This window comes from Triplophysa dalaica, unplaced genomic scaffold, assembly GCF_015846415.1.
Source record: "Triplophysa dalaica isolate WHDGS20190420 unplaced genomic scaffold, ASM1584641v1 Contig1, whole genome shotgun sequence".
Lineage (NCBI taxonomy): Eukaryota > Metazoa > Chordata > Actinopteri > Cypriniformes > Nemacheilidae > Triplophysa > Triplophysa dalaica.
The window spans coordinates 610764-682852 of NW_026622635.1; the positions used below are offsets into that span (position 1 = coordinate 610764).

The 72089-nt window shown below is 38.6% G+C and overlaps 3 protein-coding genes and 1 pseudogene across 3 annotated transcripts; 3 read left to right on the forward strand and 1 right to left on the reverse strand.

Annotated features, from left to right (window-relative positions):
- Positions 1-8707: 8707 nt before the first annotated feature.
- On the forward strand, positions 8708-9980 carry LOC130416194 (putative nuclease HARBI1; annotated as a pseudogene).
- A 17486-nt stretch (positions 9981-27466) lies between these two features.
- Positions 27467-28792, forward strand: LOC130416188 (transcription factor Adf-1-like). Its single transcript, XM_056742244.1, has 4 exons — positions 27467-27596; positions 27722-27973; positions 28121-28222; positions 28361-28792. Exons 1-4 carry the CDS (start codon positions 27467-27469, stop codon positions 28621-28623), a joined length of 747 nt encoding a protein of 248 aa, XP_056598222.1. The 3' UTR covers positions 28624-28792.
- A 20509-nt stretch (positions 28793-49301) lies between these two features.
- LOC130416195 (uncharacterized) lies at positions 49302-53207 on the forward strand. The gene is given in 7 exon segments (XM_056742250.1): positions 49302-49446; positions 50990-51190; positions 51343-51792; positions 51795-52336; positions 52588-52657; positions 52732-52906; positions 53045-53207. Coding segments are annotated over 7 exon segments (1746 nt in total).
- A 9949-nt stretch (positions 53208-63156) lies between these two features.
- LOC130416203 (uncharacterized) lies at positions 63157-68620 on the reverse strand. The gene is made up of 3 exons (XM_056742259.1): positions 68608-68620; positions 63589-65696; positions 63157-63301 (listed from the first exon to the last, which is right to left on the reverse strand). The coding sequence occupies exon 2, from the start codon at positions 65683-65685 to the stop codon at positions 63595-63597; it is 2091 nt and encodes a 696-aa protein (XP_056598237.1). The 5' UTR covers positions 65686-65696; positions 68608-68620; the 3' UTR covers positions 63157-63301; positions 63589-63594.
- Between the last annotated feature and the right edge of the window lie 3469 nt (positions 68621-72089).

Consider the following 72089-nt stretch of genomic DNA (forward strand, 5'->3'; position numbering starts at 1 on the left):
GGTAGAGATTTTGATTTGGGACAAAAATCTTTTCAGAGGTCGAGCTTGATTTAAAGACAGTGTTTCCAGTTTTGGGATCAACCAACTGCAATGCAACTGGTCCAAAATGGGATTCTGATGTCGACCGAATTGACAATGTTGAAGATTGACATCGGTTTGACGTTGGGTTCTGACGTCAACCTGATTTTCATTTTCAACTAAAATGCAACATTAGACCAACGTTGGAGATTGACGACAGTTTGATGTTGGGTTCTGACGTCAACCTGATTTTCATTTTCAACTAAAATGCAACATTAGACCAACGTTGGAGATTGACGACAGTTTTACGTTGGGTTCTGACGTCAACCCGATTTTCATTTTCAACTAATATGCAACGTCGATCCAACGTTGGAGATTGACGACAGTTTGACGTTGGGTTCTGATGTCAACCCGATTTTCATTTTCAACTAAAATGCAACGTCGATCCAACGTTGGAGATTGACGACAGTTTGACGTTGGGTTCTGATGTCAACCCGATTTTCATTTTCAACTAATATGCAACGTCGATCCAACGTTGGAGATTGACGTCAGTTTGATGTTGGGTTCTGACGTCAACCCGATTTTCTTTTTCAACTAAAATGCAACGTCGAGCCAACGTTGGAGATTGACGTCACTTTGACGTTGGGTTCCGACGTCAACCCGATTTTCATTTTCAACTAATATGCAACGTCGATCCAACGTCGGAGTCCAACGTCATTCTGACGTTACAATGACGTCCGGTGCCTGCTGGGTAGTGACTAACCATTGAGTTATCTCATGTATAAAAGTTGTTGTTTTATAAATGTTAATTTCATTGAATCATTATTACTTTTGCGATGACAGTTGATGTTAAAAAGAAGGACATTTTATGACAACATTTATGTAGTTCAGCTATTGCTTTTTTTATGGCTTTTCGAATCGCTGATTCTTTGTTTAGAGTGAGAAAGAGATGTTTTAACATTGTAAACAGAGTATATTGTCTGCTAAATTGATCGTAAAGTGCCATTGAAAAGTGATAAAATAGTAAGGAAACATGATAAGCCATAATGTTGATTTGATGAAATATTTTTTTAATTAAGTGCTGGTACAAAAGTTATTGATTTAATGCAATTCAATTTGATATGTCTGTACATAGGGCTGTAACTGTTCACCTTGAGCAGGTTGAAACTCGATTATAATGTGTGACAATTCAAATCAGTTAGGCTGTGAACTGAATCGCAATACATTTTTTGAACACCAGGGGCCGCCATGTTCACTGCAAACATAAACGTTGACATGCTATTTCTTAATGCATGATATTTCTTAATGCAAAAGAATCCAAGAAAAGCACAGAAAGTGTTAGTTTGTTTTTATTAAACATATTTTTTGTATTATTAATTTGTTTTGAAATTGCAGTTTAGTTTTGTTATTTGAAATAAAACATTATTTTATAATACAAAGAAACGTGAAGCAATAAAGAAATTATGCGAGAGAAGTTTCTAATTTCTAGTTTCATTTCTAATTTGTTACAACTTATTTTGTAATAATAAACCCTGAATAAATCGCATTGTGAGCTGATTGAATCGTTACATCCCTATGTTGTTATGTTACTGTTTCATATCAAAATGTAAACAAAGTTATACTTTCAAGCTTTTAAAAGGACACAAAGACTAAATAAAACTTTTCTATGCATTCTCCTATAATCATATGATCAATGTTTACTTGCTTATGAAAATGTAATAGCATCTTTGCACCAGGGTTTGCTGCATCTTTACATATAACTGCAGTTCCATTATTCACTCCATAATAAACATTTATTGTAAATCATGTACAATGTAGAGTCATTTTATTGTGTTATTACATATTTATTGTATTACTTCTGCGTTGTGGATGTTATGACTGGCTGTATGTTATATCTGAATAGTTGTCAGGTTATAATATGTTATTAGTTTAGTAATAGTCTTATGATCAAAACATTTCAAACTAAAAGTTGTTGCTTGTCAAAAAATATCTATTCTAAAGACTAAACGAAACGGAGTCAAATACAATTTAGTTATTAAAAATATAATGCCTTGTAATAATGTGAAATATCAATTATGTATTGTGTTTGTTAATTAGACTGAAAAAAAGTTTGTATGCAAAGGACAAAATATCAAGGCGTTGTGGGGCAACTGAGAAGAGGACCGCGGACAGGATTCCTGCTGATGCGGAAGAGGCTCTGACACCTCTTAAAAGAATTGGCAGAAATAAGTGAACGTTGTGAATCACACAATGGGCCTAAGCCTGATCCAAAGTGACAGCAGGATTGTAATATGAACATGAATGCCGTTTCTGATTTCTGTCCACAGAAACCCTACATCACAGGCTCTTTCCATCAAGGAGATGCTCATCAATGACATCAATGGATACATATATGTTGAGAAGCTGCCTAAGACACATACACTGAATGATTGTCCTTTTCAAAAAAATAATGTTGTAACAACAAGTGGCTACTTTGGTGTTTTAGTGTCTCTAGACAAGGCACTGGTTAGAGCATTTAAAAGTTTTGATGCATGTTGAAAATCCATCATAACATATTTGCAGCAGTCAGACAAGGCTCCTGGTATGGCTATACAAGCAGTAATGAGGACTTAAAACAGATGATTAAAGATTTAAGACTTACAAAGAGAAACTGCTTAAATCTAGAACTAAAAAATACAAGCAAAATCAAGAGCATCAAGAACATGTAGAAAAATACAGTATAGATAAATACAAATCAAATGAGGAGCATCATGACTCTTTGAAACAATATAGCTTACAGATGTATATAACCAATCCAGAACACAGAGAAATTGTCAAAAAGAAGAGTTCTGACAAATACAGTCAGAATGAAATACACAGAAATATGGTGATTGACTACAACACACAGAAATATAAAAATGCTAAGATTAAAAGAAAAGAGATTGACTGTGTGATTGAACAGTTTAAAGAAAAAATCTCTACAGGTCCTGAATATGTTTGTTCAGTATGCCACCAGTGTTGCTTTATTTTATTTTATTTATTTGACCTTTATTTTAAATACATATTTAGAAAAATCAGCCCATGCTGGAAATATTGCAGAAAAATGTGTAACACTGAATTATCTGCATAAGTGTAATACAGACTGTACTGAAGACTGTGTTTATAAAAACAGCCCTGCTGCATCTCTGTGGATTTGCACACATGTGATAGAAAGATTTCTGAAGGTAAAATTCCTGCTGAAAGTGTAGCAAATAATCTTGATCTGGATCCTGTTCCTGCTGAATTAAGCTGTTTAAATTCTCTTGAGCAACATCTAATAGCAAAGCACATTCCATTCATGAAGATGCTGGCTTTACCACGTGGAGGACAGAATGGTGTTCATGGACCAGTGACTTGTGTTCCATCTAATGTAACAGATGTTGTGAATGTCTTACCAAGATCAGAAAATGATGATTTGAGTCAAATTTAAGAGAATATTTGACATTCAAGCAGCACTGGCATACTTAAAAGAACATAACAAGTGGTATTTAGTTGTGGACTATAATGAAAGTTGGATTAAGCCTATGAATAAAATAGAAGAGGAAATGCAAAACAGGCTTTAAGAAAACTTGGAAGTGTGTTTTTACATGATCGAGAGGTGTCAGCTCAAGAGAGTGTTTATAGATTGACTAACATGAGACTTAAAGCGGGCTCAACAAAAGTTGTTTTTATTCTGACTGGTAGCATTCAAGCTGAACATGCAGACAATAATGAAAGCAGTCGCATCCTTTCAAAGCTGTCAGAGAATCCAGATGAGACACATGTGCTGTTAACAGCGCCCACTGGTGTTGCTGCTTATAATATAAAGGCTGCTACAATCCACAGCACTTTCTCTATCGGAACAAACGCTTCACTGCCATACGTACCACTTTGAAATGAAAAAAAAATATTCCTTGAGAGCAAAACGTGGAAAACTGCAACTATTTATAATTGATGAAATTTCAATGGTTGATCATAAACGTCTTGCATATGTTCATGGTAGATTGAGACAAATTAAACAAACAGGTTTGTCAGATTATTCAGCATTTGGAAAAGTCTGTATTATCGCAGTTGGAGATTGTTAATAGATGCTGTCACCTGTTAAAGGAAAACCACTTTACACTGAACCAATGAACAGTGTGAATGTTTGGGAAACTAACTTCAGTTCCCCTTCAGTCAGTCTCTCGACATTGTGTTGTGTTCTGAGAACCTATCATCTCCGAGATAAAACTAAAATGCCAATGGGGATTGGCCAATGGCCCGCCCTCGCCAGTCTCCGCCCCGTACATACGGGTATAAAAGGAAGATCGATTCGTTCGATGGCTAGCAGTGGCCGCTTCTGCCGCAGCTGCTGACGGGGTCGTGGTCTCCTCTTCGACGTCTTCTTCCGAGGGGCCGCCTGAGTGAATGTTTAACATAGAAAAATTCTAATCATCCTTGTTCTGATCAAACAGCTATGATTATTATTGGATGAAACATCTTTCAGAGATAGAGTGATAACAAGAGGATTGGAGTAGAAGGATGGACGTGCTACCTAGGTGACATGAGAGTCTGAGACTCAACCTTGCAGAGTTTGCCGATGTTTGCTGCTGATTTGTCTGCGTTCACATCTCCGTCACATGTGACATCCCCCCAGCCGTCTGCTCCTGCACACACAAATAAACACTAGCACACAACCACAGAAACTGACATGTAGCCGTGATAACGACCACTTAAGACACATCAGATACACGGTGACGATAACACATGTGAACTGATGTGTGACAGAGAGTCACAGTACAGTGGATTCAGTTCAGTGATCATCATCATTGTGTCATTTATATCTATATGTTGTGTTTCTGTACTATTAGTAAAGTGTAATAGTCACATTTATACATGTGTCATAATTAAAAATGTGTACTTACAACAGCTGTAGAGTGAAGCGCTATAGACGCATCTGAACTTCTGTTCATATCCACTGTTAACACACAAGACAGTATTTATTCTGACAGAAACATACAATACAATAATAAACTGCAGTGGATTTTTGTTGTGATGATTGACATAATGAGAAGTGCTGACCTGACCCTGAACGGCATCATCACTGACCTCCTGCTCTGAAGAACAGTGTTGGGGAAAGTTACTTTTAAAAGTAATGCATTACAATATTTAGTTACTCCCAAAAAAGTAACTAACTGCGTTACTTAGTTGCTTTTTTATGAAAAGTAATGGTACGTTACTTTTGCGTTACTTTTCAGTTACTTTTTCTTACCTGGCTGAGGCTTGATCTCTCTCAGGTCTTACAGGTGTTTTTTTTTGACTGAGATGTTATTGAACTAGTGTTTAAAGCCGTAATATATTCAACAACAGCCTATACAAGTCAAGCACCTTCATTTTCTTTTAAAAACACATAGGCTATACATTGAATAATAATATAGAATAATATTATATTCAGAGAACTTCCTAATCCCATAGCTATGCATGCTATATAAAAGAACAATAAACATTACAGATTATGGAAAGTAATGTGTTTATTAATTTTGTACTTATTGTGTGGGTCGAGTAATCTATATAAAGTGAGTTCACTATCCAGGGTCTTAACATCTAAAGCGTCAAAAATTGAACTATGTCGTTCGAGCATATAAGGTTAAGGGTGTGCGATGCACACCGGTGATGTGGAGGGAGAACATACCGTTCGCTGGACTCAATGTCATCTCGTAAAACTGCGTGCAAGTCCGTAAATATGACCTCGTCTTCATCATTCTCGGTTTCATTATCATCGTCAGCTTGAAACATTCTGAAAGCTTTGACAAAGTTCGAGCCATTGTCAGTGACCGTGGCAGTTATCTTACCACAAAGAGCATATGAGATGTGAATTTGCTCTAACTCCGCTGCGATGGTATCGTACGTGTGTCTCCCACGAAATCGTCTGCAGGCGATTGCAGCTTTTTTTCCGATGCAGAGTAGCAGGATCTATCCAGTGTACTGTAATTCCCAGAAAACTTTTATTCTGAGCAGTCCATAGATCTGCAGTGGTTGAAACATATTCCAAGTCAGCAAAAGTTTTCTTTAGTTCGGTCTCCATTTCCATATATGCATTATCCAAAAAGCTTGCAAAGGTTTTACGATCGGGCAGCACGACTCCCGGCCTTTTCCCTGTCACAGAGATTTTGCTGATGATATTTCTAAATGTGTAAAAAGTAACTCAAATATTAATGTGTAAATTTAAAAAGTAGTGCATTACTTTACTCGTTACTCCAGAAAAGTAATGTTATTACGTAACGCACGTTACTTGTAACGCGTTACCCCCAACACTGCTGAAGAATAACTGTCATCGTCTTCAGAATAGTTGTCCACGTCTGGAGAACGGTCTTAAACACAAAGAGACATGAAATGATGTCATCATTATAATAGATGGACATTTTTTGAAATACAATTCAGCTCTATGAAAATCCCATATCAACCATAGTAGAATTTAAAAGTGGAGTTTACTTCTTTCTCCAACACACAAATCAAAATAATTGATTATTAAAAAATTTGACTTTCGGGAACAAACAGGACTGTCGTCAGTACACACACATGTGAATGTGAGAGTGTGAGACGGCTAATAAATGCAGTGAATGTTCAAAGACTAATATTTGGACACATTTTTAAGTCCAATGTAGAGTTTGAAATACATTACATTTTTTTTATTAGTAAAATGGTTGATTTCAATTAATAACATGAGATTTTTTATTAAGTATTTGATCACCAAATATGTCTGATCCTTGCAAATGCGTTTCAATCTTGAACTGGTACTGAATACTGGTCATATAAGAATACTGGAAATACAAGTTTACAATACAAAACCATCAAAGTACAGATACTCAAAAAGTGTAATTTTCTACCTCTGCCAACATCCTCTCCTATAAAAAGTAAAAAATACACAACATACTGTCTATGATTTAATGGAGTAGAATCTTGCTGTAAATAAAGTAAGATTGATCTAATCTTTTTTCAATCATAGTTCACTGTTAAAAGAGTGATTGAAATTCAATTGAACTAGAATTGAATTCATGCCCACCTTGATCTTTTATTCATCATTAAAAATAACGTTATTCTAGGGTGCAAACATGATAAAAGGAAAACAATGACATAGTGTTGGTCTGCTATCTGGGTATTTTAACATTCATCTAAAACCACTACAGTTATTAATCCTGACCTTTCAAATAAAGCTCAAATCACAGAGAAGTCTAATGAAATGAACAGCAGCAGAATAATAACGTGTGTGTGTATATTCGTTTTTTTTGCATTTATGAATGAAAGTGACGTAACACATTTTCTCTCGGCTGACTGTGCAAACTCCCGATCTTTGTGAGCTGGAGTGAGACATTCCCTCAAAGAACAGTCATGAGAGGAGACACACATGCACACCTTCAACATATTAAACTGCATTTACAGCAGTGCTTCTCAACTCTGGCCCACAACATCTATTTTCCTGCAGAGTTTAGCACCAACTCTGACAAAACATCTGCAGAGGCTAAATTGTGACTTCAGGAACAGACGCGTTCAACTTAATGTTGGGCTGCGTAGATTGTTTGGCATAGAGCTCAGAAACAGAATTTTGCCAAGCCACAGATCTGGCCGAGGTTACAAAAAAAATTCTGCTGCACTTAAGGTTCCTAAGAGCACAGTGGCCTCCATAATCCTTAAATGGAAGACGTTTGGGACGACCAGAACCCTTCCTAGAGCTGGCCGTCCGGCCAAACTGAGCTATCGGGGAGAAGAGCCTTGGTGAGAGAGGTAAAGAAGAACCCAAAGATCACTGTGGCTGAGCTCTAGAGATGCATTTGGGAGAAAGTTGTAGAAAGTCAACCATCACTGCAGCCCTCCACCAGTCGGGGCTTTATGGCAGAGTGGCCCGACGGAAGCCTCTCCTCAGTGCAAGACACATGAAATCCCGCATGGAGTTTGCTAAAAAAACACCTGAAGGACTCCAAGATGGTGACAAATAAGATTCTCTGGTCTGATGAGACCAAGATAGAACTTTTTGGCCTTAATTCTAAGCGGTGTGTGAGGAGAAAACCAGGCACTGTTCATCACCTGTCCAATACAGTCCCAACAGTGACGCATGGTCGTGGCAGCATCATGCTGTGGGAATGTTTTCCAGCTGCAGGGACAGGACGACTGGTTGCAATCTAGGGAAAGTTGAATGTGGCCAAGTACAGGGATATCCTGGACGAAAACCTTCTCCAGCGTGCTCAGGACCTCAGACTGGGCCGAAGGTTTACCTTACAGCAAGACAATGACCCTAAGCACAAAGCTAAAATAACGAAGGAGTGGCTTCACAACAACTCCGTGACTTTTCTTGAATGGCCCAGCCAGAGCCCTGACTTAAACCCAATTGAGCATCTCTGGAGAGACCTAAACCAACGCTTACCATCCAACCTGACAGAACTGGAGAGGATCTGCAAGGAGTAATGGCAGAGGATCCAGATCCAGATGCAAATCCAGGGGCCCGTTCTTCGTACGTCGCTAACTCGGTTAGCTGGATTTGATTGTTGACGATTTGGCATGATCTTGGATTGTTTGGTTCTTCGAAGCTCATCCTGGACTTGCTGTCATAGCAACAGGTCCGTAAGCTTGAACCTGCTCGCGAGCAGGCTTACTTCATGTAAACAGGATTAGATCGCGGCTTTATAAGCGGAGGTGATATGGGAAGTCTTTCGCAGACATGTCTTGTCCATTTGTACGACAGCAACCTGTTGCGGAAGGTGCAAGAATAATTCGAAGAGCTTTTCGAATTAATCGCGTATTGCGGGATAGACAGGATCCTTTAGCGCAGCGCGATAGCGTCATTGTGGAGAGATACCGATTTTCTCGTGAGGGTGTTATTTACATCATTCATTTGTTGGAACCACACATTACGTGTTCAACACGGAGGAGCCGGGCTTTAACAACAGCACAGACTGTGTGCATTGGCCTGAGATTCTTTGCGAGTGGCACGTTCCTTTACACTATTGGAGATGCAGAGAACTTGGTGAAAAGTGCTGTCTGTCGTGCCATTCGCAAAGTTTAGCTGGCGCTCAAGCCGTTTTTAGGTTTTTTTTTGGTATTTCCAAGCCATTTAAGACCACAGGTTGTAAAACAGAATTTTTTTGCTATTGCAGGTACATTTATAATTGTTAATGACATGCAATCATGACCATACCAATAAGTATGACTAACAGTATGTGTCCTTCAGGCTTCCCTAATGTAATTGGTGCCATAGACTGCACACACGTCCCCATCAAGGCCCCACCAGGCCCCAATGAGGGGGATTTTGTGAACCGAAAGGGATTTCACAGTGTAAATGTGCAGGTAAATTACGATTACAATTTATAATATTCCTGATTAGTAATATATTACTTGAAACAAAAGTAATGAAATCAAAAAGTATGCAGTTGACTGACTAAAATCTCTTAGATGGTGTGTGACTCTATGTTCCATATCACCAATGTTGAAGCAAAATGGCCAGGATCAGTGCATGACTCAAGAATTTTCAGAGAGTCACATTTATGCACATTATTTGAACGTGGTAAGGGAACATACATTTCAAGCTCACAGTATTATACACAGCATTATGCTGAGCCTAACAGAACTGCAGTTTTCCATTATACAGGGGATTTTGACGGGATCCTGCTTGGAGACAGGGGCTATGCCTGCAGGCAGTATTTTATGACGCCCTTCCCTGAGCCAAACCCTGGACCTCAAACCCGTTACAATGCAGCTCTAGCCAGGACAAGGGCACGCATTGAAATGACCTTTGGGCAACTAAAGGGAAGATTTCAGTGTCTGAAAAGTCTGAGGGTTGCACCTGACAGGGCCTGTGACATAATTGTTGCATGTGCCATATTGCATAACATTGCCACCATCAGAAAGGAAAAGACCCCTGTGGTGGGGGTGCAGCCTGATGATGACGTCCAGCCAGTGCACTTGGACCAACCTAGTGGCAGAGCTGCACGTGACAGAATTGTAGAACACCATTTTTCAATATAATAAAAGACAAGACAAATATGCTTCGTTCCTTGAGTTTTATTTAAAATATTCTTTATAAAGAAAAGCCAGCGAGTCATCTTTTGCCTGCAATAAGAGAAAGTTATGTTAAGTCAGAAATACTACTATGTTTGAAATAGTGTATTAGCACTTACTCTGAAGGTCCTTTTGAAGCAACTTTATCTCCAGTGCAATTTTTCTCTTCTTCAAGTTGTCGAGTTCTATTTCTCCTCTTAATTTCTCTTTTTTCAACTCAAAATACTCAATTTTGTGTTTAAGATGCCGTTTATATAGGCTACGGATGTCACCCTGTGTAATTTCGTGAAAAAAAGGGTCAGAACATGCCTCATGCAACAAAAGTAAAAGTACAACACTGCCCCACCTCTGTGTCAGCAGTTCTTTGTGCAGACTGTTCTGGATGCTTTTCTGTAGGCCTTTCTCTAGGTGTGGACTCCTGCAACTCATGTTGCAGATAGAAAGAATAGGTACACAAGTATATACAAATGAGGGTAAAGTTATTTATGCACTTACAGGTTCTTCCTCCAAAGGACAATCTGAGAGGGTTTCTTCACTGTACTGTGCAATGGAAATAAATGGGTATTACAAAGTGTTGCACTCTTTCCTTTTGATGTAAAAGTTAGAAAAACACAACTTACTGCATATGCTTCAGCCACCACTTGCTTGGGAACAGGTAAAAGTGTTGGTGTATTATCTAAAACTGCACAAAAGAGGGGGGGGATAATGTCATTACAATTTACTACACTAAACGAAATTGTGATTAATAACTCATGGCAACATATTTTATATGAACTAAAAGTTTAGAAGTTTTCACTTTCACAAACATTTCAAATGACTGTACCAGCCATTTGGATTATACTTTTAATGCAGCAACAAACCATTTTACAGTGTACTAAGAGAAATGAAAGCTCATTTAGCCTATCAGTAATGAAGGTGTGGCTGCTACTGGTCCCTGGCTTTGGGTCTAAGGAAGAGCTGCCCCCAGGGATGCCCTCCACAATGGGTCGGTTTGAATTCAACCCAAGGGCCAGCTCTTCTGCTGGGGTATATTGTGGGGGTGCAGGACCACCACCTGTTTTTTTTATTTCAGCCTTTTTCTTGGTGGCTGTTATAGACAAACACATCATTTAACAGTGGCTTTTAAGAGGAAAAAAGTGGCTTTTTAAAATAAGGACTGTATAAGAAGTAAAGGATACCATTTTGTAGAATATTTTTGTACTTCACTTTTACTTGTTCCCATGATCTAGTGACTCCCGTGGTGGCTCTGACATAAAAGATCAAAGTTTATGAAATAAAAAAAAATACATACAGTAGAAAGTGATAGAAACATCTAACATGGAACACTTACGCATTTAATTTGTCTGCTACTTTTTGCCAGCCCTCTCTCCTGGCTTTTGCAGACTTTGAGGTGTTCCCTGGTGTTTTAATTAAATTTTCAAATGCGGCATAACCTTCTATTAAAAGCTCTTGTTCTGCTTGGGAGAAAAACTGGGCGCGTTCTTTAGCCATGCTGAACAGCCAATAGCAGCGCTGCTGATCATTGTTTCTACTATCGATACATATCCCCTTTTAAACAAGCGCATGAAGGCGCAATTATCTCAGATAACTCAATCCAGTGATACTAATCATATCCGGCAGGTGTTTTCGAAGAACCCAATTAGCCGGATCATGATTAGCAGGATGATATCATCTCGGATGTGTCATTTGATCTCGGATGTAATAAGCGACGTACGAAGAACGGGCCCCAGATGTGAAAAACTTGTTGCATCTTTCCCAAAAAGACTCATTGCTGTATTAAATCAAAAGGGTGCTTCTACTAAATACTGAGCAAAGGGTCTGAATACTTACTATATTTCAGTTTTTCTTTTTGAATAAATCTGCAAAAATGTCAACAATTCTGTGTTTCTCTGTCATTATGGGGTGCTGTGTGTACATTAATGAGGAAAAAAAATGAACTTAAATGATTTTAGCAAATGGCTTTAATATAACGACGAGTGAAAAATGTAAGGAGGTCTGAATACTCACCATACCCACTGTAACTACAAATGACCTTACACCAATACGAAGACGCTGGAAAGGACAAATTTATTCAGCTTTATTTTCTTCTCACTCCAGGGGGTTAATGACCAGTACACATTTCAGTCCCATTACATATATCCAAGGTTTTACAGGACACATCCAGATGTTAAGTAATAATTCAAGGCTCGATTTTTAATGAAGTAATTACTCTGGCAAATGTGTACGGCCCTAATACAGATTGTCCAAGCTTTTTTGATAACTTTTTCTTCTGTTGTCCTTCTTACAAGGATAATTGATAATTGCAGGAGATTTCAACTGCACATAATCTCCTAAACTTGATCGATCAACAGGATCTGACACAACACACACTCAGACTAGGAAAAAGATATGGGACTATATAAAATAACTAAATCTGTCTGATCCATGGAGAACATTGTTCCCTAATAAAAGAACATAATCATGTTGTTCTACAGTGACGAAGGGTCATTCACGTATTGACTATTTTTCGATCTCTAGTTAACTGATTCCAAGAGTAGCAAGGTGCCAATATGATCCTATTGTTATCTCGGATCATGGTCCAGTTTCATTAACTTATAATGCAATAAATGATATTAGTGAAATCTACCGAAGGCGTCTCCATCTGAAATGATCAAAAGATCCGGATTTCGCAGAATTCGAGTTCAGACAGATCATTTTTCAAAGAGAATAAAGATGAAACATCAGCTACTGTGAGGTGGGAAGCATTTAAGGCATATATTAGAGGCCAGATAATTTCCATCACAAGCTCCAAAACAAATACATTTAAATTGGAATTAGACTCATTGGAAAAAGAAATTAAGCTTCCAGAAGAAAGCGCCTCTTTAGACACTTAAAATACTATACATCATAAACTTTTTAAACTTAGAGCTCAGTATAATACCCTCTCCATAACAAAGGCTGAAAACTGTTTAAAAACATTGAAACAATCATTTTAAGAGCATGGTGAAATGATGTGAAATGAAAGGGCAGCAAAATTATAACTTTGGTAGATAAAAAATGTAATGCTGAAAATGCCATTAATAGTATTCAAACTCCGATTGGAGAAACAATATCTAATCCCTTAGAAATAAATAAAACCTTTGTTTCATTTCATAAAGATTTATATAAATCTGAATCAGCACCTTATACTGAAGATCAAACACATTTTCTTAATGACCTTCAGTTCCCGCTTATATCAGATGAGGATAATAACTATCTAGACACTTGAAGAACACAAAATCTTAAGACTCTATCTCAATGATGAACAATGTTAGAACAGCCGGCCCCGATGGTCTGCCAATCGATATATACAAGATGTTTAAAACACAAATTTGTTGGTCCAGAATCATTTAAAAATGGTTACCTACCCCCAGCACTGAGAAGTGCTTTAACTTCTTTAATTTTGAAACCTGACAATCCACCTACTAAATTTGAGTCATACAGACCAATTTCTTCACTCAACACAGACGCAGAAAATTTGGCTAATAGATTAGAAAAATGTGTCCCATCTCTAAGTTTCAAACCAAAATGGATTTATTAAGAACGGCCAGGCTACCCATAACATTATGTGAATTTTAAATATCATGGAGGAAAAAAGGGAAGCTCCTGACACGTGTATCCTATCACTTGAGGCTAAAAAAGCGTACGATAATGGCTTTACATGAATGAGGTTTTGGCTTTGGAGATTCATTTCTGCACTGAATCAATATTTTATATTTTAAACCAACAGCTGAAGTGAGGACCAATAATACAACATTAAGACCTTTGTCACCAATGCTCTTTATCCTAGAATTAGAACCTTTAGCAATCACGGTTAGAATTAACCACTCTATCAATGGCATTAAAATAAAGGATTGTGACCATTGAATAGCATTATACGCAAACGACACTATTCTTCAACTGAGAAATCTTGAGAGATCTGTACCAGCATTATTAAAAGTTTTTGATAGATTTGGAAAGTTCTCTGGTTATAAAGTAAATAATGCCAATCATCAATACTGTTTTTAAATACCCAAGAAAGGAACCAATCACAGATTAGGAATCCATTTTCCATTGCAATCAATGGCTTTAAATATCTAGGCATAGTTATCACTCCAACTATTGAAAGTTTAGTCCCTGCCAATTATAACCCAGTCAAAACAAAAGTCAATGAATCCATGGACAGATGGTCCTCTCTGATAAAACAGGTAGCCATGACAGTGCACATAACTAATGTACCAGATATTGACATCAAAATCCTGCAAAGTCAACGAACACATGGAGAAAAAATGGCTGTGCTCCAGATAAAGAAGAGATTGTAAGGTATGAACAGGGTAGGTCAGCATCCTGTTATCCTTATTAAACATTATAACGGTTTGTCTCACACCAGTTGTGCAAAAGTGGTTCAAGCATTTAATCAATTATATTGCATTGCCGATGTACATAAAACCGCAGAACTCATTTGGACATGTGCTCAGGTAAATCCGAACAAATCAATCAAGCACGATGCCTTGACATATCCGGAAGCACCCATCCAACATGTGCAAGTTGATTTCACGCACATGCCACCAATAGATAATCTGAAATATCTTTTGGTAATTCTCAAAGTGGCCAGAAGCATTTCCGTGTGCAAAAGAGGATGCAAAACTAACTATGGAAAAATACCTCGACACGGGGTCCCCGAACCATCGAAAGTGACAATGGTTAGTGAGTCGGACTCGTAACCAGGCTGGCGACCTCGGCCAACAGTACGGGAGCATCCCTGCCTCTGACTAAGGTTGAGAGGATGCCTCGAAACTCGAATCATTGCCGCTTGAGCCAAGCACCCAGGGACAGTGACGGGGACTAGGGGTGTGATCTGCATCATCTCCCCCTCGGGAGGTGGTTCGATGGCTGGCAGTGGCCGCTTCTGCCGCAGCTGCTGACGGGGTCGTGGTCTCCTCTTCCACGTCTTCTTTCGAGGGGCCGCCTGAGTGAATGTTTAACATCGCAAAATTCTAATCATCCTTGTTCTGATCAAACAGTTATGACTATTATTGGATGAAACAGTTTTCGGAGAGATAGAGTGATAACAAGAGGATTGGATTAGAAGGATGGACGTGCTACCTAGGAGTCTGAGACTCGGCCTTGCAGAGTTTGCCGATGGTTGCTGCTGATTTGTCTGCGTTTACATCCCCGTCACATGTGACATCCCCCCCGGCCGTCTGCTCCTGCACACACAAATAAACACTAGCACACAGCCACAGAAACAAACATGTAGCCGTGACAACGACCACTTAGACACATCAGATAAAAGCTACCGATAACACATGTGAACTGATGTGTGACAGAGAGTCACAGTACAGTGGATTCAGTTCAGTGATCATAATCATTGTGTCATTTATATCTATATGTTGTGTTTCTGTACTATTAGTAAAGTGTAATAGTCACATTTATACATGTGTCATAATTAAAAATGTGTACGTACCAGCTGTAGAGTCCAGCACTGCAGATTCATCTGAATATCTGTTCATATCCACTGTTAACACATCTCCACCCTACTCACACATATATCAAGTATGGAATAGTTTATTTTCTACAGTATTGATGATGCAGTTTACAGTAGTATTCCAGTCACTGTGCAGTGATGCATTATGATTGTGGTTAAGTTACTGTAAGCAAAACAACAATACAATAACATAGGTAACTCACTCTGTAAGGAAAACATAAGGTATACATTACGAATGGAGTGTTGTCCTTTGAATTCTATGTCTAGGATTACAAGACAACCTTGCACTGGTGGCAGAGGAAAACTTCTCGATGAACACCAATAACAAGAGATCTGTAACATGGTCATAACAAACAATGCCATCACATTGAGACAGTTCCGCGCTGCAATCATACAAGACAATGCCATATTCCAAAATGTCAACTCTATAAGCATCTCCACGATAGACCAGATATTGAAGAAGCATCAGATGACAATGAAGGAAATTTACAGGGTACCATTTGAGAGGAACTCTGATAGAGTGAAAGAGCTGCGGTACCAGTATGTACAAGTAAGTCAGTTACTGGTTGTGTCATGGTTCCACCTCTCCTTGTCAGGTATTTCTTGGTTTAGAGGTGGAATCATACAGAATCCTCTGTTTCATGTGGGGAGAGATATTTTTGACCCTTGCGGTCTTCCATACTCTCCTCAAGTCGCGTCATTGCCCAACCCTCCTGTTTCCTAGTTTGTGTTAATTACCTTCCCTATAAAGAGTCCTCATGTTTCTTTGTCTCGTTGCTCGTGCATTGTTTGAGGTACATGTTCTTGTACTCGTTCCTGTTAATGTTATGCCAAGTTGTTGTTCCTGTTTCCTGTTTCCAACGTGTCTTAGTAAGTGTTAGTTTATTGTGTCAAGTCTTTGTTTTCTTAGTTGAGTTAGTCCGTGTTCTTGTGTTGTTTTAGTTTACCCAGTCTTGTTTTCCCCATAGTGGGTTTTGTTTTGCCTTTTTGTCTTTGTTAAATAAATACATTTGTTAACCCCTTCATCCGCCTTGTCGTCTGCCTGCACTTGGGTTCTCACGCCATGTCTCACACCAGAGCTCATGACAGGTTGTCCATCATTATAACCTTTTTACAATAAAGCAGTGGTTCCCAAACTTGTTTTGCTTCAGTACCCAATTAACCTGATTTGTGTATCCAGGTATGAAAGTATTTGATTTATCTGACTTCCACAATTCCCCTAAATCTGCAGTTTACTGTATGATGAAATTATCATTATTATCCTGATTTTGAAGAAAATAACATACAATAAGAAAAAGGGTCAAAGAGCTGCAATTAGTGCCTATGTAATTGTCTGTAAGTGTAGTGTATGACTCTTCTGTATGACTGATTTGATGGGTTTTTTTTACGCTATTGTAGAGAATAATGGCATTGGAAGGAATGGAGACCCAACACACCCCCGTGTTTGTGGATGAAGCTGGCTTCAACCTGGCCAAGGGCCGAAGACGTGGCCGTAATATTATTGGCCAACGGGTCACGGTGGATGTCCCAGGCCAGCAAGGGGGCAATATAACTATGTGTGCTGCCATATCTGAGAATGGTGTGACCACTCACATCCCCAGTCTTTGCCCATACAATACACAGAAGCTCCTCATCTTCTTGGACCGCCTTCATATTGATTTGATCCCTGAAAATGAGAGAGGTCTCGTAGGGCCTCACCTGCCTCAATTTGTCATTGTATGGGACAATGTGAATTTCCACCGTGGCCCGCTCATCAGGGCCTGGTTCACTACTCATCTAAGGATGGTCATGGTGTTCCTACCACCTTACTCTCCTTTCCTCAATGCTATTGAGGAGTTACTCCGCTTGGAGGTAGAGAGTGAGCTTCGGGCTCAAGATCAGTGGTCACTGCTCCATGCAATGGACAATGTGTGTGAGGATATTACAGGAGATCAGTGTAGGGGACGGTTGAGACATGCACGCCGTTTCTTCCCTCGTTGCATTGCAAGAGAGAATATAAGTGGTGATGTGGACGAGAATCTGTGGCCAGACAGACAGCAGTGTGTGGATGGACAGGAGGGTGAGGATGATGCCCAGGAGCGGGAGGATGAGGACAGCGACCAGTGAAGAACTGTTAGTTGTGAAACTCCAGCTTTATTTACAGCACTCTAGGCTGCATTTAATTTGAATAGTTTTTTATTTGTGTATTTAAATTACAGTATATTATGGTGTATACATTTTCTTTTTACTCTTATGTATTGACGTAACTTTATGTGTGAAAGATAATGATTAAAATTTCATTGCCAGTATTAGTGCAATGTGTGATGTCAAAGCTTGGAGGCTACTCTTACTCTAAAATCCTATTTCTTTTTTTCAGTTTTATACACAATTGCATTCTGTTAGCTAGACAAAAAACAGAACAGTAACTATTGTCAATGAAGGAATGGGCCAAGACTGAAAGATGGACATGAGGGATGTTTAAATGGTCCTCTGCCATAGTGAGAAAACATCTAAATATTTTGACTTTTTGATATAGTGCTTAAACAATGCCAAAGTGTTGTGCCGAACCATCCACGTTATTTTGCCAAAAGCACCAAGAGTGTTGAAAGCGTCCGGTCTGTTTCAAGAAATGACTCAAAGCATTTGAGAAAAACTGTAATGCTAATTAATGCCTTGTTTTGACATTATGGAATTTAAGACTTTTTAAGACATTTTAAGGATCCGCAGACACCCTGTTTTATATACGGTGTTAAAAAGCTCACACTACAGCAGGGAATGGTTACATTATAAAACAACGCGAGCAACATAATAAAATTACGCGAGCGCTTTTGCCCTTCTTGATCAACCAGTGTTAGGCCACGTCTCATCGCGACTCAACAAAGACAATAAACCCTAATCCCTAAATAAATACTTAATAAAAGACAATATAAACACCACATTTGTTGCCTCTAGTGGAACATTATTACTCATTATTAGGACTCATGTTGTCTTTTTTCACGCGCACGTCTGCATTTGCAGATCACAAACATACGACAAAGTCAACTCACGTTAGTCCCTAACAGTGTTTTACAGTGAAAATATACTTACAGGCTGCAAACCGGAAGCGCCAGACTGTCCTTGTAAAGTATTTATGGTTGGAATAGCCCCACTTTTAACCAAAGCGTTCGTGAAGCAGCCGTCTGGAAATGCGCTGCACAAACTTTAACATTCGGTTTGTACTTTTCTGGAACAGTGTTGTAAATAAAATTGAACCATTCATTTTCAGTTGTGTTATGATGGCAGGGCAAACAAAGGGTCTTCTTTTTGCAACGAAAGACACAGTGTCTCCACGACATGAGAGTCTGAGACTCGGCCTTGCAGAGTTTGCCAATGGATGCTGCTGATTTGTCTGCGTTCACATCTCCGTCACATGTGAAACATTGTCTCCTCCTCCGTCTGCTCCTGCACACACAAATAAACACTAGCACACAGCCACAGAAACAGACATGTAGCCGTGACAACGACCTCTTAGACACATCAGATACACGTTGACGATAACACATGTGAACTGATGTGACAGAGAGTCACAGTACAGTGGATTCAGTTCAGTGATCATCATCATTGTGTCATTTATATCTATATGTTGTGTTTCTGTACTATTAGTAACGTATTAGTAAGTCAAATTTATACATGTGTCATAATAAAAAATGTGTACGTACCACAGCTGTAGATTCCAGCGCTGTAGACGCATCTGAATATCTGTTCTTATCCACTGCAAATACATCTCCACCCTACACACACATTACACAAATATGTGAAAATATCTAATTAACTGTAGACAATAACCAGTGACAACAAATATAAAATTATTATTGGGAAATATCCAGACTATAAAAGGACTGATGACAGAATTATGGATAATGTATACTAGTCAACGTTTGAAGTGGATCAAAACCTTTCATCAAAGTTGTTCTAAATTCAAAATGTGTTTCTTTAACAATTCGTGCATAACATGAAAGTCCGTTATAAGTCTATGTTCTCATTAAAGAAATGTCATCCTTAATGGCTTTTGATGGTCACCAGACATGATTCTTTGTCACTAGGTACCAATTGACCTGTCACAGGTGTCCAAAATTGGGAACTGGTTATCATTTAAGGCTTTTGCTTCATTTGTTGTTTTTTATTCATGACTTGTTTCAGGCATTTGTTAAACCATGCAATTCATGCTTGGTTTACAATACAGAGATTATTCATCTGCTGACACTTAAATGTGTGACAAGTCAATTCACACCATGTGAGAAATAATCATATCTGGGCATCATTAAAAGTGATGAGGAATGAAATCCCATTGATGACAACATTGATTATACCTAAGTGTTTATACATGAATTTTGAACAATACTTGTTCTTGTCTTAGGACAATATTGATTAACTTTTTTGATCCACTTCAAATGATGACTAGTGTAGTTCGTTACTGAGGTGTTAATCATGACATTTTAAATAAAGCTCAAAACTCACTGAAATCAAATGAAATGAACAGTAGCAGAATAATAACGCCTGTGTGTGCGTATTTGTTTTTTAGCATGTACAGGGCTTTAGACTAAATGGTCACATTTTAGAGCGATTGCCCAACTGATCAATAGCCAAAATAATCTTTGAATATTATAAAATGAATGCTCAGAAATGTTATATTGTGTATGCGGCGCATTCAGTCACTCATTTTCGTGTCCCGTCTTTCACTTATCTATAAGTGCTTCCGGCCCACATAATTCTCATGTGTTTAAACTTTAAGCACTGAACTATTGTATAAACTCTCTAACAATACTGCAAAGCATTCAAAACGTTATACATCACGATAAATGCTATTTATTTGTCATTTGATATTGATAGAAGCCAAACGTGCATCAAATCAGCTTTCATGAAGAATAATAACTAAAAGCCTTCAGGTGTCACAGGTTGTAGAGATGCATGTGCCCAGAGAGTCAGAGCACAAAATACTAAACTTGAAAGTTCTCTTTCACCCCTTCTTATACTGAAACGGACATATAAACACAAAATAATGTCAAAATTCCCATACATAAAATAAACCTTATAAAGGTATTTAGTTTTGTGATCAACCAGTGTGTAGTGATTGGTTGAATACTGCAAGTGTTTGACGGAAATGTAACGCCTCCTATTTATTCGAAACATCATGTTCACAAGCAATTGTACTGACAGGTGATAAAATGTGATCGGTACTTCCTCATTTCAATTCAAGGTCGAATCTGATACAGAAAATGAAGATGATCAAGCTGATACATCAACTTTGCCACAGTAACTTCTGCAGGATGTAAAGGATTGGTGAGTTTTTATTTTTTTATATTAGGTTAAATAGGTAAAAACTATAGCTAACTGTATTACCTTTTATCAGGGTTTTAGATTTAAGACTTTTTAAGACCTTTTCAATAGTGCAGAATGATATTTAAGACCAATTTCATGGCAATAGATTTGCACATATCCAGTCCAACAAACACCCACCCCCCCACACGTGTTATCTGTTGGTTGGTTCCGGCTATTTTGTTCTGTGTGACAAACAGAGACGTACATGATTTCTAAAAGAAAATCTTTAGGTTGTTGGTTCGATTGCATTTCTAAGACCTTGGAAACATGGATTTAAGACATTTTACAGTTTTTCTCCATTGGTTCGGCTCATTTCTAGAAACAGAAATTACATTCTCAAAACAACATGGACAAACCTACTAAACCACATGTCAATTGTTCACAACAGAATTGAATTTCTCGTTAGTTTCATCAAATTGCAAATTTCTAAGTTAATGTGTGAATGTCTCAGTACATCTTTGAAATGATTAAGTACAGGTTGCCTACTTTTAGCACAATTTCCAAGTGATTAGATCTTGTTGATCTAAACTGATTGTTGATTCTCAGTCTAATGGTTGTTCACTCCAAAGCATGTCAGCGTCATTTCATTGTATAAGTCATCACATGCATATAAGTCTGTTCAATTGTCAAAATTAGTCAAGAACATAATACCATGAATACCATATATGAATCCCTTGGAAAATTTGATTAATTTATTACAGAAATTGACAGTCATGTGAAAGTAGAACTTGACTAATGAAGGAAGAGTTTCACACATCTCAGATGACCAATCAAACAGTAAGTTTTGTTAACCAACAGGTGCTGTCCATGACTGTGAATGCTGCCAAACATGTATGTTACAGTTTTTCTCAATTGCTTTGGCTCAATTCTCAAATGAAAATTGTATTTTCCAAAACAATAAGATCAGATCCCCGAACAATTAGCTTATTTTTCACATCAGATTGGAATTTCTTATTGATTTGAGCAAATTGCAAATGCTTTGGCACATGTGGTCAAACATTAAGTAAAATCGTCTGCAGTTTGCACAACAAATAATTGCATAGGGCTTGTTGATCAAAACTGATGAGTCAATTCTCACTTAAACTGTCAAACTCCTCACAACTTCTCAATCATTTTTCATCGTGTACGCCATCACATTCAAAACAATCCATTCACTTCTCAAAAACTGGTATACACGCATGTAAATTGCATAACTATCTGACATTGATATTGTTTGTAATGTCTGCTACATTGGCAAATTACCTCGAATTGCAATACAATTTGAATCAACCAATCATCCATTTAACCAATGAAGTTTGGGAGCATATACAGTAAAAAGTAGATTGCCCACAGCACAATCAATACCATTTCTTGACCATGGAGGATTTCCACAACCCTGAACTGCAGCAACATGCTCGTAGAAGACCAATTGGAAGACGTGTAAGAATACGTGGTGATGGTGTTAGAGGAAGACATAACAGAGGAAGAGGTGGAAATAGAAGAGTCAGAGTCTCTGACGAAATCAGAGCCACACTTGTGGATCATGTCATAAATCTGGTTTTACAATGGAAGTGGGTGGTCGAAGAGTGCAGCCTAATGTAAACAGGTCCACAGTGTCATCAATTGTGCAAACCTTTCGTAGGGAAAACAGGTAAATATGTATTTTTGTGTTTGTTTTATGTAAAGCATTTTTATAAAAAACAATATTGTAATTGTAAATGAAAGTCTATCTGTACATTCTATAGAACTGCTCAACAACCTTGTATTTAACCATCAGCAAGAACAAGAAATTTGCAACATGGTCACAGCCAACAATTCCATCAGGCTAATAGAGATCCAAAGTGCAATCATAAATGACAATTATGTCTTCGCAAACATAGATTCTGTCAGCATTTCCACCAGAGTTTTGAAAAGACATCAAATGTCTATGAAACAACTCTACAAGGTGCCATTTGAGAGGAATACTGAAAGAGTAAAGGAGCTGCGGTACCAGTATGTCCAAGTAAACTATTGGTGTGCACTTACGTAATGAGTTTTACTGTACTTCTAAGATGCCTGTATTATGTAATTACTGTAAAGTTTTAGATCCCATAATAATGTAAGAGAAAACATTTACTGAACTCTAGAATAAAAAATTCACTTTATTTTGTTTCTGTGTTTCTTCGTAGAGAATCATGGAGTTAGAAGGACATGAAACAACCCATATTCTTGTTTTTGTGGACGAGGCCGGGTTCAATCTGTCCAAAGGGCGGAGACGTGGTCGCAATCTCACTGGACACCGAGCCACAACTGACACCCCAGGCCAACGTGGGGCCAATATTACAATGTGTGCTGCCATTTCAGAGAATGGAGTGAGCACGCACATTCCACACATATACTATAACCCTATATGGACCCTATAAAACCCAACTGCTCCTGGCCTTCCTAGACACACTTTACACAGACCTGATTCCAGAACAAGAAAGAGGTTTAGTGAGACCACATTGGCCTAATTATGTTGTTGTCTGGGATAATGTCAGCTTCCACCGAACCAACATTGTTAGGGAGTGGTTTGCTGCACATGAAAGGATAACAGTGGAGTTGCTTCCACCATACTCTCCATTCCTAAACCCAATAGAAGAGTTTTTTTCTGCTTGGAGGTGGAAAGTATATGATCACAGACTAGGCCTGCACGATTAATCATTTTTAAACCGAAATCGCAATTTGAAGGGATGCGATGTTCAAATCGCAAAAGCTGCGATTATTTCGATTAAGGGCTTTAAATATGATAAAATACACCTACGTAGTATTTCACAGTTTCCTTCTGCAATTTTACGTTTAACCAATAGGGGACATTTTAACGCTGTACATGCTTTTGAATTAGCAAAGAACGTCATTTGGAAAAGATGAGCGCGAAAGGGAGCAGCAGTTAAAAATACGCAACAAAGTAATGTTATGTCTGCTGAAGCGCAAAGTCCTGCAGCAGCAAACTACTTGATACCTAAAAGAACAAGCAACGCTTATGTTTGGAACTATTTTGGATTTCAAACTCAGATATGATGTTCTTCCAAAGCAAGTGCTTTGTAAAACATGCCGAAAGTCTGTGTCGACCTCGCGAGGCAACACAACCAATCTCTATCAACACCTGCAGAGGTATCACAGACTATTCTATGACGAATGCAAGGCCAACCGATTTGGATGCCAGATGGGCGGAGCAAATAACGGCTTTAATTACTAAAATGATCGCTAAGGATTCGCTTCCGATCAGCTTTGTCGAAGGAGAGGGCTTTAAAAATGTGTACAGCCCGAGTTTACTGTTAGTCTAGAAAAACGATCACTGCCAGTCTGGAGAAACTTTTTCATGACAATAGAAACTGAAGCCTTTTGAGCTGTTAATTCATTAAATCGTTCCGGACTGTTAATAAATGCCGTCATACGGTTAATACGTTTTATCGCATGTCTGGTCTAAAATATTTATGCCTTTATTATATTTTCCTTGATCAATCACCCTTCTGTTTTTTTGTTGGTATAAATGTGCATACTCATATTTTACAAGGAAATGTCGTAGCATTATGAGCGGTTGAAGCTGATCGACGTACTGTTAATAAGTGCTGTCTTTCGGTTGTTAATATATTAATGTTTCAACGCGTTATCTTAATGTTTAGCTTGATGTAAGATTGCCTATTCCATAATAAATAAAGCAGTGTGTCGTCACAGATTTAAAGTGGTCTCTCTCTCTCCGTTTATGTGTGTGCAATTCTGTAATTCCGTCCATATGGGGGAGGGGTGCGAATTTTGAATAATCTTCGAATAGTTCTCATCGATCTTCTAATATTATTTTTGCCTTAAATGCCCATCCCTAGTTTATACTTGTTAGTTTAACTATTTAAAATACTGTTGTTATTCTCTTAATTTGTCATGACATTTTTGCATGTCTTTCTTTGATGCATGCTGTTAAAACAAAAACCTAGCTCTTTTTATTTTAAATAGTAGTCAAATTGCATTTTAAATCGCAATTTTGGTCAGAAAAATCACAATTAGATTTTTTCTTCAAATCGTGCAGCCCTATCATAGACCACAAGATCAGATGTCTCTGTTGGATGCCATGAATGCTGCATGCGAGGACATCACAGCTGATCATTGCAGGGGATGGGTGCGGCATTCAAGGAGATTTTTTCCCCGGTGCATGACAATGGAAAACATAAGATGTGATGTTGATGAAAATCTTTGGCCTGACCAACAAGAGCGACAGGATGTCCAAGAAGAATAGTTAGTTTTTCATGGAGGTTATTTTGTAGTTATTTACTATTGTATTTTTGTTGTAACATACCATTAGAAATATGAAATGTACAGCAATTGGACAAGCAAGATTTCAGTTTACATGTAATACACACACAAACATAAATGTACTGAATAAATCAAAATGTTCATTTACTTTTTTTTCTGTGTACCATTGACTCTTCTCAATTTTTTTTTTTATGAAACCTTTATTTCCATGGGTGACGGTCATGGTGAAAAAACAACTAAACATTTTGACCAGTGTGGCTCACACGATGACAAAAGTACTTTATATTTTGGTGGCCTTGGCCAAATTACTGACAAGATAACTAGGTTTTGAAGCATGAATTAAATGTTTTGGGTGAGTAACTTCATTTTGCACACATGCAATAAAGTTCTAAGGTTCCAGCAAACAGTTGTGACATTTGCACTCACAGTTTAGAGAATGTTAAGACTGTTGTGAAAAATGTGCCAAAGCAATTGAGAAAAACTGTAAGAGCTTGACCGTGCAGGACCAGTATAATTTCTGAACATGGAGGCACCTGGCCAAGTAAATGAACAAGGGCAAATGCGTGCTCGAGGAAGAGGAAGAAGAGGAGCAAGGGTGCTTGGTGGTGGAATAGGGGGAAGAGGCAGGGGAGCACCAAGACACCATGCTGTCCCAGATGAAATTCGGTCCACAATTATAGACCATATCATCGACCGTGACCTCACAATGGCAGAGGTAGGTCACCGAGTGCAGCCTAATGTTCCTTTTTCTCCGCTTGGAGGTAGAGAGTGTATGAGCATCGGGCTCAAGATCAGAGGTCACTCCTCCATGCAATGGACACTGCGTGTGAGGATATTACAGGAGATCAGTGTAGGGGACGGTTGAGACATGCAAGCCGTTTCTTCCCTCGTTGCAGCGCAAGAGAGAATATAAGTGGTGATGTGGACGAGTTTAAGAGAGTTTTAGAGAGTTTTTGCAGGTCACGTTATTTTATTTCCACGTTATTTTGGCAAAAGCACCAAGAGTGTTGAGAGCGTCCGGTCTGTTTCAAGAAATGAGTCAAAGCATTTGAGAAGGATCTTTGTCATTTTCGTGGCAATGACTCTTTATTTGGGAAAGGAATTAAGTTTTGAGGCATGAGTGAAAAGTTTTGGGAGAGATATTAGCTTTTGCAAGTGAGCTATAGTGTTGTGCTGAACTGTTAGAATGTTTTGCCAAAAGATCTTAGAATTTTGAGAATGTAGTTTCTGTTTCAAGAAATGAGCCAAAGCATTTGAGAAAAACTGTAATGCTAATTAATGCCTTGTTTTGACATTATGGAATTTAAGACTTTTTAAGACATTTTAAGGATCCGCAGACACCCTGTTTTATATACGATGTTTAAAACACTATAAAATAAACAACCATATACATCATACAGAGTTTGTGTGAGATAGAAACAAGCTCACACTACAGCAGGGAATGGTTACATTATAAAACAACCCGAGCAACATAATAAAATTACGCGAGCGCTTTTGCCCTTCTTGATCAACCAGTGTTAGGCCACGTCTCATCGCAACTCAACAAAGACAATAAACCCTAAACCCTAAATAAATACTTAATAAAAGACAATATAAACACAACATTTGTTGCCTCTAGTGGAACATTATTACTCATTATTAGGACTCATGTTGTCTTTTTTCACGCGCACGTCTGCATTTTCAGATCACAAACATACGACAAAGTCAACTGACGTTAGTCCGTAACAAAGTGTTTTACAATGAAAATATACTTACAGGCTGCAAATCAGAAGCGCCAGACTGTCCTTGTAAAGTTTTAATGGTTGGAATAGCCCCACTTTTAACCAAAGCGTTCGTGAAGCAGTCGTCTGGAAATGAGCCGCACAAACTTGAACAGTGTTGTAAATATAATTGAACCATTCCTTTTCAGTTGTCTCAATTTAGCCGGGCTAAACAAAGGGTCTTACTTTTTTTAACGAAAGACACAGCGTCTCCACGACATGAGAGTCTGATGTTACGTTCAGACCAAACGCGAATGGCGCGTCAAGCGCGAGTGATTTACATGTTAAGTCAATGCAAAGACGCGATAGACCTACTTGCGGCGCGAATAGCGCGAATGAGGCGGCGCGAATGACGCGAATTGCGCGAATGAGGCGGCGCGAATGAAGCGAATTGCGCGAATGACGCGAATTGCGCGAATGACGCGAATCGCGCGAATTGAGCGTTCGAGTGATTCGCGCTTTTCGCGCGATTCGCTCGAGTTGAAAAATCTGAACTTTGGCGAAAATTCGCGCCGCGTTAACCAATCAGGAGCTTGCTCTAGCAGTCAGGTGATTATGATGTTCCGAGCGGAGGCCGAAATCAGAAACCGACAAAATGGAGGACAAACTCATAGTTGCTGTCTGTGGACACCCGGAGCTGTACGATTCTTTTTCCTACTTTTATAGGAACAGGAATAAAAAGGATCTTGCTTGGAAGAAAGTCAGTGTGGAGGTCGGAGAATCTGGTAAGTTGTAAAAACGCTCTTTACTCAATTTGAGCTATATATATATATATACACATATTGAGACTACAAGGTAGCTAACGTCGGTAAATTGATTTTCCCGCTAAAGAGCTGATGTGTTTATTCAGAGGAAGTGTGCAGAAAGAAGTGGAAGAGTTTGAGGGACACTTATTTAAAGGAGAGGAAAAAGGAGACAGAGAAGAGGAGTGGGTCAGCAGCAGGTTCAGTAAAAAAGTGGAAGTACTCTGCGGTCCGGTCTTTCCTCGACCGCTTCGTCTCCCCTCGGGAGACAAGCGAGAATATGGTGACGGGGGATGAGGAGAATCAGGCCGCAGGGTACGACCAGCCCGATGACCAGAGTGAGACAGCAGCAGCAGTAGGTGTGTTGAATAGTGAAGCAATACAACAGGGCAGATACGTTGTTGTTTTTAATGATGAAAAGTCCAAATTAATTTCTCTGTACAGGTGTAATGGTGTAATGTGCAACGTGTGTAATGTTGTATTAATATTTAAAATTTTCATGACAGAGCCGACTGGTTCTTTTGATGGGAGTGAGCCTGGGTCCCCTCTGTCCGATACTGCTGCTGCTTCCCCTGTCGCCCCTTCAACATCTGCTGCTGTACCCAGAGGTGTGTCCATGTTAATGACCATGTTAACATGCATATTATATTTACAGTAAGCACTCATAGCACAAACTGATGGTTTGTGAATGAGTTTAATCCTTTTCTGCCTTCTCATTGTACAAAATGTGTTAACATTTCATACAGCACCAAGAAGAAGAGCTCTGAAAAGGCCTATGGAGCAGCCATCAGAGGTGGAGCGGCAGCTCCTAGAGGCACTACGAACCCGTCCTGTAGCCCCAGCGCCGCCTCCACGCTCAGAGGATGAGCACTTCCTCTTGAGTCTGGTCCCTTCCCTGGAGAGATTGCCGCCTCAAAAAAAGGAATATGTCAAATTTCAAATGCATAAATTAATTTATGAAAACAGCACAGTTGTGCTTAATTTGGAACAATTGGAACCTATAGAGTAGTTTTAAATAAAAAAAGAGGCAGCAATCTCTTCAGGGAATGAAACAGACTTTCTCTCCTTTCTCCTCTCCTTCACTTTGGCCCTCACTCTTCCCTCTTCCAAGCAAGATCCTTTTTATTCCTGAATGTAAATAGTTGTAAATGTTCTTTGTATATAGTTTTTATATTATTTATTAGATTTGTTTTAAATAAATGTTCTATACAATGTCCAAACGTTTTGGTGTGTTACTTTGTGTACATCATAGTAAATCATTATTAATATTTGTTACATAAAAATAATATTTCTATGACTAGAATAATAATTATGTACATTCACTCTAATTATATCCTATTGGAAATACAGTCACAATAGTATAGTAAAAAAAAATGTATTAGTGATTTAACCAGTGTTGTGATGTAGTGTAATAAAAATGCAGCAACGAGACAGGGATTCATTTGAGGCTACCTCCATTTATCATTTGAAAACAAGAAAACTATAACAATCTAATCTTGTACAAAAAATATGAAAGATTTACAAGATGTAATTATTTACAATATATTTCAATAAATATTGAAATAACTTCAATAACTGCACTAACTCATCTACTGCACTGTAACTTTAATAGCTAATGTCTGTAACTAATGCACACTCAAGTCACTTGCACTATTGTATAGTCTATATTGTTATCTGCTCAAAACCTCCTGTACACTAATGTTCACAGTATATAGCCTTCTGTATATATTTTTCATAGTACATACCGATTGTCATATTTTCATAGTACATGCCCATCGTAAATTATTTTCCTAATGTTGTATTCTGTATTTATTCACACTGTATATCCTGCACTTGCTAATTGCACTTCTGGTTAGACCTAAACTACATTTCGTTACACTGTACTTGTATATGTGTAATGACAATAAAGTTGAATCTAATCTAATCTAATCTAATCTAATCTAATATTTAAAGTGTGGAAATCAAAAGAAAAACAAAAGGATGGGAATAATTATCAGAGCTAAACATAAAGGACATAAATAGCACAGTATGTAATGAACAAAAACTATTCAGTCGGCTGCCACGGGACTGCTCCCTCGGCAGAAAAGTGAGCCATGAAACTGTCCCTGACCCGGATGGCCTCTCTGGAAGAATTATTGGCTGCAACCCGACCGAGACTCTGCAGGGACTCCTCTGCACCTTGCACCGCCACCCTCACAGCAGTTGCCTCTTCAGATCTCCTAAGAAAGTTGTGGAGGACACACGTTGCCTTCACACACCTCTCCAAAACAGCAGGCTGAACCTCTATGAGGCGGCGATACATCCTCCACTGTGAGGACAGGATCCCGAAAGCATTCTCCACCACCAACCGGGCTCTGGAGAGACGGTAATTAAAGACCCGTCTCTCTCGAGGAAGGGTGCGTCCAGGAAATGGCCTCATGAGGTTTTTCCTGAGGGGAAAGGCCTCATCTGCAACAAAGACATGGGGCTGAGGTCCTCTGTGGTCAGCTCCTGGGAGAGGGCGGTCAGGTGGCAGATGGAGGGTGCCACCACGGAGTGCCTGGCCAAAGGCTGAGTTGGATAGAGTCCCACCATCGCTCGTCCGGCCATATCCCCCGACATCAATCACCCGAAAACAGTACCTTGCATCCACAACAGCAAGGAGAACAAGAGAAAAAGTTCCCTTGTAGTTGAAGAACTGGGATCCTGTTTTGGGGGGTGCCTTTATCAGGACGTGCTTGCCGTCCAGTGCTCCACAGCAAAGCGGGAATTCCACCTGTCCTCAAAACCCTCTGCAATGGACCTCCATTCATCTGTGGAGGGCACAGCCATGAACTCCTCCACTAAGCAGTCCCAGATCGCAGTCGCCACGTCTGGGACAATCATGCAGACTGTGGAGACACCAACACGGAAGCTGCTGGCGATGGTCCGGAATGAGTCTCCAGTTGCAAGATATCTGAAAGAGAGAGAAAATAGAAAATGAAATAAACATTGTTATATATGCACAGTGAAATTCCATATTAGCAAATATACGTTTGTGACATCTTCCTTTTTTCTTTAGTTTTTTTACAGTTAAACAACAAAAAACTTTATAAAACGGCATTAATACTTTACCTTTATTTAGCATTTGATCTGCTTTGCATGCTACATTGCAAAAACAAACTATCATTCAATATTATATAGTCGTTACCTACATAATTCATAACCCACTTGACTGTTGTAGATGAAAGTAATTTGCCATTTCTTTAAAGTGCTGTTTTGATAACTGTGTGTTTACAAGAGAGGACTATATGAAGGTTTTGGTTCCAAAACGCTATAAATCCGATTCGATTTACTTTGAGTATTCTTTTAAAGAAATTGGCAAGATGAAAACCACTATTTTTTGTTTCAAAGTTTCACATAGCATTTTTAGGTTCTAGTAACATAAATAATTTAAATCAAGATTTAGATTTTTTAAGATGTAATATAAAAACGGATCATTTTTTCACCCAAAATGCAATCAATCCATGACACTTTTCTTTACAAATGCAAGAAATCTGAACTCAATACAATACTAATCTTGCATATAGGCAACGGACTAAATATAGATTGAATCAGCCATCGCTGCTAAAAGAAATCGGAAACAAACTCGTAATATGTATGTGGATGTTTTCAGTCATTAGTTACTTGAAATCACACAGAATATTAAATTATTTACTGACCGGAGACAGATTGATAGGCGCTCTGCAGGTGGAATACAGCGCCGGTAGTTGGTGTCCTGGAGGGAAATCCTCCCACCGACACGGGACAACAGGTCTTCAAACTGGGACGTGCTCAGCCGGAAGTACCGCTGAAAGCGGCCGTCATCCAGGCGCAGCTCCTGAAGGAGTTGGTGAAACTCACCAAGCTGGGTGCGCCTCCGAAGGATCGGATGGACCCAGACGCGGTGCCGAACGAGTTTATGCCGTTTTTCAGCCGTCCATAGCACATAAAGCGCAGCTACCCTCTCAACAAAATCCATGTCCGCCATTTCGAAATGAGACTGAAGCCGCCAGCCAGAAGCCCTCCCATGACGCGAATTTGACGCGCGAATGGAGCGAATTTGACGCGCGAATGACGCGAATTTGACGCGCGAATAAAGCGTATAAACTTAAAATGTTCAAGCGTCCAACTACGCGCGAATAGCGCGGTTTATACGCGTCATTCGCGTTTGGTGTGAACACAACATGAGACTCGGCCTTGCAGAGTTTGCCGATGTTTGCTGCTGATTTGTCTGCGTTCACATCCCCGTCACATGTGACATCCCCCCCGGCCGTCTGCTCCTGCACACACAAACAAACACTAGCACACAGCCACAGAAACAGACATGTAGCCGTGACAACGACCACTTAAGACACATCAGATACACGGTGACGATAACACATGTGAACTGATGTGTGACAGAGAATCACAGTACAGTGGATTCAGTTCAGTGATCATAATCATTGTGTCATTTATATCTATATGTTGTGTAGCTGTAATATTAGTAAAGTGTAATAGTCACATTTATACATGTTTCATAATCAAAAATGTGGACTTACAACAGCTGTAGAGTGAAGCGCTATAGACGCATCTGAACTTCTGTTCATATCCACTGTTAACACACAAGACAGTATTTATTCTGACAGAAACATACAATACAATAATAAACTGCAGTGGATTTTTGTTGTGATGATTGACATAATGAGAAGTGCTGACCTGACCCTGAACGGCATCATCACTGACCTCCTGCTCTGAAGAATAACTGTCATTGTCTTCTTCAGAATAGTTGTCCACGTCTGGAGAACGGTCTTAAACACAAAGAGACATGAAATGATGTCATCATTATAATAGATGGACATTTTTTGAAATACAATTCAGCTCTATGAAAATCCCATATCAACCATAGTAACATTTAAAAGAGGAGTTTACTTCTTTCTCCAACACACAAATCAATATATTTGATTATTAAAAAATTTGACTTTCGGGAACAAACAGGACTTTCATCAATAAATGCAATGAATGTTCAAAGGCTAATATTTGGACACATTTTTAAGTCCAATATAGAGTTTGAAATACATTTCATTTTTTATTAGTAAAATGGTTGATTTCACTAAAGTTATGGCTGAGGTCGGCTGAAGCGCTAAGATGTTCAGTAACGGATTTGGAGAGAAACGAGTTTAAAGTTAAGTGATGAAAATAAAAGCACAACAGTCCAGTATCACAAGTTAAAGTCACTTTATAGTGGTAAGAGATTTACTCTTATAATAATTTAATATAAATGACATTTCGTAATGTTGAAGTCTATAAAAATACTGAACAAAACCGTTTGAACAAAAGGAAAGTAAGGTAAATGGTTCAGGACACACTTAAAGAACAAGAGATCTGTCATCATCACTACACAAGGAAACTAACAAACATTCTGTCAATGTCACAGAATTTTGGGTTAACACCTCTGGTACACACACGTGCAGGAATATCAGGACCACAGCCAATCAGAGGGGGGTCCGCTCTTCACTATCTCTGATTGGTTTAGACTCTCTGATTGGTTTTGCTGCATGTCCGCCCAAATAATATTAGATAAAATATTAAAATAATTATTTTTTTTATATCCTTTACGTTGTCACGACGTGACCAAGACCGGCAGATTACGTCACAAGATTACGTCGCCACGACATAAATTTGATTAAAATTTTACGTCGACGTTACGTAACAGTCACTTATTTTGGCTAGCTGGGCATCGTTTATAATTTATATAAATATTTTTACAGTTATTATGTGAAATAAGTTTAAATCAAGAATGAATTCACAACATTTCAAACATGCGCAATTTAACGTTACTAGCACACATATAACAAACGTGCTAATCGCCAATTTGATTTTACAATGGAGTCTATGCACAGAGCTAGCAAAGCTAGCGTCACATGGTGGATACCCCACAGCACATATTAGCACATCTCACTATACTGTATTGAGATATAATTCTCTGAAACCTCCAAACATCACTTTATACATTATTAAACTCAAACAAAGCATTTTACATCATACATTGAATTTAAATCGGTTTCTGTTCAATACCCGTTAAATAGTAAATTTCAACATTGGATTTAAATAAACACAATTATTATAAAAACAGTGATACTCACCGAGGAGAAATTGACATTAAAGAACAAAGAAATAAATGTTCCTCTGAGGTAAAGATTCAGTCTCTCATCATCTCGTCTCCTAACGCGGTTTATAAAGTTTAACTTTCTCACAGTCTTCATTAAAAGCAGATTTATTTCTCGAGTTTTCCACTTGTTTCGTGAATCTATTGTGAGATGATTTAAACTGCGGTGCTCATATATTCTACCTGTTCCGCTAACACTCGTACTTTATCAAGAGGGGCGGGGCTTATGCTCTCGTCTGCCCAATGAGAGAGACTGTTGCTGCGTCATAATTGGCCTTGTTATATTACGTACTAAAAGTATGGACTGTTTTTGTATACTTTTGAGTTGGTAGCAAAAAAGTGTGTAGAGGAGGACGTCACATAAGAGAAACGATCGTTGTTGCCTAGCTTCGCACATTCACCATAAACAAAGCATGTGACGTTTAATTTATTAGGGTTCGAGCCCGAAGGGCTAGAAACCTATTGTATTTGTTGGTTTTATTATTAGGGTTCGAGCCCGTAGGGCTAGAAACCTATTGTATTTGTAGGTTTTATTCTTCTTCTTCTTCTTCTTATTATTATTCTTCCCTAAAAGTGATCGTGCAGCCCAAACCGTAAAGCCGACAGAGCTGTGACTTGGTCAGATGGTAGTAGTCCTTGTCGCTACTCAGATACAGGGAGCCAGCCAAATCGGCCCATAGGTGGCGCTACAGCGATGAAAGGCGCGTTTGCGCACGTAACCCCTAAACCGTTTGTCGCACACCCAAGTGTTTTATATCAGTGTAATCATTGGCTCAAAACTTAAAAAACGTATATCTCCGATTTCATTTCCGGTATGCAAATTTTTTCGCTAATTTGCATTTTATGAAAAAAATTAAAAATGAACTAGTCCCTGGATTTTTGCCCGATCGGAACCAAACCAACGCTGATGAGTTCTGATGAGTGTGAATGTAAATAATTATCAAAAAAAAGTTGAATTTTCAATTCACGGCCGCTATGTGGCGCTAAAACGTCCAAACCGGAAGTAACATATTTAACTAAAATGGCCCTAACTCGTGAACTGTTTGAGATATGTTCATGGGGCTTGGAAAATATGTGTAGACTCTCAGTCCGGGGTCACAATAAAAAAACTGCGGCATTTGGCCACTAGGTGGCGCTATAATTTGAATGAGCTAGAAAATGGCTATAACTACGCAACCCTTTGCCCGATTGACTTGATATGTGGTATGGTGGGTCTTTGTCTCATGCTACATGAATATCTCAAAGGACATTGGCGTATCTCAAAAAACATGGCCGCCATTGGCCAATGAAGTTTGAGCGCTAATTACACCGAGTTAACTGAGGCCGATCAAAACGACACTCGCTGGGATTATTTGTCTCACAGTCCTTAAGGTCTGTAAGAAATATGAACTCATTTGGCCACCGGGGGGCGAAATAACGCTTTAGGAGTGCTTAAACCATTGTGTATCACGTGACATTTGACATATACCCAAACTAATGTTATCATATGATAGCTCTCCTTATTCTGAGCAACTTTGCCTCTTGAACCACTTCTGTCGATTAAACGATTTGTGAGTTATCGCAGATGATGTCTAAAACCTACTTTCGCGAACTAGTCGTTGGTTTTTCGACTTAACGGAACCAAAACAATGCAGATGACTTCTGTGGAGAGTGATTGTAAATAATTATCGAAAAAAAGCAGAAATTTCCTTTCACGGTCCCTTAGGGGCGGCCAAATTTAAAAATGGGAGGAGCCTATCACATTTAAATGGCCATAAATCCAGAACGGCTTAACATATCATCATGGGGCTCGGGAAATATGTGTATACCATCACTCCAAGTTCACCTACAAAATAACGTGGCATTTGCACACTAGGTGGCGCTATAACAGTAAAAATGGTAAAATTGTTGCGTATTTCATTGCTTAAGCAGTTGTGTATCACGTGACATTTGTCATTTACACAAACTAATATAATCATATGATAGTTCTCCTCATTCAGAACAACTTTGCCTCTTGATCCATTGATGTCAATCAAACAGTTCGCAAGTTATTGGTGATGATGTTAAAGACGTACTTTTGCATACTAATTTTAGGTCTTTTAAGCAATTTCCAAATTTTCACCACAGTACAATTCTCTGGACTCTCTAGATAATTTATGATCAAGGACATGTTGAACTTTTTCATAAATGTGACCATAACAGAGTCCTTTATTATATTAACCTCAAAAGTCTACCTGAAAGCTTGCTGCTCCTTAATGAATAATCCAACTGACTTGCCATATAGTACTATTATACATATTATGACACAAAAAAAGCATGCAAAATGTGAAGGTCATCGGAAGAGGCATGCCTTCATAACAGACAAAAAAGTGAAATATAATTAATTTCAATGGCTTTTTTAGAGTCACCAGATCACAATGTGTGTATTTATGGATATTATGTCTCTCTGTATAATAAGAGTGTGCATGTACTGTATAGTTCTGTGTGTCATGTGTGATCGAGACTGTGCATGTGTGTGGAATGAAATGTGTCTCACAGGAAGACAGTGTTAGAAATAAAATGTATTACACATTAAACGTTGCTCCATAATTACACATCTATAAATACAGCACATGTCTGGCTGCTTTTATGATGCTGTGTTGATATATATATATATATATACAACACACCTTTATTAGGTACACCAGTTTAATTGCATGTAAACCCAAATTGCTACTAAGCCAGTCACATGGCAGCAACTCAATGCATTTAGACATGGTAAACATGACTTCCTGAAGTTCAAACCTTACATCAAAATGGGATATACTGTATAATGTGTGTACAAAATAAACACAATTTAAATGGCACGGCATTCTAGACTATTATGAATGGGAATCAATGTATCTATTTAAGATGCTCCTGGCCATAAGCCTTAAGCTTTTTTTATACACGTCTATCATAATGTATGGCAGGTGCCATGCCACATCCATAGCAACTAAACATGTTAACTTAGCAACCATTAAGCTAGACCTATATCTCTGGAACTGAACATCGTAGAGACATGAGAATTGGTTAATTTCACTCGCCCCTCAGGTATTATCGGTTTACACCTGTTTTTGCATATGAGTGTAAGCATGCGTGGTCTCTATTAACCGTTGATGACCATTTCTTTCATTTTTCTGGTTATGGGTAAGTGTCATCCCTTGCGGATGTGTTATGGTTCGATTCCTGACCGTAGTCAGCGAAGGCAGTCGACCTTAGTCCCCTTAGACTGCTCGAACCCGATGATTGCTGCTTGCAGCTATATTTAGGGTTCGAGCCCGAAGGGCTAGAAACCTATTGTATTTGTTGGTTTTATTATTATTATTATACTTCTTCCCTAGAACTGATCGTGCAGCCCAAACCGTAAGACCGACAGAGCTGAGACTTGGTCAGATGGTAGTAGTCCTTGTCGCTACTCAGATACACGGAACCAGCCAAATCGGCCCATAGGTGGCGCTACAGCGATGCCGAACGCGTTAACGCTTGTTACTCCTAAACCGTTTGTTGCACACCCAAGTGTCTTATATCAGTGTAATCACTGGCTCAAAACTTAAAAAACGTATATCTCTGATTTCATTTCCGGTATGCAAATTTTTTCGCTAATTAGCATTTTATGAAAAAAAATAAAAATGAACTAGTCCCTGGATTTTTGCCCTATTGGAACCAAACCAACGCTGATGAGTTCTGTGGAGTGTGAATATGAATAATTATTAAAAAAAAGTTGAAATTTTCATCCCCCATCGCTAGAGGGCGCAAAAATGTCCAAAACGGAAGTAACATATTGAACTAAAATGGCCATAACTCCTTAACTGTTTGAGATATCTTCATGGGGCTTGGAACATATGTGTAGACCCTCAATCCGGGGTCAAGGTAAAAAAAATGCTGCGTTTGGCCACTAGGTGGCGCTATAATTTGAATGAGCTAGAAAATGGCTATAACTACGCAACCCTTTGCCCGATTGACTTGATATGTGGTATGGTGGGTCTTTGTCTCATGCTACATGAATATCTCAAAGGACATTGGCGTATCTCAAAAAACATGGCCGCCATTGGCCAATGAAGTTTGAGCGCTAATTACACCGAGTTAACTGAGGCCGATCAAAACGACACTCGCTGGGATTATTTGTCTCACAGTCCTTAAGGTCTGTAAGAAATATGAACTCATTTGGCCACCGGGGGGCGAAATAACGCTTTAGGAGTGCTTAAACCATTGTGTATCACGTGACATTTGACATATACCCAAACTAATGTTATCATATGATAGCTCTCCTTATTCTGAGCAACTTTGCCTCTTGAACCACTTCTGTCGATTAAACGATTTGTGAGTTATCGCAGATGATGTCTAAAACCTACTTTCGCGAACTAGTCGTTGGTTTTTCGACTTAACGGAACCAAAACAATGCAGATGACTTCTGTGGAGAGTGATTGTAAATAATTATCGAAAAAAAGCAGAAATTTCCTTTCACGGTCCCTTAGGGGCGGCCAAATTTAAAAATGGGAGGAGCCTATCACATTTAAATGGCCATAAATCCAGAACGGCTTAACATATCATCATGGGGCTCGGGAAATATGTGTATACCATCACTCCAAGTTCACCTACAAAATAACGTGGCATTTGCACACTAGGTGGCGCTATAACAGTAAAAATGGTAAAATTGTTGCGTATTTCATTGCTTAAGCAGTTGTGTATCACGTGACATTTGTCATTTACACAAACTAATATAATCATATGATAGTTCTCCTCATTCAGAACAACTTTGCCTCTTGATCCATTGATGTCAATCAAACAGTTCGCAAGTTATTGGTGATGATGTTAAAGACGTACTTTTGCATACTAATTTTAGGTCTTTTAAGCAATTTCCAAATTTTCACCACAGTACAATTCTCTGGACTCTCTAGATAATTTATGATCAAGGACATGTTGAACTTTTTCATAAATGTGACCATAACAGAGTCCTTTATTATATTAACCTCAAAAGTCTACCTGAAAGCTTGCTGCTCCTTAATGAATAATCCAACTGACTTGCCATATAGTACTATTATACATATTATGACACAAAAAAAGCATGCAAAATGTGAAGGTCATCGGAAGAGGCATGCCTTCATAACAGACAAAAAAGTGAAATATAATTAATTTCAATGGCTTTTTTAGAGTCACCAGATCACAATGTGTGTATTTATGGATATTATGTCTCTCTGTATAATAAGAGTGTGCATGTACTGTATAGTTCTGTGTGTCATGTGTGATCGAGACTGTGCATGTGTGTGGAATGAAATGTGTCTCACAGGAAGACAGTGTTAGAAATAAAATGTATTACACATTAAACGTTGCTCCATAATTACACATCTATAAATACAGCACATGTCTGGCTGCTTTTATGATGCTGTGTTGATATATATATATATATACAACACACCTTTATTAGGTACACCAGTTTAATTGCATGTAAACCCAAATTGCTACTAAGCCAGTCACATGGCAGCAACTCAATGCATTTAGACATGGTAAACATGACTTCCTGAAGTTCAAACCTTACATCAAAATGGGATATACTGTATAATGTGTGTACAAAATAAACACAATTTAAATGGCACGGCATTCTAGACTATTATGAATGGGAATCAATGTATCTATTTAAGATGCTCCTGGCCATAAGCCTTAAGCTTTTTTTATACACGTCTATCATAATGTATGGCAGGTGCCATGCCACATCCATAGCAACTAAACATGTTAACTTAGCAACCATTAAGCTAGACCTATATCTCTGGAACTGAACATCGTAGAGACATGAGAATTGGTTAATTTCACTCGCCCCTCAGGTATTATCGGTTTACACCTGTTTTTGCATATGAGTGTAAGCATGCGTGGTCTCTATTAACCGTTGATGACCATTTCTTTCATTTTTCTGGTTATGGGTAAGTGTCATCCCTTGCGGATGTGTTATGGTTCGATTCCTGACCGTAGTCAGCGAAGGCAGTCGACCTTAGTCCCCTTAGACTGCTCGAACCCGATGATTGCTGCTTGCAGCTATATTTAGGGTTCGAGCCCGAAGGGCTAGAAACCTATTGTATTTGTTGGTTTTATTATTATTATTATACTTCTTCCCTAGAACTGATCGTGCAGCCCAAACCGTAAGACCGACAGAGCTGAGACTTGGTCAGATGGTAGTAGTCCTTGTCGCTACTCAGATACACGGAACCAGCCAAATCGGCCCATAGGTGGCGCTACAGCGATGCCGAACGCGTTAACGCTTGTTACTCCTAAACCGTTTGTTGCACACCCAAGTGTCTTATATCAGTGTAATCACTGGCTCAAAACTTAAAAAACGTATATCTCTGATTTCATTTCCGGTATGCAAATTTTTTCGCTAATTAGCATTTTATGAAAAAAAATAAAAATGAACTAGTCCCTGGATTTTTGCCCTATTGGAACCAAACCAACGCTGATGAGTTCTGTGGAGTGTGAATATGAATAATTATTAAAAAAAAGTTGAAATTTTCATCCCCCATCGCTAGAGGGCGCAAAAATGTCCAAAACGGAAGTAACATATTGAACTAAAATGGCCATAACTCCTTAACTGTTTGAGATATCTTCATGGGGCTTGGAACATATGTGTAGACCCTCAATCCGGGGTCAAGGTAAAAAAAATGCTGCGTTTGGCCACTAGGTGGCGCTATAATTTGAATGAGCTAGAAAATGGCCATAACTACGCAACAGTTTGCCCGATTGACTTATTATTTGGTATGGTGTGTCTTTGTCTCATTCTACATGAATATCTAAAAGGACATTGGCGTATCTGAAAAAACATGGCCGCCATTGGCCAATGAAGTTTGAGCACTTATTAGACCGGGTTAACGGAGGCCGAACAAAACGACGCTCACTGGGCTTATTCGTCTCATGGTCTTTAAGGTCTGTAAGAAATGTGAACTCATTCGGCCACCGGGGGGCGAAATAACGCTTTAGGAGTGCTTAAACAATTGTGTATCACGTGACATTTGACATATACCCAAACTGTTTATATCATACAATAGCTCACTTCATTCTGAGCAACTTTGCCTCTTAAACCACTTCTGTCGATCGAATGGTTCGTGAGTTATCGCTGATGATGTCAAAAACCTACTTTCGCGAACTAGTTCCTGGTTTTTCAACCGATCGGAACCAAACCAATGCAGATGACTTCTGTGGAGTGTGAATGTAAATAATCATTGAAAAAAAGTTGAAATTTTTCTTTCACCGCTGCTTAGGGACGCCAAAACTTAAAATGGTCTGAGCCTATCACATTAAAATGGCCATAAATCCAGAACGGCTTAACATATCAGCAAGGGGCTCAGAAAATATGTGAAGACCACCACTACGATGTCACATACAAAATAACGTGGCGTTTGGACACTAGTTGGCGCTATAACAGTAAAAAGGGTTAAATGTACATGTCTTTTGGTGGCCTAGACCACTGTGTGTCACGTGACATTTGACTAATACACAAACTATTGATATCAAACGATAGAACTCCTCATTCATAACAACTTTGCCTCTTGAACCATTGACGTCTATCAAATGGTTTGTGAGTTATTGGCATGATGTAAAAAACCTACTTTTGCAAACTTGCTTAAGGATTTTTAAGCAATTTCAAAATTTCCACTACAGTACATTTCTCTGGACTCTCTAGGTCAATAATCATCAAAAACATGTTGAGTTTTTTTTGTTTTGTGACCATAACAGGGTCCTTTATTATATTAGCGTTAACCGAGTACGGTGAAGGTCGCTACTCCTTAATAAATAATCCAACAGAATTGCCATTAAGTACTATTACACATATTATGACACAAAACAAGCACGCAACATGTGATTCTTATCGGAAGAGGCATGCCTTCACAACAGTCAAAAAGGTGAAATATCATACATTTAAATTACTATTTTAAACTTGTCTTTAATAAATACATCATTTGCTAATCAAATTGCTAATCAGCCAGTCACATAGCATAAACTCAATCCATTTTGGCATCCAGACGTGGTAAACACACTTGCTGAAGTTTAAACCGAGCATCAAAATGGAGAAACAATTGCATATATGGTATGGGATATATTAGATAACACATACCACCTGAGAATTGTTGCCAACCATGTCCATGTTTTGATGGCTACTTCCAGCAGTAAAAAATGGACCATGTCAGAAAGCTCAAATGATCTCAAACTGGTTTCTTGAACATGACAATGAGCTCACTGTACTCCAATGGCCTTCAGAGTCACCAGACTCAACGAAATAAGCATCAGTTAAATGGCAAGGTCTTCTGGAATATTGTTGCAGACCATGAATGTGAATCAATTATCTATTTAAATTGGTCTTATTTTTATTAATCAATTTTTCAGAACACAAAATGAGCTATTTTGAAGAATGTGCATTGTATTAACAAAAAAGACCTATATATGTGCATGGAATGTTTTAGAGACACAGGAGTTGCTTTGTTTTGCTAATGGCTTCGTTCTTTATCAATTGACAGCTGCCAAGCCACACCCTTAGCAACCAAACAGATTATTTTTTGCAACCGTCTAGCCAGACCTACATCTCTGCAGTAGAATATTATAGAGACAAGGGGCTTGGTTCGTTTGACTTGTGGTTTGATGTGTTATTAATTGACAGGTGCTATTCCACACCCATGGCAACCGAACAGGTTAGCTTAGCAACCGTTTAGCAAGATCTATATCTCTGCAACAAATCATCGTAGAGACATGAGAATTGGTTCATTGCACTCGTCCCTTAGGTATTATCGGTTTACGCCCGTTTTTGCATACGAGTGTAAGCATGCATGGTCTGTATTAAAAGTTACCGACCGTTTCTGTCATATTTCTTGGTGTGGAAGAGTGTCATTCGTTGTGGATTTGTTACGGTGCCATTCCTGAGCCTAGTTGACAATGGCAAGGCCAATAGAGGCCTTAGACTGCTCGAACCCGCTAAATGCTGCTTGCAGCTTTAATTCTTCTTCTTATTATTATTCTGCCATAAAACTGATACTGCAGCCCAAACCGTAAGGCCGACAGAGCTGAGACTGGGTCAGATGGTAGTAGTCCTTGTCGCTACTCAGATACACGGAGCCAGCCATATCGACCCATAGGTGGCGCTATAGCAATACCAAACGCGTTTGCGCTTGTTACTCCGAAACCGTTTGTCGCACACCCAAGTGTCTTATATCAGTGTAATCACTGGCTCAAAACTTAAAAAACGTATATCTCCGATTTCATTTCCGCCATTATAGATTTTTCGGTAATTAGCATTTTATGAAAAAAAAAAAAAATGAACTAGTCCCTGGATTTTTGCCCTATTGGAACCAAACCAACGCTGATGAGTTCTGTGGAGTGTGAATATGAATAATTATTAAAAAAAAGTTCAATTTTCAATTCACGGTCGCTAGGTGGCGCTAAAACATTCAAACCGGAAGTAACATATTTAGCTAAAATGGCCATAACTCCTGAACTGTTTGAGATATCTTCATGGGGCTTGGAACACATGTGTAGACCCTCAGTCCGGGGTCACAATAAAAAGACAGTGGCGTTTGGCCACTAGATGGCGCTATAATTTGAATGAGCTAGAAAATGTCTATAACTACGCAACAGTTTGCCCGATTGACTTATTATTTGGTATGGTGTGTCTTTGTCTCATTCTACATAAATATCTAAATGGACATTGGCGTATATCAAAAAACATGGCCGCCATTGGTCGATGAAGTTTGAGCACTCATTACGCCGGGTTAACGGAGGCCGATCAAAACGCCACTCACTGGGCTTATTTGTCTCATGGTCCTGACGGTGTGTAAGAAACATGAACTTATTCGGCCACCTGGGGGCGTAATAGCGCTTTTGGAGTGCATGCACAACTGTGTATCACGTGATATTTGACATTTACCCAAACTATGGTTATAATATGATAGTACTCTTCATTCTGAGCAACTTTGCCTCTGGAACAACTTCTATTGATCAAACGGTTCGTGAGTTATCGCTGATGATGTCAAAAACCTACTTTCGCGAACTAGTTCCTGGTTTTTCAACCGATCGGAACCAAACCAATGCAGATGACTTCTGTGGAGTGTGAATGTAAATAATCATTGAAAAAAAGTTGAAATTTTTCTTTCACCGCTGCTTAGGGACGCCAAAACTTAAAATGGTCTGAGCCTATCACATTAAAATGGCCATAAATCCAGAACGGCTTAACATATCATCATGGGGCTCAGATGATATGTGTAGACCATCACTCCAAGGTCACATACAAAGGAAGGTGGCGTTTGGATACTAGGTGGCGCTAAAACATTAAAAAAGGCAAAATGTACATGTATTTTGGTGGCCTGGACAACTTTGTGTCATGTGACATTTGACTAATACACAAACTATTGATATCAAACGATAGATCTCCTCATTCATAACAACTTTGCCTCTTGAACCATTGATGTCTATCAAATGGTTTGTGAGTTATTGGTGATGATGTATAAAACCTACTTTTGCAAACTTGTTCAAAGATTTTCAAGCAATTACAAAATTTCCACCACAGTACATTTCTCTGGACTCTCTAGGTCAATAATCATCAAAAACATGTTGAGTTTTTTTTTGTTTTGTGACCATAACAGGGTCCTTTATTATATTAGCGTGAAACAAGTGTGGTGAAGGTCACCACTCCTTAATAATTAATCCAACTGACTTGCCATTAAGTACTATTATACATATTATGACACAAAACAAGCATGCAACATGTGATTCTTATCGGAAGAGGCATGCCTTCACAACAGTCAAAAAGGTGAAATATCATACATTTAAAATTACTATTTTAAACTTGTCATTTGCATAAATACATCATTTGCTAGTCAAATTGCTAATCAGCCAGTCACATAGCATAAACTCAATCCATTTTGGCATCTAGACGTGGTAAACACACTTGCTGAAGTTCAAACCGAGCATCAAAATGGAGAAACAATTGGATATATGGTATGGGATATATTAGATAACACATACCACCTGAGGATTGTTGCCAACCATGTCCATGTTTTGATGGCTACTTCCAGCAGTAAAAAAAATCGACCATGTCAGAAAGCTCAAATGATCTCAAACTGGTTTCTTGAACATGACAATGAGCTCACTGTACTCCAATGGCCTTCAGAGTCACCAGACTCAACCAAATAAGCATCACTTAAATGGCAAGGTCTTCTGGAATATTGTTGCAGACCATGAATGTGAATCAATTATCTATTTAAATTGGTCGTATTTTTTTTATCAATTCTTCAGAACAAAAAATAAGCTATTTTGAAGAATGTGCATTGTATTAAAAAAAAGACCTATATCTGTGCAATAGAATGTTTTAGAGACACAGGAGTTGCTTTGTTTTGCTAATGGCTTCGTTCTTTATCAATTGACAGCTGCCAAGCCACACCCTTAGCAACCAAACAGATTATTTTTTGCAATCGTCTAGCCAGACCTACATCTCTGCAGTAGAATATTATAAAGACACGGGGCTTGGTTCGTTTGAATTGTGGTTTGATGTGTTATTAATTGACAGGTATTAATTGACACCCATGGCAACCGAACAGGTTAGCTTAGCAACCGTTTAGCAAGATCTCTATCTCTGCAACAAATCATCATAGAGACATGAGAAATGGTTTATTGCACTCGTCCCTTAGGTATTATCGGTTTACGCCCGTTTTTGCATACGAGTGTACGCATGCATGGTCTGTATTAAAAGTTACCAACCGTTTCTGTCATATTTCTTGGTGTGGAAGAGTGTCATTCGTTGTGGATTTGTTACGGTGCCATTCCTGAGCCTAGTTGACAATGGCAAGGCCAATAGAGGCCTTAGACTGCTCGAACCCGCTAAATGCTGCTTGCAGCTTTAATTCCTATTGTTTTATTGACGCTTTCCGTTCCACCTTAAAAAACGCGAAGCATCCGCTTTTCCGGTTTCTTATTCACGCTTAGTTTAGGGAATAACTCGCGTTTATCTTCTTTACGTTTTGGAGTCTGTGAAAAAACTGTTTTTTCTTAGCGCGCGCGCGTCTTGTGTGTGTGTGTGTGTGTGCGTGCGTGCGTGCGTGCGTGGTGCGTGGTGCGTGGTGAGTAGTGTTTACTATACTGTGTGTCAAAAGTTTGATTGATTTATGGTCACCTGTCAAAGTTTATGTCAACCAGTCACTCAAGCAGAGACTTTGATGACTTGTCAACCCTGATGACAGTTATATTTTATGACTGTTGTTACGGTCTCTTCTGACCCCAACTCTTCCTTCAGTGGGTCTAAATACCTTCACCCCCTCATCACTACCTAATAAAAAAGGTGTTTTCATCTTGTGATAGCGGTTTTAAAATAGAGTGAGATAATATAGATGTTGTATGTGGAGTTTTCTTCTTAGAGTGTTGTTTCCTTGCTTTATGGCTTTTATCATGCAAATGAGTGAATTGAGACTTGAGGTTTGGAATCTTATCAAAGTGTGACTGTCCCCCTACTATCCCAGACAAGTCTTTTGACCAGTCAATCAAATAAGATGATTTTTATGATCTGTCAGTCTTGTTTGACAGTTTATATTTTAAGACTTTTGTTGTAGGCCAGGGGTGTCCAAAGTCAGTCCTGTAGGAACTGTGTCCTGCAAAGTTTAGCTTCAACCCTAATCAAACACACCTGAACAGCTAATCAAGGTTTCACAAAGCAGACTAGAAACTTCCAAACAGGTGTTGAGCCCAGTTGGAGCTAAACTCTTCAGGACATTGTACACACCTGTTGCAGGCCTATCCCTGCAAGGAGTTTTGTTATCCTGCTCACATGACACCCTGCTGTTCTCACATCACAGAGGCCTGTTGCACAAAAGTAGAATTAAGACATACGGGATAAATGACTCAGCTGAGCTCAATGAAGTCAAAACATGTGCGTCCAGGCTTAATTGGTTGCACAAAGACCAAGCCAGGATGAGCAGACACGGATTCATTAAGCCAGGTGAAACCAATCCTGGATAGGTGCGCGCTCACGGCTCACTCAAATAGACCCCGCCACAGATCACAGATTAACTGATTTACCATGGCAACTAGATCCGCATACTTTTCCCGTCGGAAGCACAAATCCTCATGGAGGCATACGAGGAGGTAAAAGATATAATTAAGAAGAAAGGCAACACCGCCACAGTGATAAATCAAAGAGAAAAAGCGTGGCAAAGTATTGCAGACCGCCTGAATGCGTAAGTAGTGCACAATTACACACTCACCGCTCCGCTGAAACATCACAATTACAATTCAAATATTTAATTCACATCTCCAAAAACGCAGTTGTACTGTAATTATGAAACAGTTAAATTTTTAATTGAAATGCACTGCAGATATGAGTGAAATTGTGTAAAGTAACTCCATCACACTGTATAAAGCTATGATAAATTATTATTAAAGCCTTACATTTATTATTTAACGTTACTACCCTCAGTATGATTTAATCTTAGCCGTTGTACTCTGCTTCTTATGTTGTCCACCGTTTTTTTGTGTTTCTCCTGCTTTTATTAATGTAAAGCTGTAACTGTAACTTAACTGTAACACTGTAACTTTAATAACTGCATTAACTCATCTACTGCACTGTAACTTTAATAACTGCATTAACTCATCTACTGCACTGTACCTTTAATAACCGCATCAACTCATCTACTGCACTGTAAATGTATAACTGCATCTACTGCACTGTAACTGTATAACTGCAATAACTCATGTACTGCACCGTACCTTTAATAACTGCATCAACTCATCTACTGCACTGTAACCTTAATAACTAATGTCTGTAACTAATGCACACTTAAGTATCTTGCACTATTGTATAGTCTATATTGTTATCTGTTCATAACCACCTGTACATTAATGTTCACAGTATATAGCCTTCTGTTATATTGTTCTACACTGTTAAACCTTGCTGTAAATTACAGGGTAAATAACTGTAAAATAGCCAGTGTTTAGCAGTAACATTGGTAAACAGTATTTTACTGAAATATGAGATGCATTTCTGTAGCGCAAATAATATATTACAGTTAATAACTATATAAACGCATTACAGATAACAGCTGTAATATTCAGCTGTAAAATACTGACTTTTTTCTACACTGTCACAAAGGCAGCTCTATGTATTGCCACGAGTAAGATTTTCAGGCAGAAAACAAAGATTTATGCATTAAAACACACGTATGTGCACTGACTGCTTGATTCCTAACGCAAAGGTGTTGCCCCTTTAAGGGCAACCAGGTGTGTGTGATCTCTTAGTTAATGCTCTTTTGCTTGAGCTGTGTTAAATGTCTTAGTGACTGGATTTTCATGGTTTAACACTTAAAATGGAATCCCCAACAATGAGTGAGTAAACCTTTCAAATATTAAGATGTTTTTTTAAATATACTGCAAATGTAGGTAAAGTTTATCATTTCTTATTATATGCTCCCATCTCTTTTGGTTCCAAAAAGCTACCTGTTAGCTATAGCTATTAGCATCTCACAACTTTAATTATCCCATAGTGTTGAACGTTATTTTTTTATCAGCAGCTGACCCCACCGCTTGTTTCTTTATTTTTTCTGTTTATTTTTTATTGTTTAGTCACATTACCCATAATGTACAGATGCAAACTGTGTGATTTGCCTTTCCGCCAGCTAGGCGTTTTTTATACACATTTTAAAAAACACCAACACAGAACGAATTTTCACTTTGCCTGTGGAATGCATCAGTGCCCTTGTATATTTAAGAAATTCTCCTCATTAAGGTCACATATGCACAGAAACCACAGGCAGTCACAAACATCGGACACACTTAGGCATCCACAGGCTGTATTCCACTGTCAGCTTCCAGGGTGTGAATTTGTGGCTAGTAATTTTTCAGAGCTGTGCATACACCTTCGGATTCACATTAGAGATGGTAGAAAAGTTCGTTGCCCTGTTGAAGGTTGCTTGAAATATTTCAGAGTGAGAACATCTTTCACCACTCATTTATCACGAAAGCATAAGCAGTCAGGTCCAAAGCAGCAGTTTGTTCTCCTCAAACAGTGTGATACAGCAGCAACAGATAGACAAGGTAATACTTCAGATCAGTCGCTTAATGTTGAGGTACCATCAACATCGTCAATTGAAAGTGATATAGATACATTCAATGAAGAGCCATTTTTACATAATCTGGCTATGTTTTACTTGAAGATGCAGGCAAAAATGTTGTTGCCTGCCAGTACAATTCAGTCTTTTATTGAGGAATTTCAAGGAATGCAGGCCATGCTAGGTAGACTTAAAGAAAAGCTGTCATCATTAGATATACCGTCATGTGAGATGCACAAAATTATTGATGAATTACTTGCACAAGATCTGTTAACTTTGTACAACGAAGGTGAGTTAAGGTCTGACAAAACTAGAAAATGCTACTTTAAAAAGAACTTCAACTTTGTTCACCCAAAACAGATATATCTGGGCAGTGACACAGCTGGTAAAGAACGCTTTTGTCATTATGTGCCAGTTATAGAAACCCTAAAATCTCTGTTCAAGCAAGCATCGGTGAGGGAGCAGAACAACCAGTCAAAAATGCTTGATCACGATGACAAGGTAATGGAGGATATAAAGGATGGCACATGCATCACGCAAAATGCCATCTTTCATGAGAATCCATCATCATTATCAATTATCTTGTATCAGGATGCATTTGAAGTTGCAAATCCACTTGGCTCAGGTAAAAAGAAACATAAGATCCTAGCAGTGTACATGACCCTACGTGAGATTCTGCCACACAACCGCTCCTTAGTTGATCCAATGCAGCTTGTTTTGTTGTGTAGAGATGTGGACTTTAAACAATTTGGTCAGGAGAAGGTATTTTCCAGACTTGTTGCTGATTTGAAAAATTTAGAGGATTCTGGATTTCAGTCTGTAGATGGCACTACTCTAAGAGCAGGGCTTATTGCCATTTGTGGGGAAAACCTTGGATCTCACTGTATAGGAGGTTTTTCAGAGAATTTCAGTACCAACAAATTCTTTTGTCGGTACTGTTTAATTGACAGAGAGACTTTTAACCAAGAACCTTTAAAAGTTGGCCCAAAAAGAACAAACTACAATTATGCCCATAGCGTTGATCAGCTCATTACTACCGATCAACGTATGATAGATGGTATCAAATTCAATTCAGTTTTCTTAAATTTTTTCATGTGTGTGGCGGGCTCCCACCATGTCTAGGCCACGATTTATTTGAAGGTATTGTGGCTAATGATTTGGCAGTTTACATTAAACATTTGGTTACAGTTGAAAAGCATTTCACCTATAATGAGTTGAATAGAGCCATTTCACAATTCAGCCATTTAGGAAGTGACTGTAACAATGTACCATGTGCAGTTAAAGCAGATGGCAAACGGCTTGGAGGATCTGCTGTACAGAACTGGTGTTTTCTACGACTCTTACCAGTTTATGTAGGAAATCGAATTCGAAATCCAATGGAAAGTGAGGTTTGGCAATTGTGCCTTAAACTGAAGGGGATGGTTGAGCAGATTTGTGCTCCCAAAATTAGTCATAATGAGATTGGCTACCTCAAGTTTTTAACACAGGAGTATGTCTCGGAAAGGAGTACATTGTTTCCTGATGAGAGACTGAAAGCAAAGCATCATTACTTGTTGCACTATGCAGACCTTACACTACGGTTTGGACCGTTTATTCGCTTGTGGACTCTTAGGTTTGAAAGCAAACATTCATATTTTAAGAACTGTGTAAGGAAACTACATCATTTTGTGAATCTTTGCAAAACATTGGTGGAAAGGCATCAGTTGCTCCAGTCATTTCTTGCTTGTGGCCAGTTATTCCCTCCTAAAATTCAATCTGTTAGTGAAGGGCGTGAACACAATGGGCAGTTATACAATACAAAAATACAAAATCCAATAAGGATGGCTAACTGTGTCACTCAGAGTACTTCAGAGGTATCTGGTGTTGTTTACAAAGGAACCAAATATTCCAGTGGCCTTGCTGTTGTTGTAAGCCATAACAACTGTGGGTATATCTTTGGAAAAATATTACTGATACTCATTAGTCTAACTGATGTTCATTGTGTTTTAGAACTTCATGAATCCATGTTTTTGTCTGACCTTGGAGTTCACTCTCTTCACAACTCATATACAGATTACGTGTGTGTTAATGCAGATAATCTCTTGGATTACTACCCTCTACCTGTGTATGAAGTGGCAGACCTTTCTGTGGTGTCATTACATCACTCAGTATGTTCTTTATAACTGCAGACACAGAGGTGATTCAACAAGAAATCAAAAGAGTGCTTCCAGAATTGGTCAACAGCAAACTTCTAACAGTACTCAATCATCTTTGTTTTGTGCTTGGAGTTGAGAAGACACAGGACCTTGCACTAGTGGAGGTGACAGACCTTCAGAGCTTTTTATTTCCCATTCAATGTCGAAAACTCATTATGGACTTCAAACAAAGAGGTAAGTAAAACCTTTATTTTATCATAAATCACTATCACAAATTTGTATGCCATTTTTGTAAAACACACGAAACAGATGAACATTTCGATAGAACTGTTCCATGTGAAGCATGTAGTCTATGAGGAGTCTGAAGCTTTTTACTTCTTTTACAGCATCTATAAGCCAAGTGGATGTGACCACAGTAACCCCACTACCACCTCACTCTGACATATCAGAACAACCTTCGACTTCTTATACTCCTGCAAATTCTGACTGGCTCAGTATGTTCGAGATTCCTTGGAACCGCATGCCTGCAGCCCTTTTTCATGCAGCACTTAATAAGGAGAATGCTCCACTTGGACCAAGGAGAGAGTTTGTACGAACTGTTGTGGCAGCCATAAGGGAACTTTGCCCAAACCCACACTTAGCTGACTGTGGGGAAGTTGCAAGAAAAATATTTTCTAAACATCCCTTAACCTTTGGGGACTTTTCAGAGGAAGGCGAACAAATAGGAAAAGGCTCTAGTTCGCTTCAAAGACAGCTGAAAACCAGGGTGGAACATGTTAATAGAGACAATGTAACGTACAGGATTCGTCAACCCAAAAAAACAGTGCAGAACAAGAATTGAACAATTGCACAGTCAAAAAAGTTAGATGTAAAATAGACAGTTATGGTTGCGTTAATTGGCAACCTACCTCCTTGCCAGATGGAGAGACCTCAGAATCTCTTGAAATGAAGAGAATGGTTGTTTTAGAAAAGTTTCAATCTGAAGGCCCAAGTTCTGCTGAAGTGTCTGATGTGGACAACCTAATGCGAGAGACTTACATCTGTCAGCGGCATAAGATTAATTCATGCCCCCCTCCAGCTATTAGTGACATAGAACTTGAGTGGCCATACTTATTCACTAAAAGAGGCCTATGCAATCACTTTGAAACCCTTACAGGGATCGACATAAACAGTCGCCTCAGTGAATGCCTGACTGGAAAAAGCCAAAGAATTAAAAACTATTTTCAAAAGCAGACATTAAAATGGAATCCAGAGGTTCAAGCTCTCTTAAAAGAAATTGAAGCCACACCAGCAACCAATCATAAGACTATCATTTCCGCCATCCTACTGACAATGAAATACTTCAAGGAAAAGGAAAATTCTCTCTTCGTTTTAGTAGATGTAAGTAATAATTACATTACATCACTAGTAAGTAATGTTTCACAGATATGGATTCAAATTAAACCAGGAATTAGCCTCAGTTGAACTATTGGGTATTTAAGCTTTTAAACAAGCATTTTAGACTGGGATTATAAATAAGGCTTGAATATGAATTTAATTTTAAGAAACAACCTCAGGTTTTATGAATTAGAAACACTTCGGTAATCCATTACTATTATAGCATCACTCACTATTATTATCTCATTTCTAAGAAAACTTCCACAAAGATGTCAGTGGAAAATAAGCTAAACCTACTAGCCACACCACGGCTAATCATGCTGGGTAAGTAGAAAATATGTACTCAATAAATTGTGTAAAGATGTTTTTGGAGTTTTGATGGTGAGCCTCATTTTCAGGAGATACACTTCTTACTTCATCAAAGTGGATGATCAGCATTGAGGGGAAAGTGACACATTGCATTGATGAGGATCTAGATTTTACTGCAGCACTCTCTGTTCTTTTTGCTTGCTTCTATGTTTTTAATATTGAGTACCAAGAGTCGGCCAGTGCCACACTAGAGCTCATTCAAAGGTAAGTGTTAAAAGAGACATTATATGCACAGTAATGATTTTAATTATATTCTATCATGTCTGTATTTGTTGTTGTTAGTGTTTCTCATGTTTCTGTGTTTGATTTGTTACTAACTGATACAAATCATTTGATTTTTAGATTCTTTGTGAGGATTAATCCTGAGGGGACAAAATGTGCTGTAAAAGCTGGAACTAGCCGCAAAACTGGCTCATCGGTTAAAAGAAAGGTTCAAACCATGAATCCACATGTACATACATTTTTGCAGCGGCTCACCGAATTTGAGTGGAAAACATGTAATTAGTATTGTTTTTGTTTTTATTATTTATGTTTTTTTTATAATTTTGATTTCATTTAAAGATTTGCCTATTTTCTATATTTTCCTTTCCTTTTATTTTATTTATTGTATTTATAAAATTTATTTTTATAGCAATCAGTTTTGTTGAATTATGTGATTTGTTTAATTGTCGTATGTAATTATGGATTGTCCTGTGTTTTGTATGCATGTTTTGCTAAAGAAAATAAATCACGTTTGTTGAAACCTCTTGAATTTCTTTGTCTTTTTAGAAGATAATACCATTAAATAAAATTGCAGCATTTTTGATGGAGCAGAATGACTACAATATTAAATATACAGAATGTATATGTAGTATTCTACTGTGATTGTGTTGCATTACAGTAAATAACTATCACTAATCATGCCAGTTATTAGCTGTTATTCTTGATTAACAGTAAAATACTGGCAATACTGTTGCCAGTTAGTCACCGTAAAGTCTCAGTTACAGTAAAATACTGTGCCAGCTACTTACTGTAATGTATGTTCCACAGTTAGTAGCTGGCAACAGTGTTGCCAGTATTTTACTGTAGAAATGCATGGAAAGGTCTAACAGTGTAGTACATACCGACTGTCATATTTTCATAGTACATGGCCATTGTATAGTATTTTCCTAATATTGTATTCTATAATTATTAACACTGTATATCCTGCACTTGCTAATTGCACTTCTGGTTAGACCTAAACTACATTTCGTTACACTGTACTTGTATATGTGTAATGACAATAAAGTTGAATCTAATCTAATCTAATCTAAATTTACTAAAAAAGTTTTGGTGATTACAGTACTTCACCAAACTGAAATTTAAACTTAAAAGATCTCAAGATAAGTGGACCAGGGCTTGTGTAACGGGTTAAAGAAGTTTGTTTTGAATTGTGCCAAAAAAAGAAAAGTTTTATCATCTTGCATTTATTTACTGTTGAAGTGTAGTAAATAAATGCATCAGTAAGAAGAGGATATGAGGACACCTACAGGTGGCTAATGAAAACTTAAAGCGGAGTCCGCCATATTCTCCTCAGTCACATGTAAACTGCTGAGGAGAATGGTAAGTGTAGAATCTTACTCCGGTCAAATGGAAGTAAAATGTAGTTAGACATTATATAATTTGTTTTTGAGGTCAAATTGTTCTCTTAAAGGTATTTAATTTCAAATTTGAGTCATAACAGATATATAGAGTCGACGGAGAATTTGTTTTGTACCGAACTTACAACCGAGTGGTTTGGGAGCACATGGTGTTCGTTTGGTTCCTATCTCTGTATTTAGCAATTGCTTATTTCCACATGTTTGTTCATTTTTGATAGTTATGTATGTGACCGGAAGAGATGTTTAATGGCCATTTGGTGTCATTTCATATATTTCAGTAAATGCGACAAGTGAACTCCGCCTGTGTGTCCGTGTTATTCTTCCCGGAGTGGTTGTAAGAAGGAACCAGAAAAAAGGGGTTACACTTGATATAAACGGGAAGGTTGACGGCACCATGTCAGAGCATTGCTTATGATTTTCGGACCGATCAGGCCTTAAATTAACATTATTCATGAAAGGGTTGTCAATTGTTCTTTTCATCTTCTCTCATCATCTGCTGCTACATCCACTCTGTTTAACTGACGGCTGCTCAACTCTCTCTGTCTGAATACACCACTCGCATTTTTAAACATACACACACCAGAGGTTGCTTTAGACTTTTTTTATTGTCCCTCATTTTGACTGATAGGCTCGTAAGAATCCTTCATTATCTATTATTACCCGTCAATATGGTGCAAGGTGGCGATAGGTGGTAATTATTATGTTTGTGACGTAATCACGCTGTACTTGCGTCTCAGAACTTGTTGTATTTAAATACAACCGAATGCCCAATAAAGCCGTTGTTATTCATATTCATTTATGTATGTAATCTTTTAAATGTTTATGTACATATGTGATTAGATCTGGGAAAATCCAACAAATGGGGCAAATTTATATATGTGTCATGGTTCTCCCATTTCTGTTCAGGCTTTTCCAGCCTTGGGGGTAGAACCATGATAGTATCACGTGTTTTTTGTGAGAATCTTGAAGGGGTGTAGGGGTGCAGGAGGATGTGAAAGTAAGCCGGTGCAGATCCAGAGATAGTCCTTTGGGCAAGCGTTAATGACTTGAATCTGATATGAGCTTCGACCGGTAGCCAGTGAAGAGAGATGAAAAGGGGTGTCACATGAGCCATTTTGGGCTGTTGGAAGACGAGGCGTGCTACTGCGTTCTGAACCAGCTGGAGCGGTCTGATAGCCTTTGCAGGAAGACCAGAAAGGAGAGCATTGCTGTAGTCCAACCTTGAGATTACCAGGGCCTGGAGAAGGAGTTTTGCCGCATGCTCCGTGAGATGTTGAATAAGGCGTATCGGCATGACCGTGTTGTCTTTGCAATGTGATAGTTGAAGGACAGCTGTTCATCAAATATGACTCCGAGGTTCCTGGCTGTTTTGGAAGGAGTGATTGTGGTATTGCCAAGATGGATGTTGAGATCGTGTTGCACCGTAGGGTGCGCCGGGAACACAAGTAATTCTGTCTTGGCAGGGTTCAGCTGGAGGTGATGCCCTTTCATCCAAGCTGAGATGTTACAGCAAGCTGTAATGCGAGCTGCTACAGTAGTATCGTCTGGGTGAAACGAGATGTATATCTGGGTGTCGTCAGCATAACAGTGATACGAGAAGCCATGTGCCTGTATGATGGGGTTGTAAGACGCCACCAGCAGAGGGAGACATTTCCTAGTTGATGAAACAACACATTATGGACTTCCTGACGAACAGGCCTTAGCTTATTAGGTTAGGCCACATCTGCTCCACCACCATCACCCTCAACACTGGTGTACCACAGGGCTGCGTACTGAGCCCCTTTCTCTACTCCCTTTTCACACTCGACTGCAGACCTGTGAATGGCCCTTACTCCGTCATCAATTTCGGAGACGATACAACAGTGATTGGTCTCATCAGCAACAACGATGAGACTGCTTACAGGGAGGAGGTATGGCACCTGGCCACATGGTGCTCAAACAACAAACTGCTCCTTAACACCTCCAAAACAAAGGAGATCATCGTGGACTTCAGGAAGGCGAAAGGAGGCACACACGACCCCATCCACATTAACGGGATGGCTGTTGAACGTGTTTCCAGTTTTAAGTTCCTGGGGACCCATATTTCGGAGGACCTGTCCTGGACCACCAACACCTCATGCCTGGTCAAGAAGGCTCACCAGCGTCTCTTCTTTCTGAGGACAATGAAGAAGAACCAACTGTCTTCAACTATCCTGGTGAACTTCTATCGCTGCACGATAGAGACTATCCTGACCAACTGTGTCACAGTCTGGTACGGGAACTGTTCTGTTGCTAAGCGCAAGACACTGCAGCGGGTAGTGAAAACAGCCCAGCGCATCACAGGAACTACACTCTCTTCCATTGAGGTCATCCAGAAGAAACGCTGTCTGCATCGAGCTCGCAGCATTATCAAGGACTCCTCTCACCCTGCTCATAGACTGTTTACTCTCCTGCCTTCCGGAATGCGCTTCAGGTGCCTACAGGCAAGAACCAGCAGGCTAGGAAACAGCTTTTTTCCCAGAACTGTTTCATTATTGAACTCTGTCCCCCACTGATTCCACTACCCCTCATAACTTACACTGTAATGCTGCTATTACATAGTTGACATTGCACTACAGGGCTGCCATGCATGACTGAACTGTACACACCAGTACTTCATGTATCTGCTCTACCGGACTATTTACACACATAGCATCATTTGCACTCTATACTGCTCATTTGCACACCAGGAATATTACACTGAATGCTCATTTGCACTAATGGACTACTCTCATAACTGCATTACCTCATCTACGGCACTGTAACTTTCATAACTGCATTACCTCATCTACTGCACTGTAACTTCAATAACTGCACCAACTTCTCTACTGCACTGTAACTCATGTATTGCATCATTGCATAACTAACTGCATCTACTCATCTATTGCACTATAACTTCAATAACTGCATTAACTCATCTACTGCACTGTAATCTTAATAACCGCATTAACGCATCTACTGCACTGTAACTTCAATAACTGCACTAACTCATCTACTGCACTGTAATCTTAATAACCGCATTAACGCATCTACTGCACTATAACTTCAATAACTGCACTAACTCATCTACTGCACTGTCAGTGTGTAACTGCACTAACTCATCTACTGCACTGTAACCTTAATAACCGCATTAACGCATCTACTGCACTGTAACTTCAATAACTGCACTAACTCATCTACTGCACTGTAACTGTATAACTGCACTAACTCATCTACTGCACTGTAACTGTATAACTGCACTAACTCATCTACAGCACTGTAACTTTCATAACTGCACTAACTCATCTACTGCACTATAACTTCAATAACTGCACCAACTTCTCTACGTCACTGTAACTCCTGTATTGCATTATTGCATCATTGCATAAATAACTGCATCTACTCATCTATTGCACTATAACTTCAATAACTGCATTAACTCGTCTACTGCACTGTAACCTTAATAACCGCAATAACGCATCTACTGCACTGTAACTTCAATAACTGCACTAACTCATCTACTGCACTGTAACTGTGTAACTGCACTAACTCATCTACTGCACTGCAACCTTAATAACCACACTAACTCATCTACTGCACTGTAACCTTAATAACCGCATTAACTCATCTACTGCACTGTAACTTCAATAACTGCACTAACTCATCTACTGCACTGTAACCTTAATAACTGCATTAACGCATCTACTGCACTGTAACTTCAATAACTGCATTAATTCGTCTACTGCACTGTAACCTTAATAACCGCATTAATTCGTCTACTGCACTGTAACCTTAATAACCGCATTAATGCATCTACTGCACTGTAACTTCAATAACTGCATTAACTCATCTACTGCACTGTAACTGTATAACTGCATCTACTCATGCATTGCACTATAACTTCAATAACTATATTAACTCATGTACTGCACCGTACCCTTTAATAACCGCATCAACTCATCTACTGCACTGTAACTTTAATAGCTAATGTCTGTAACTAATGCACACTCAAGTCACTTGCACTTTTGTTTAGTCTATGTTGTTATCTGTTCATTACCACCTGTACATTAATGTTCACAGTATATAGCCTTCTGTATATATTGTTCTAGTACATACCGACTGTCATATTGTCATAGAACATTCCTTCTGTATATGTGTAATGACAATAAAGTTGAATCTAATCTAAAAAAAAAAACACCAACCCTGTAACAAAGAAAACCAGATGACACCAGCAGAGGGAGACATCTGGTGACCGAACAACAGGAAGAAGCAAGAATATCCCAAGGTTGCCCAAGGAGAGAATACAAATGGATGTCTGGAAACATCTGTTGAGAAGACATTGATAAGAAACAGCCACAGCCAGCCTGGCTCAGAGAAGGGGGGAGACTGAGAAGATCAGCATCAGCAACCTTCTCTACAAGCAACCCATTCAAAGAGATCTTGATAAAAAATCAACAACCACATTATGTGCCTTGGGCCACACTGGACTTGGATGGATTGATCGCTCGATTACCTGAGAGAGAGAAGAGAATACCCAACCCGCATAGATCCAAAAGCACTGAAGGGAGATCAGATGACAGATACAGAGAATCCAGCCACCTATGTGCAACGTCAATTAAAAAGATGGAAACAAGAGCTGAAGAAAAACCTGAGGAAGACCCGGTTATGGCAGCACTCTTCAGACATTATCAGTAGTGATAATGATCTTTGAATTAGTTTATCTAGATTTATGATCTGTGAATTATAACTAAAATATTAAGATATAATTAGATATTTAAAGAGTACATGAAATAATAATGGGTTGGATTTGAACACATATAACGGCAAAGGAAGAGAAAATTTAGTTTTTATTTTAAATAAATAATTTCTGCAGCCCATATTTAGTAATCCTTATGGTCTAATTAATAATCAAACAACTATTATGTAAACGTATCTGAGAGGTGCACTTTATAAATCTCTCTTTAATGAACCATCAGATGTAAACCAACAAAATTAAAAACTTGACACTGTATTTGTCATGGTTCCACTATCATGTCATGTTTTATTCTTGTTTTTCTGTGGAGCCATGACATAGCCTTTAGTTACATGGTGGGAGAGAGACTGTTGTAGCACCTATGTGTCTGCATACTCTCTCTCTCTCCGGTCTGCGTCATTGTTCCCGCCATCTCGTTCCCCGTCAGCCTCTCCTTAGTGCTTAATGCCCAGCATCTGTTCCCCCGATCCTGTGTTTGTCACCCTTTAAAACACCATCGTGTTCATTGTCCTGTGCACGGTCATTGTGTACCATACCTTGTAGCTTTTGTAGATGTTGCTGTCTGTTGCTGTCTGTAGCTGTATGCTGTTCGTATGATCTTGTTCCTTGTTCCTGTTTCCTTGTCAAGTAAGTCTAGTTTAGTTAGTATGTTTATATTATATTACTGTTTTGTTGTGCAATACCTTTATTAATGTAGTGAAATGGGATTGCTGCATTGATGCCACGCCCATTATCCTTTTGGATTTATTATTTATCAGCTATCTTGTTTTGTTTTGTTCCCCTCGTGAAAAGTTTTCTGTTTGTCACTTTTCCGAGTACGAATCTCTGTTTTGCACCATCGTGGGGTTTTGTTTTGGTTTATTTAATAAAAGTCTCCTTTTACCACCACCTGCCTCTCATACAAGCCTGACAAACTCAAAGTTTTGCACCTCTGTATAAAACGACTCAAGAGTTCACATTTTAACTCCGTATTGGTTGAACCTCCTTTTTGTAACAGGCCCCTGGTGTAAAGTGTAACCAAGAACCATTATAAAAAAGTAACTTTTAAACTGTTTGAGTGCACATAGTCACAATATCAAAGATATTATGTTTGTTATAAAACAAATGACTTTAAACTTGCTTATTGTTAGTACATTATCCAACAATAACAACAAAAAATAAATAGTTGAACTGTTTTGTAATGTTACCAGAAAAATGTTGCAAAAATATCTCTGTTCTGTAACCTTTTGGTCGCATATGACGCTAGTAACAAGTATTATTATCAAAGCAATTTATAAAAGATAATAAATGTTGATTATCATAAGAAACCACTGCTGAGTGTATTCTTATTATAAACTGATGTATTAAATTAATGTGATTTATTAAAAATAACAGCATTCAGTAATACGTGTTAATATTATGAAAATTCTGGTTGGGATGTTAGAAAATTACATTTTGAAGATGTTTTTAACCTCTCGTTTATAAGCCCATTTTTTTGTATGGACATTAATAATGTGAAAGAGGTATACAGTGTTGTGAAAAGGTATTTGCTCGAAAATCCACGAAATCCAAAGACAGAACTCACAATCGTTGCAGGAAACAGGAACAGGGCAATCCAAAATCCGTCTGGAAGAGTAACGCAGGGGAAGACAAGAAACAACAATGAACCGACAAGGCATGAGGGAAACTAAATAGGGAGATTGCACAGGGACGGAGACGGGCAGGTGACAACACTAAACACTACTGGGAAATCTGGCGAGAAGATGGAGCAGGTGAGGGAGATAAAACACTAATGGGACACAAACGGAGAAACAAGGGGGCGGAGCTAAACGAAAAACAGGAAGACACGCGGCGAAAGGTCAAAACATAGCGCCACGTGTCTCCACACAAAACAAAACATACACACAAGACATGATACTGTCACGGTCCCGTCCACAAGGCATGAAATCTCGAATCAGGAAGCACAGAACCCTGACCGAGTTTTTGGTTTCAGAACAGCTGATTTGAGTTAGTTCAATAAACCCTGGGTAGATTGTAATTTAAAACTATTGGGTAGATTAATAAACCCTGGGTAGATTTTTTTTAATAAAGTGACACGGAATTAGCTTTCACTGTTATGCTGATGATACTCAACTTTATATTTCCTCGAAGCGTCATGAAACCCAGCAGCTTCATCGAATAAAGGATTGCATAGTTGACTTAAAAATGTGGATGAGTAAAACAAAACAGAAGTGTTACTTACTGGACCGAAAACTGCTATGCGTAACAACCAAGAATACTGCTTAACTATTGACGGATGCTCCATAAAATCCTCGTCATCAGATAAGAATCTTGGTGTTGTATTCGATAGTACTCTGTCATTTGAAAGCCATGTCGCCAACACATGTAAAATTGCATTTTTCCATTTTAAGAATATATCTAAATTACGTCATATGCTGTCACTGTCAGATGCAGAGAAATTAATTCATCCATTCATGACATCAAGACTAGATTACTGTAATGCACTTTAAGGTGGTTGCCCTGCGGGCCTATTACAAAAACTGCAACTGGTTCAAAACGCGGCAGCTCGAGTTCTTACACGTACAAAAAAGTATGAGCATATAACCCCGGTTCTGTCAACCTTGCACTGGTTACCTATAAAGCATCGCATTAACATTAAGATCTTACTTTTTACCTATAAAGCCCTACATGGTCTAGCGCCGCAGTATTTGAATGAACTTCTATTGTATTACAGACCTCCACGTACATTACGCTCTAAGGGGTCCTGTCAGTTGGTAATACCTAGAATTTCAAAATCAAGTGCAGGTGGTAGATCCTTTTCTTATCTAGCGCCTAAACTTTGGAATATTCTTCCCTGCACGGTCCGGGAGGCAGACACACTCTGTCAGTTTAAATCTAGACTAAAGACTCATCTTTTTAATCTTGTATACACTATACCTCCATAATATTAATCCTCAGAGGATTTAGGCTGCATTATTTAGATCAACCGGAACCAGGAACACATCCAACAACAAATGATGTACTTGTTGCATCAAAGAGTGCAGAACAGTACTCTACTCTCAGCCAGTCTTGTCTCTTTGTTCCAAGGTTACCGCAGGATGCAGTTCATGCCCAGACCTGATGGCAGAGCTGAGAATGGGAAGCGGTGACCTGACAAGAGCTAAGAGGATAGAGCTGGATAAAGGACGCGACAACTTTGTTTTTCCTACAACATTTCAAATGCTATTAGATTGTTAATGATAATCTTAAATCCTTAATTTTTATATTTTTACTAAGCCTTGTTGTGCAAGCACTGTTGAGCTTGTGCAGAGGCAGCAGCTTTTGCCAGAGAGGAACTGGAATCCCCTGGTTGGGCCTGGGTTCCCCTGAGGTTTTTTTTCTTGATGGGAGTTTTGGGTTCCTCACCACCGTTTGCATATTGTTTTGCACTATCTGCCTGGCCGGGGGGCTGCTTTAGAATTCATACTTGTATTAAATGTGTCTCATGTACAGCTGCTTTGTAACCATGAAAATTGTATAAAAGGCTATATAAATAAAGTTGAGTTGAGTAGATTTACTTTGTGTTAAGTGCTTGCACCACAACTACAACAAGCCATGCTTAATGATATTATTAATGGCGCTCTAATATTACAATTCACCATGGCAACGGCAACAAAAAAAGCAACACGGTGGCAAAAAGCGCTTGAGAGTGAGACACACTTTCCGCTCTGCATACAGTGGATTTACTAATTTGCTTTAATATGATTTAAGTTGAATTGAATAAAATAACAAATGTACCCATAAACAAACAAATGAATATATAAATGAATGAAAAAAAAATCATGTTCACAATCGACATAAGTGCTCCAGTGATGTGTGAGCGACTTCATGGTGTATAGGACACTGTTTAGGGCATCAGACTCTCGTGTCAGTGTCAGACTAATCAGATTGGAATTGGTTGTTCAATGTTAGTTATTCTGAAGAAGGATACATCGGAGAGCATAAGAGTCCATTACATGTAATTAAAATCAAGTTCAGAAGAGAATATAGTAACAAATACAATAAAAGCTGATCTAAAATAGCAATTTCTGTGCTCTCATCATCTACCGCTTAAAGTACCACTTAAACCCTAACAGAAATCCATAATTAAACATAATAAGTACAAGAAAACACTCAAACATCTTCTCCAATTTCCACACTTAATCTTGATCACCATTTTAGAAACAGAGGGATGACATGAGTGGATGATGCTTTTGTCTTTTCTCGTATTTTCTAAAAAGAAACATAGATACACAGTTATTTAGTTCAGGATAACTGCAACTATTTTAACCAACAATGCTATCACATAGACAAAGCTGAAATCAAAATAAGGTGATACATGACTTTAATATTACAAAATTTCATGATGTTTCTTGAGTCAAATACTGTATCTGAATACATTTAGATTTAAAACTGAAAGGCTTCTCAATAGTAGCATGAGCAAACTTGTCTAAAATAACCCTGAGGTACTACGTGTTAAAGAAAAAAAAAATCTTCGGAACTAACACTTTTTGCAGTACCTTAACTCAGCAGTATTGATCTTCGTCTGCTATACTGAATCCAGATTCAACTGCAGCTGTAATGCTCTTGATTTGCTCTGGATGAGCATCTGGCAAAATGGGACCCAGCTGTCTGTTAATATTTTCAAATCTTGCATTGCTATTCTTGTCAAACTCTTCTTTGTTTTTTAGCACAAGGTTTTTAATGCCATTCTGTGCATCATCACAGGCTTCTCTGAGCTCATGTAGCTCTCTCATAAATGCTTGGTCCTTTATATCCATGGTCATTAGTTTGCCCAGTGAGCTGATACGGTCCATGAGGTACTTGTTGGAAACATCCACATATGTGTCAGAGATCATGTTGACTAGGCTAGCAATGTTACAGGCTTGGAAGGCTTGGGTGTACAGCATATCTTTTGAGAAAAGCTTTGCATTGTAAGAGAGATTTTGAGTGTCTCCAGCGGTTGTGACAAAGTTTTTGAGAGTTGTGCTCATGCTGGTTTTCACTAGGTTAGAAACCATCTGAAAGAAGTGAACCATCTTCTGCCACTGCACCTGCACTCTCCCCATTGCCTCCATTCCTTTGACCAGCATCTTTATGGTTGTGTTGAAGTCGATAGTTTTCAAATCACAATTTCTCATTGTGATCAGGACTTTATCGAGTTCTTTCTGGTTAATCTCTAGTTTATCGTAACACTTCTCATAGCTCTCTCTTGTCTGGTTCATCTGAGCTCGGGTCTGCTCTATTTGAAGTCGTGCATTTTCTACCACCATCTGTGAAAATCTCCCAGACTTGTTTTCTTCTTTAGACATCATTGGTGGCTTTGCAGAAATGGCTGGAGAATTTGTGGCGTCTTTGCTTTTGCAATCAAACTGAACTGCTGAATTATAAAGATCCAAGACATCAACTATAATTTTTTTGCTGTTGACTTCGTCACATTTGCCATCTGGTGCATATTTTGCCAAACTTTGGCAGATTTCAATTCCCTTCTTGCATAAATTCTGGGCTTGATTCTTTGCTGTGCAGTCACCGTTTTTTTCTAAATCATCACTGATTCTTTTGAGCTGTATTTTTATGTTATCACTTTTTGTGGCTGCTTCTTTCTGATCATACAGATTTTTCCAATCAATTTCATCATTTTCACTTTTCACACCCATTTCATTCTGGATTCTCTGAGCATAAGATAATATTTCTAATGACTTGCTATATGCCATTATTTCATCAATCATATCTCTTCCTACATCTTTATCATGGCTTACAGTATCAGGTTTAGAACACGTCATGCTACCTCGGTTACTAATAGCATGTGTCACTCCATCAACCAAGCATGTAATGCTCTGTGTAATCCCACTCACAAAATCCATACCAATCATTTCCCATCCTGTTGGCAGAGAATCCATAGCTTTTTGGTAGTTGAGGTGAGCCTGCTCCAGTTCCTTCTCCATCGCAATTATTGCCTTCTGTGTCCTGTCATTGGCTGCTCGAATTGACTGCTCTCTCAGTTTTGCCTCATCGTGTTCCATCTTGAGTTTTTTCCACTCGTCCCCATAACACTTCTTTGCACTAAAACAGGCTTCTAGCAGCTCGCTGATGATGTTGATGACACAAGTGAATTTTTTTTCAGTTTCTCCAGACAACTGCACACATTCATCTGCAATGTCACTGATATTTTTCAGCTGACCAGGAAGAAGCGCTTGGACAACTTCATCAGTGCCTTCGAATAGAATCTTGACAGAATTTTTCATGTATTGTGGAACTTGGTATGTGTGAAGGCGAATCTGATCCATGCTCTTATGGGCCTCGTTAAATGCCCTCCAACCAGAGTTACACACTTGCATGAGGCAAGCACGGAAGGAATCAGGGTATTTAATGTATTTGTAGAGAGGTGGGGTAGTAGGTGGGGTAGGAGGTGGGTTAGTAGGTGGGGGAGTACTTTTATATAGAGAGAAATCGTCTGAGGATGATATGTGAACCAGCTCTCCCAGGATGGCTATTGAAAGTGGTGCCGGTGTTAGATATTCTTCCCAGTTGGCATAGGGCCGCATTTGAAGTTTAGTTTGGTTTCTCATGTCCTCAGCTGTTGTAAGGCTACGATATACCTTTGAAATTTCAGTCATGGCTTCTGTTTCTGTTCAAAACAAAGAAATCAATATTTTTAAAGTCAGAAGTGCTGTAGGAGTTGCGATATTTGTGCTCAGTTAGTTTGATATTTTGATCTAGTCTTTATAAGTAAACATATGGTAGTTCATGCATGATGCTTCCAGCAATAAAAGCGTTGTACAAAGTCTTCAAGGAAATTGTTAGTGGAGCCTAGGGAGAGGATTTGTTTTTATTAATGTACGCCTTGTCAGTAAATCAGTTGCAGAAAATTCCACTCCAATTTTGAAATTGCACTCTCACGCCAATGTTATGTGGAAAAATGAAAAATACACTCTTTCAGTACTTTGTTTGTGTGTGTATGTGAATGTCAGCCGATTGATGATGTTGTATAGTCTCACTAGTAAATCTTTACTCAAGGTGATCCATACGCAAATAAGGGATGGGACAACTTCGATTATTCGAACGAACCCCACCGACGTGCCTTTGGTTGCTTGGCGGAGACCCACGCTGACACAGGTAGAACATGCTAACTTCACACAGAAAGGCTTCCTGTCCCAGCCAGGGGTCGAACAAGGGACCTTCTTGCTGTAAGACACCAGTGCTAACCAGGGAGCCACTGTGCCATCTCCACCCTTTATTTATGTGTTTGAAAAATCTGCAGTGTGTTCGATTGATTGATGTATTTTTGGGTAAATTGATGTATATGCAAATAGCATCATTGATTATAATGGTCATAATTAATATTGCTTGCGTGCAGTGTAAGCACTTTATACTTACTTATATGTAACAGTAATACACAACAAACATACTCGTTGGCTCATTTAACCGAACCTGACACATCTTTTGACTGCAGACATTTAATTAATTGAGGCTACATGCAGGCACAACCTAATCTACAAACTACTAGGCATACAGTTTATCCGGAAAGCATTCACAGCGCTTCACTTTTTCCACATTTTGTTATGTTACAGCCTTATTCGAAAATGGATTAAATTCATTATTTTCCTCAAAACTCTACAAAGAGAACCCCATAATGACAACGTGAAAGAAGTTTGTTTGAAATCTTTGCATATGTATTAAAAAAAAATAGCATATGTACATAAGTATTCAAAGCCTTTGACTTGACACTCAAAATTGAGCTCAGTTGCATCCTGTTTCCATTGATCTTCCTTGAGATGTTGCCACAATTTGATTGGAGTCTACCTGTGGCATATTCAGTTGATGTACGGGGCGTGATATGAGGCTGATTCACATACGCACACTTGCAAGTGATCTTTGATTTATAAAGCGAAAATTGTTTACATGTGTGCGTATGCACGGTTTTAGAAGTCTGAATATTTTTTGCTGTGCACTGTTTCTGGCTTTCGGGCACACGTACACTTTTAGTAAGGATCCAACGCACAGTTATATAAATGAGAGCCCAGGACTCTTCATAGAGCTGGCCGCCCGGCCAAACTGAGCGATCGGGGAAGAAGGGCCTTAGTCAGGGTGGTGATCAAGAACCCGATGGTCACTCTGACAGAGCTCCAGCATGTCTCTGTGGAGAGAGGAAACCTTCCAGAAGAACAACCATCTCTGAGGCACTTCACCAATCAGGCATGTATGGCAGAGTGGCCAGACGGCAACCACCCCTGGTAAAAGGCACATGACAGCCTGCCTGGAGTTTGCCAAAAAGGCACCTGAAGGACTCTCAGACTATGAGAAACAAAATTCTCTGGTCTGATTGAACAAAGATTCCTTTCCTGTAGCTCAGTGGTAAGAGCAATGCGTTGACAGCGCAAGGTTGTGGGTTCAATCCCAGGGGATTGCACATACCTACGTATAAATGTATAGGACAATGCAATGTACGTCGTTTTGGATAATAGCGTATGCCAAATGCATAAAAAAAAAAAAAAAAAGTTAAACTCTGTGAATGTCCCTGAGTGGCCCAGACTTGAACCCGATTGCAGATTTCTGGAGAGATCTGAAAGTGGCTGTGCACCGACACTCCCCATCCAACCTGGTGGAGCTTGAGAGGTCCAGCAAAGAAGAATGGGAGAAACTACCCCAAAATAGGTGTGACAAGCTTGTAGCTTCATACTCAAAAAGACTTGAGGCTGTAATTGGTGCCAAAGGTTCTTCAACAAAGTATTGAGCAAGGCTGTGAATACTTATGTACATGGTCTTTTTTCGTTTTTTATTCGTAATAAATTTGTAGAAGATTTTTAACAAACTTCTTTCACGTTGTCATTATGGGGTTCGTTTGTAGAATTTTGAGGAATATTCTGAATTTAATCCATTTTGGAATAAGGTTGTAACATTAACAACATGTGGACAAACTGAAGCGCTGTGCATAATTTGAGGATGCACTGTAAGTACACAATAACAATTTATGCATAAAGCTTAATTGTCTTTAAAGATCTTAATTCTTAATCATGACACTGTTGATGATTCTGCTAGACTAGTCAAATCTAGTCAAAAAAATTTTACATGTACAAACAGCTCATTATAGTGCTTGATACTGCATACAAACATTCCTTAACATATCGTTTTTATATATTGTATTAAGAGCATTTAATTTGAACAATAACTGCACTTTGTTATTCTTTTAGTTATTTACTTATAGCAGATAATGAATCAGAAGTAATAGTACAAATCATACTTTAGGGCAGTTAAATATTAAGACTTCATTCATGGGTCCATAAAACATGGTAACCCAACGTCATAAACTTTCTTTATAAAAACGTTTGTTCTCCACTTGTCAACACAGGTTTTTATATGACACCATACATAAATGTATATATATGACACTCAAAAAAGGACAAAAAAGAGGTTAATTTATGGCGAATGAAAAATAGGTGAATCTAAGATGTTTTGCTGTTTCCACTTAATCTACAGTATGAACCATTAAACAGTAGGAAAGTTGATCCAATTGGAATATAAAAATGCCATTCTCTTACCCTTTTTGGAGATACCTTGTGTCCTGTCACAAACTGTTTCAGCTCAGATGAGATAGATGGAGGTTTGGTTTCAACATTTATATCCATGAAATGCCACCTGGACCCCACCTACTACAACCACCCCTATTTCCCTTACTTAGTGCAAACAGTTAAATGAGGAAGAATGAGGAACTTCAAGCTTAAAGTGAAAAAAACAACTTTGCTACTTGGGTTATAAACCTTAAAGTTGGAGAATGAGGAACTTCACTCTTTAAGTGAAAAAAAAAACTTTGCTACTTGGGTTATAAACCTGTATCTGTGGATGGAGAATGAGGAACATCAAGCTTAAAGTGAAAAAAAACTTTGCTACTTGGGTTATAAACCTGTATCTGTGGTTGGAAAATGAAGAGCTTCACTCTTAAAGTGAATAAAAAACTTTGGTACTTGGGTTATAAACCTCTATCTGTGGTTGGAGAATGAGGAGCTTCACTCATAGAGTGAAAAAACAATTTTGCTACTTGGGTTAAAAACCTGTAACTGTGGTCAGAGAATGAGGAACTTCAAGCTTGAAGTGAAAAAAAATAACTTTGCTACTTGGGTTATAAACCTCTATCTGTGGTTGGAGAATGAGGAACTTCACTCTTAAAGTGAATAAAAAACTTTGCTACTTGGGTTATAAACCTCTATCTGTGGTTGGAGAATGAGGAGCTTCACTTATAGAGTGAAAAAACAACTGTGCTACTTGGGTTATAAACCTGTATCTGTGGTTGGAGAATGATGAGCTTCAAGCTTAAAGTGAAAAAAAAAAAACTTTGCTACTTGGGTTATAAACCTGTAACTGTGGTCAGAGAATGAGGAACTTCAAGCTCAAAGTGAAAAAAAAAATTTGCTACTTGGGTTATAAACCTGTATCTGTGGATGGAGAATGAGGAACTTCACTCTTAAAGTGAAAAAACTACTTTGCTTCTTGGGTTATAAACCTGTATCTGTGGTTGGAGAATGAGGAACTTCAAGCTTAAAGTGAAAAAAAAAGACTTTGCTACTTGGGTTATAAACCTGTATCTGTGGATGGAGAATGAGGAACTTCACTCTTAAAGTGAAAAAACTACTTTGCTTCTTGGGTTATAAACCTGTATCTGTGGTTGGAGAATGAGGAACTTCAAGCTTAAAGTGAAAAAAAAAGACTTTGCTACTTGGGTTATAAACCTGTATCTGTGGTTGGAGAATGAGGAACTTCAAGCTTAAAGTGAAAAAAAAAGACTTTGCTACTTGGGTTATAAACCTGTATCTGTGGTTGGAGAATGAGGAACTTCAAGCTTAAAGAGAATAAAAAACTGTGCTACTTTCGTTATAAACCTCTATCTGTGGTTGGAGAATGAGGAACTTCAAGCTTAAAGTGAAAAAAAAAACTTTGCTACTTGGGTTGTAAACCTGTATCTGTGGTTGGAGAATGAGGAACTTCACTCTTAAAGTGAATAAAAAACTTTGCTACTTGGGTTATAAACCTCTATCTGTGGTTGGAGAATGAGGAGCTTCACTTATAGAGTGAAAAAACAACTGTGCTACTTGGGTTATAAACCTGTATCTGTGGTTGGAGAATGATGAGCTTCAAGCTTAAAGTGAAAAAAAAAAAACTTTGCTACTTGGGTTATAAACCTGTAACTGTGGTCAGAGAATGAGGAACTTCAAGCTTAAAGAGAATAAAAAACTTTGCTACTTGGGTTATAAACCTCTATCTGTGGATGGAGAATGAGGAACTTCACTCTTAAAGTGAAAAAAACTACTTTGCTTCTTGGGTTATAAACCTGTATCTGTGGTTGGAGAATGAGGAACTTCAAGCTTAAAGTGAAAAAAAAAAGACTTTGCTACTTGGGTTATAAACCTGTAACTGTGGTCAGAGAATGAGGAACTTCAAGCTTAAAGAGAAAAAAAAAACTTTGCTACTTGGGTTATAAACCTGTATCTGTGGTTGAAAAATGAGGAGCTTCACTCATAGAGTGAAAAAACAACTTTGCTACTTGGGTTATAAACCTGTATCTGTGGATGGAGAATGAGGAGCTTCAAGCTTAAAGTGAAAAAAAAACTTTGCTACTTGGGTTATAAACCTCTATCTGTGGTTGGAGAATGAGGAGCTTCACTTATAGAGTGAAAAAACAACTGTGCTACTTGGGTTATAAACCTCTATCTGTGGTTGGAGAATGATGAGCTTCAAGCTTAAAGTGAAAAAAAAAAAAACTTTGCTACTTGGGTTATAAACCTCTATCTGTGGTTGGAGAATGAGGAACTTCACTCTTAAAGTGAATAAAAAACTTTGCTACTTGGGTTATAAACCTCTATCTGTGGTTGGAGAATGAGGAGCTTCACTTATAGAGTGAAAAAACAACTGTGCTACTTGGGTTATAAACCTCTATCTGTGGTTGGAGAATGATGAGCTTCAAGCTTAAAGTGAAAAAAAAAAAAACTTTGCTACTTGGGTTATAAACCTGTAACTGTGGTCAGAGAATGAGGAACTTCAAGCTTAAAGAGAAGAAAAAACTTTGCTACTTGGGTTATAAACCTGTATCTGTGGATGGAGAATGAGGAGCTTCACTTATAGAGTGAAAAAACAACTGTGCTACTTGGGTTATAAACCTGTATCTGTGGTTGGAGAATGAGGAGCTTCAAGCTTAAAGTGAAAAAAAAAAAAACTTTGCTACTTGGGTTATAAACCTGTATCTGTGGTTGGAGAATGAGGAACTTCAAGCTTAAAGAGAAGAAAAAACTTTGCTACTTGGGTTATAAACCTGTATCTGTGGATGGAGAATGAGGAACTTCACTCTTAAAGTGAAAAAAACTACTTTGCTTCTTGGGTTATAAACCTGTATCTGTGGTTGGAGAATGAGGAGCTTCAAGCTTAAAGTGAAAAAAAAAAGACTTTGCTACTTGGGTTATAAACCTGTATCTGTGGTTGAAAAATGAGGAGCTTCACTCATAGAGTGAAAAAACAACTTTGCTACTTGGGTTATAAACCTGTATCTGTGGATGGAGAATGAGGAGCTTCAAGCTTAAAGAGAAAAAAAAAACTTTGCTACTTCGGTTATAAACCTGTATCTGTGGTTGAAAAATGAGGAGCTTCACTCATAGAGTGAAAAAACAACTTTGCTACTTGGGTTATAAACCTGTAACTCTGGTCAGAGAATGAGGAACTTCAAGCTTAAAGAGAAAAAAAAAACTTTGCTACTTCGGTTATAAACCTGTATCTGTGGTTGAAAAATGAGGAGCTTCACTCATAGAGTGAAAAAACAACTTTGCTACTTGGGTTATAAACCTGTATCTGTGGATGGAGAATGAGGAGCTTCAAGCTTAAAGTGAAAAAAAAAACTTTGCTACTTGGGTTATAAACCTGTATCTGTGGTTGGAGAATGAGGAACTTCAAGCTTAAAGTGAAAAAAAAAGACTTTTCTACTTGGGTTATAAACCTGTATCTGTGGATGGAGAATGAGGAACTTCACTCTTAAAGTGAA

Coding starts and splice junctions, on each gene's coding strand:
- LOC130416188 (XM_056742244.1), top strand. CDS start 27,467: ATGGAGGACAAACTCATAGTTGCTGTCTGTGGACACCCGGAGCTGTAC. Junction 27,597..27,721: donor TGTGGAGGTCGGAGAATCTG/GTAAGTTGTAAA, acceptor GTGTTTATTCAG/AGGAAGTGTGCAGAAAGAAG. Junction 28,223..28,360: donor ATCTGCTGCTGTACCCAGAG/GTGTGTCCATGT, acceptor CATTTCATACAG/CACCAAGAAGAAGAGCTCTG.
- LOC130416203 (XM_056742259.1), bottom strand. CDS start 65,685: ATGACTGAAATTTCAAAGGTATATCGTAGCCTTACAACAGCTGAGGAC.